Source organism: Eurosta solidaginis, chromosome 1, assembly GCF_040869045.1.
Source record: "Eurosta solidaginis isolate ZX-2024a chromosome 1, ASM4086904v1, whole genome shotgun sequence".
Classification (NCBI taxonomy): Eukaryota; Metazoa; Arthropoda; class Insecta; order Diptera; family Tephritidae; genus Eurosta; species Eurosta solidaginis.
Window position 1 is genome coordinate 33,492,638 of NC_090319.1, and position 72,089 is coordinate 33,564,726.

Here is a 72,089-nt window from a genome sequence, read left to right on the forward strand (position 1 = left end):
TACTGAATTTCAATGTTCTGGCATGTATACCTTCAAAGTTATGCAGTACCAAAGATTCCATTTCAATGGGAGGTTCCACGCCCCCTTTTTCCCAATTCCGCATTTTCTTGGTGGTGTTAGGGATTGACCTTATATAACTCCTTACTGAATTTCAATGTTCTGGCATGTATACCTTCAAAGTTATGCAGTACCAAAGATTCCATTTCAATGGGAGGTGCCACGCCCCCCTTTTCCCAATTCCGCCTTTTCCTGGTGGTGTTAGGGATTGACCTCATATAACTCCTTACTGAATTTCAATGTTCTGGCATGTATACCTTCAAAGTTATGCATTACTAAAGATTCCATTTGTATGGGAGGTGCCACGCCCCCTTTTTCCCAATTCCATATTTTCTTGGTGGTGTTAAGGATTGACCTCAAATAACTCCTTACTGAATTTCAATGCTCTGACATGTATACCTTCAAAGTTATGCAGTACCAAAGATTCCATTCAATGGGAGGTTCCACGCCCCCTTTTTCCCAATTCCGCATTTTCTTGGTGGTGTTAGGGATTGGCCTCATATAACTCCTTACTGAATTTCAATGTTCTGGCATGTATACCTTCAAAGGTATGCAGTACCAAAGATTCCATTTGTATGGGAGGTGCCACGCCCCTTTTATATATTGAAATTATTTTTAGCCTAAAACCTTCCCGTTGATCGAAGGAACCCATAACCAAAATTTGGTGATGATTGATGTGTGGGAAATACGTTTCCATAGCGAACACACACACACACAGAATTTGATTTATATATATATATATATGGCTAAACCGATTTGGGATTTCAAAATCAACTAACCATCATCTCTCCTTTCTGTATCTTTCCTAAAAATTTCATGGCAATCTGTCGAGCCGTTCTAGAGTTATGGAGTGACAATCAAAATGTACACTTCTTTTTATATATATAGATTTGAATATTTTTTACCCGAATACCACGATTCACTGATATACACATTTGCACAGACTTAATTTACTTTTCATATTTGTTTGTCGAAAGCAATATTTATTTTGCCCTGTGTCTCTCTTATTGATCGACCGATTTTGAAGATTGTGGCCATTTTAGAAAAGTAAGAAAATACAGATCTTATTACGGTATGGAAAAGCAGTAAATTTTCGTAGGGTTTAAAAATATGGAAGCCTGAAACACGAAATTGTAAAAATTCGTCATTTTTCAGGATTTCAAGCCCTTTGCGCCACCTCTAAATCTTTTTTGATTGGCCTAAAACTTTGTATATATTCGTTTTTCAATTATTCGCATATTTTTAGGGGGTAAGATCAAGAATTCAAACACTTTTTTTCCCCTCCATACAACGAAGGGCCACCGTAGTGTGCACATGTGTCTGTTCGAGCCGCCAAATAATAACAGCAGTTTTCCTAAGCGCTACTTAATCGACGGTCGTAATCGATATTTGAATCGATGATGAATCTATAACGTCCCAAATCTTTATAACTTATATCCACGGGAGGAGATTACATGTGACGCACTACCACTAAGTTTCTGTGGCACAGTGTGAAAATAAGTTAAGTATTTAAAACAACCGTAAGTTTGTTTGTTATATTTATTTGATATATAATTACTCAAATTATTCATGTGCTTGCAATTATATTGTGTTATATGTTTTATTTTGTTTGCAAAAAAGGATGCCTATATGTACGAATATTTATTATTTATATATATGTATGCATGTATTTTCTTATTTTTATCATTGTGATAAAAAAAATTAACTTAAACGATCTAGTACTTCCAAATTTGTTTCTAGCCATTCTATAAAAAAAATGTTTTTTTTTTAAATATGATATTTTATTATTAAACAGTGATAAAATGGTATGTGTATTAGACTGGGTCGATTTATTTTAACCAATATCTCGCCATCGATTTTTCGATAGGATTTGGGCTCAGGAAAAAAAGAAAAAAATTTCCACTACACATACCCAAAAAAAATAATTTTCGAGCCAGCGAAATTTCATTTTTTTTTTACTTTTTTTTTGGACTTTGATTTTAAAATTTTTTTTCACGACCTGCTAAAAAATTTGCATTTGAAAAATTTTCATGTATACCCTTCCGCACCGCTAAAGACATTTTTGGGTCGGACAGGGTATAATTCATATGAAATTTGTTTAGTAAGTCATGAAAAAAAAAACTTAAAAATCAAAGTCGAAAAAAGTTGAAAAATTAAATTATACAGGCTCGAAAATTATTTTTTGGGTATGAGTTTTTGGAACTATCCTATCGAAAAATTGAAGGCGCGATATTGGTTAACTTTGGTTCATACAAATCGACACAGGTTAATGTGTATGCATGCGTATTTGTTTGTATGGGCATACTTGTGACAGACAGTTTTTTACAGTACTGCTAAAGAGCAAATGACGAACCAATATTAAAAAAAAATATATATAAACAAAATAAAAAACACTTTGTATGCCATCCAATCCATCCATTCATCCATTTGTCTCTCTCCTTTGTCAACAGCATTATTTTATTTTTTGTTAGGACTTAACCTCCATTATCATTCTCATATGACAAAAGGAAGAAGAAATTTGTTGTTGTTAGTGTGTTCATTAAAGTCACAGTTTAATCAATTTCGTATACCTCATTTTCTTTAAAACCAGGTGCAGGTGTATTTAAAACTGGACCTGCATGGAAACCGACAAGTGCCGGATCTTGTATTGGCTGTCCATTAGCCTCAACCGGTGCTTGGAAATAACCTGCTGCATTTGGATTTTGATTTGCATACAATAATGGGCTCATATACATGCCGCTTGGATGAGCGATTGTAGCATGCAATGCTAGTAGTTCTTTATACATTGTTGGATTATTATTATTCATTTCATTATATAAATGTTGCAGGTATGTAGGTACAAGCTGCAAGGCTTGAGTCTGTGTAATTATAGGATGATCTTTGATAATTTTCATATTCAACAATTGTAATAGTACATCTGAACGGAAACCAAAAATTCGATTGGATGTTACACTACCGGCAGCATTGCCAAATTGTCCACCAAATGCACCACGATCATAAGACATATATTGAGCAGTTTGAACGCTACGCGTTTTTTCTGCTTCATATTCCGCCCAGGCAGCTTTACGCTCAGCATCGCTTAAATTTTCACTCTCTTCATTCTCCAAAAGTGAATCATGTTCATGATATTTAAATATTGTTCCTTCATGTTTACTAAGTAACTCGGCAAATAGACGATCCTTGGGTAAAATTGGTATTTCACGATCAGCTTCGGGTTTTAGTTCATACGTATAAAGTTCTTGAAGATCATTTTGATTGTAATGACGTGAAATTTGTTGTTCATCAATAACCCGTTTAGCCGTTGCCTGTTTAGCAACTTGACGTTCATAAACCTTCTGCTCCATCGTGCCCATGGCTATTAAACGATAAATGTAACAAGGTTTTTCCTGACCAAAACGATAAACACGAAATATGCTTTGAGTATCATGTGAGGGGTTCCAAGAAACATCAAATATTACTACACGATTTGCTGCAACCAAATTAATTCCGAGACCACCAGCACGTGTTGAGATAAGAAATAGGCGTCCGCGTAAGTTATTGACATCGTTAAATTTCTTACACATTGCCTCACGGCTTTCAACAGAACATGAACCGTCTAATCGAAAGTAGTCTACACCTGGCTGCCAAAAACCTTTAAAGTCCCCAACATCACCTAAAATTATTAAATAAAATAGTTAAAATTAATTTTGTTTATTTAATTGTACCTCTTTATTTGACCCAGTAGTGATACAGGGAAGCGCACTTTGAGACAAGGGCTTTTGAGTAAAAATCGTTGTGAATTGCTTATTATCGAAATTTTAAAAGATACCTCAAATTTGGGGCCATTTATACACACAGTTATTGAAATAATGTCGGTATAGGCCCAAAATCCCAAGTTTGCCGTCAAATAATACGGAAACAATTCGGTGGGATGAGGGGAATGACAGGAGTGGGCACAGCGTACTTTTCCAAATTTGTTTATTTTCAATTTATAAGACAAAATATTGTTATATATTCTTAAATTCATTAAAAAAAATTACAAAGTAACTATCAGCAGAGAGCCGAGGACCCCACACTCTTTTTAAAAAAATAAATGCAGTAGTTGTTGATGTAGTTCAATAGGTGCAATCACTTAAAAGTTTTCATCAAAGTTCTCTAACAGGAGTCCAAGGAAACTATCAGTTTAAACAGGTTTGGACCATAGGGATGTTGCTGTTCGAGGCGTAGGTTCCACATTACAATTGAAAAGATGGATGATGTCATGAGGGGACACATCGCATACAGGCCATACATTACGTCTATCGGGGTTGATTCTGGAAAACAAAGAGTTTAACCTGTTACAGTATAGAAAACGAAGTTGGGCCAGAGTGACTTGTCGCTCCGCGTAAACCGGGCACGATCTAGTAAATGTGTTTACAGGTTCTGTGTTGATTGGGCTTAGGGCCTCCTCATGATTTTCGTGATCAAACGGCTGCGTAGGCAGGTGCCAGATATCAACATCTTATTATCTCTTCATATAACTCTTGAAGGCTGGACTGTGTCAAGCAGATGTAACCGCATTTAAAGGCAAAAGATTATTTTATAATATGGTACTTCTGTATGCCAAATTTCATCCAAATCCGTCCAGCCGTTGTGACGTGATTGAACCCAAGGACAAACAACTGGACATCCTGACATCCACATATTAACACCTTCTAGCTCAACAATTCAAGGCGTTTTTATGTAGAAATTAGTTTTTCCATATTTACCATTTTTAAAATGTCTCAGGTCACGTAGGTATGTAGGTTGAACTGGCCGGTCCATGAGGACCTCACATAGACTGATTGAGTCCCGTAGTGTTACCAGAAGTTTGTTTTAACGACCAAACTGAAAAACCCTATCAAAAACCAGGGCCTATGTTATAAAATAACTCCGTCCTCTTGGCAAATACTAGACGCTTCCTAGGACTTAAGCAACTTGATGCTTCTAGATCTGTCAGCTGCATCACTCCTAATAGCTGAAGTCTTAGCCTGGCAAGTGCAGGGCACGAGCACAGAACGTGTTCGATCGTTTCCTCCTCCAACCCGCAATTCCTACATCTGCTATCACTGACCAAGCCTAATTTAAAGGCATGTGACTCCAGAAGGTAGTGTCCAGTCAGAATACCCGTCATGAGCCTACAGTCCGCTCTTTTTAATGATAGAAGCAACTGTGTTAGTCTAAGGTTGAAAGACCGACACATAATCTTCGACACTTTACAGCCCCGCGCTTGAACCCACGCTTTTCCCGCTTGGTCGATCATGAGCACCTCTCGCCTTCGCTTAATCTCACCCAATCTAATTGGGACGTCTACGGAGCAAGCTTCAAGGGATGCGCCCTTTTTAGCTAATTCGTCCGCTTTTCATTCCCATCTATTCCCATATGCCCTTGGACCCAATATAGATGTATGCTTCTCCCTGTCCCGATTCTCTCCAGAGACTGCTTACACTCTAAAACGCATTTAGATGCTGTGCTATGCGAGATTATTGCCTTAATTGCTCCTTGACGGTCAATATAAAAGTTAACACGGTTGCAGCTTAAGCTATTCTCTTCCAGGGTTTCTACTGCTTTGGTTGCGGCTAATATTTCCGCTTGGAAAACGCTACAGTAATCCGGCAGCCTGTAGGATCTGCTTATTTCCGGATCAGCGCAGTATACCACAGACCCTACTCCTTCCACTACTTTGGAACCGTCGGTGTACACATGTATCGCCTCGTCCGCCATTTGCGCACCCTTGCGCGAACCGTCCACCTCTATTGTGGCCTTAAGATCTCCCTCGAAGCGCAGATAGGGAATCATGTAGTCTGTTCGTCTTGTGATTGATGACGCTATACTACTATGGCCATATGGTCGGCGCTCAAGCTGCCCCGAAGCACCGAGCCTGGTTGCGGTCGTTAACGCTTTGTTCTTTGCTACCAGGTCTACAGGTGGGATGTGCAAAATGGCATGCAGTGCAGCCGTCGGGGTTGTTTTCAGGGCTCCCGTAATGCTAAGCATCGATAGTCTGCATACCCCCTCTAATTTCTTGAGGTATGTTGTTTTTTGTGTGGCTTTCCACCAAACAAGAACTCCATAGTATAGAATAGGGCTTACAATCGCTGTAAAAACCCAATGAGAAAGAGAGGGCGATAGGCCCCAAGTACACCCCAGCATTCTTTTACATGCATAGAGTGCCGTTGAGGCCTTCTTGACCCTCTCCTCCACGTTGAGCTTCCATAACAGCTTACTGTCTAGGATGATTCGTAAATATTTTGTGCAAGGTTTCTCCTGTAAGGTCACCCCTCCTATCTTAGGCCTGGTCCAATTTGGGACCTTGTACCTCTTTGTAAACAAGACCATATCCGTCTTCTCCGCATTGACTTTCAATCCGACATTAGATGCCCAGGTATGAATATCGCGAAGCGCCCGATCCATCAAAGAACTAATCGTTGGAAGGCACAAATCTTAATATTCTCCGTAACATCAATTTTAACTTCAAATGTACGTAAATCTCCAAAACTCCACTGAAAGAAACGGCACTTTTTTGGAGCGACCCTGTTATATACATAAGTTTATTTAACATTGGCCGCCGTGGTGTGATGATAGCGTCCCCGCCTGTCATTCCGACGATCCTGGGTTCACGCCCCGGGCAAAGCAACATCAAAATTTTTGGACCAAGTTTTTTCAATTAGAAGACAATCTTTCTAAGCGGTGTCACCCCTCGGCAGTGTTTGGCAAGCACTCCGAGCGTATTTCCGCCATGAAAATCTCTCAGTAAAAATTCATCTGCCTTGCAGATGCCGTTCGAAGTCGACATAAAACAAGTAGGTTCCGTCTAGCCAATCTGCAGGAAAAATTAAACGGAGCACGACGCAAATTAGAGAAGCTCGGCCTAAAATCCCTTCGGAGGTTATCGCGCCTTACATTTATTTATTTTATTTTTTAATATGCGTTACACTCCTCTTAAATGGTAGTTTTTCACACCACTGTTTATGTACTGTTTGGCTTCACCCGAACTTTGTATATCTCACTTGTTTTTGTATTCATTTACTTACCTTCATATTCGTATCCTCTTGTCTTACTGTCTACTAACGACAAAAAATGTTCAATAACATCAATAGATTGCAAAGATTGTGAGAAGACAAGTAACTTGTCGCCAATAATTTCACATTCTTGTAACAAATTCATCAGTATTACCAATTTTGGGGAATGGTTTATATTGTTCAGTTCTTTTTCATCTAAAAAACGTTTCCACCACTCGGATGGATCATCATCAGCGGCTTTCGGTGGTTCTGCTATCATTTCTTCTATGTCTTCTTTTTCTTTATCGGTTAACGGTTTACGGCCTCGTGTACGTGTTGTCGATTTTATGCCACCTCTACTACCGCGTACATTACCACCGCCGCTAACAAACGATTTAGATGAATCAATTGTTGAGTCCGATGCACTATCAGAATCTGCTTCATCGTCGTCATCATCAATAAAGTCTTCCATTGAATCCGATTCGTTAGCCTGCTGACGCTTGCGTATAACTATATCGCTGTTAAATCTTAAATTCATTGGATGTGTCCAAATACGACGTAAATCTTGAAAATCTTGAAATAAACGTGCCCCCTTTCCTCCAATATCGGAACCATTGACTTCACGGTGTGTGGTCATGTAATATTCATATAATTGTTGTTGTAATTCAGAAAGAGTTGTATATACTGTATATTCGTGCTTTGGCGGCAAATACGGTGCCAGCACCGAATAATCGCGCCGCTGAATGCAACCTTCCAACATATTATGTAAAATATGTGATCGATGCTTCATTAGGCGAATATCTCGGTCGGTTGAATCTGTGTATTGACCATTGTTAATAGGATTCACAAAACGATTTAAATACTCTTTGTATGTTCCAAGCAGATTTGGTTTGATAAATTGAATCATACAATAATCTGTAATAAAAAAGTATCAAAAAGGGTTATGGTTTTCAAACGTTATGAAAATTGAACATAGTATGATTTGAGGGGCAAAAGAGGAATGGAAAAGAGAGCTGTGCTTAGAGAAGATGAGGGAAGGGAAGAGGAGAGGAGAAGAGAGAGTAGTGGAGAGGAAAGAAGTGGAGTGGATAGGAAAGGAAAGGAGATATGAGAAGAGGACGACGGTGAAACAACTTTTAAAGAAGCATTAAGTTCTTTTGTGAGCAGCGCGTTTGAGTGCCCTGGATACCGTTAAATTTGGGTAAAATTCATAGTTTGACAAGTTTGTTGCTATATAAAATATGACAAAAAAAGATCAGATGAGATAGTCAAGCAACTTTTGGTGGTAAAGTGGATGTTATACCGGTTTTGAAGGGGCTCTTGGGTGTTCTGTAAACCGATCTATTTTTCTTTTTTGTTACCATGAAGGCATCGACCATTAACATTGATAGCACTCCCCAAGGCCTTCGGGGAGTGTCCTTACCTCTACAACAACATTGTTCATTTATAAAGGATGTATAATATGCTATTAGCTCGCCAGCGGGTTAGGGGGTTAGAATATACCCGCGGTAGGTATGCCTGTCGTAAGAGGCGACTGGTATTTTACCAGATTCAAGGGGTTGTGTGACGCAACCTTTTCAGGTTGCCAGCGCAATATATAGCATCTCCAAACCCAATTGTCAACCTCACCTATCCGTGGCGAATTCTGTTTCATTAACAGCCGAGGCTCTGGCTACCCCGAACTCCTCTAGGATCTAGGGGGTGGGAGGGCGCCTAGAAGGTAGCATGTTATCCCAACAAATCGTCCCCGAGATGGTCAACAACAACAACAACAAAAACAACAATATGCTATTAACAAATTTCCCTGCTATTATGGAGTGTGGAAGATGTGTCCCAACTGCCGGTCAAATAGCCTTTCAGACGATATTTGATGCTTTAATAGTTTTAGGTAGGACATTTGACCTGAATTTTTTATTTGTTTATAATATTTATAATAAATTCTTTTTAAAACCTTGCACTGACTTAATTTTTTTATGTTAAACTACTTATACGTATTTATTTTGTGGTAGAAACACACTCGATGGTGTTTTCCAAATCACTGCCGAGGGGCGACCCCGATTAGAAAAACTTATTTCTAATTAAAAAAAAATTGTTTTAAATTTTTTTTATGTTGTTTTGCCCGGGAATTGAACCCAGGATCTTCGGTTTGGTATGTGGGGCACGGTATCACACTGGCTTATCCGAAAAAAAAAACTTTTTTAGGGCCTCATTCTCTATTACGAAACGAATATTCGTGTCGCCTCAAAGACGAATCGATAGTGTATTTGCACTATGTTAAACGATGGTAACATATCATTTGACTATTGATTTCGCCTTCCTTTTTGACATAAAGTAATAAACGTAAAGGCCGAACGAAAAAGATAAAGAATACCATTGCTAGAGGAAATAATTTGGAGGCAAATCGTTCGTTAAAAAATAAAATTCCGGAGTTAATTTTTATTGCCTGACTTTTATTCTTTTCTCAAAACCAGCGTGTAATTACTGAATTATGCTGAAGAAATTGATATCATCCGCCTGAACACCCGAGCCTTATGTTCTGCTTACTCCGAACTAGAGAAAGAAGCGGAAAAGGTTCATTTCATGCTGAATGAGGACAAAACATAGTACCTGCTGTCATCGAGCGAAACCAACATCACCTCTCAAATCCAGCGAAGAATTACTCTTGCCAATAAATGCTACTTTGGACTAGTTAGGCAATTGAAAAGTCAAGTCCTCTATCGGCAAACAAAAATCATGCTCTACAAGTCACTTATCGTACCCGTCCTGTTATATGGTTCAGAAGGATAAGTTGGACTCACAATCTGCCCACAAAATTGATGTGTTATTCAATCAAATTACTCGGTATGTTTATGGTCTTAAGAGATATGATCACATCTCCAGCTGGAGAAATACACTTTAGGGATGTGATATTATCCAGTACGGTAAAGCCAGAAGCTGTATTTTTCTGTATCGTCTTATGTCAGCAGTCAGGCTTTAGAAAGAAACATTCATGTGAGACAGTTCTTAATTTGGTGATACATGACTGGAAAGAAGAGTTAAATAAAAAAAAAGTGGTTGTTTCAGTCTTCCTAGACCTCAAACGAGCTTTTGAAACAGTGGATAGGGAGATCTTAATCAAAAAAATGGAACGTATTGGTATAACTGGTATAGAACTTGACTGGTTTCGCAGCTATTTGAAGCAGAGGAGACAGAAAACGGTTATAAATACCGTGATGTCTGATGAATTGGAAGTACCCATAGGGTTACCACAAGGCTCAGTTTTGGCACCGATACTGTTCTTAATTTATATTAATGATATAGTTAACGCTATTGAAGGTTGTGAAATTAAACTATTCGCTGATGATGCATTAATAATGATTAGTGAGAATAATATTAATTCTGCACTTTCTAAAATACAACATGAACTGAATAACCTGTATAAATGGTTGTGCGGAAATAGACTGAAACTTAATATAAATAAAACGAAATTTATGATAATAACAAGGAGGAACGTTAATGAGGATATAATTGGTTTAAAAATAAATGATAACAATCTCAAGTTTGAAGAACATATAAACTACACAGTCCAGAAAGTTGCGAAAAAAATTGGGGTTATGCAGAGAACATCCAAATATATTCAAAAAAAGTACAAAATAATTATATATAAGTCCATTATAGAACCGCACTTTGTAAACTGCCCATCTATTCTATTCATTGTGTCAGACAAAGAAATAGATAAACTTCAAAAGATGCAAAACAGATGTATGAGATTTATTCTTAAAAAACCTAGAGATACTCGTACGGCTGATATGCTGAGAAGTTTGAACTGGTTAAGTGTAAAGCAAAAGATTTTTTTTCACGCTATGAAGTTTATATTTAATATTAAAAGTGAAAATGTACCTGAATATCTAAGTAAAAACGTAGTATTAGTTAAGCAAACACATAACATTAATACAAGGAATAAACACAATTTCAAACTGCCTTTATTCAGAACTGAAATAGATCAGCAAAATATTTTTTATAAAGGTCTAAAAAGTTTCAATGAACTGCCTATAGATATAAAAAGTTGTAATGAAATCGGGGCTTTTAAAGCAAAACTTTATGAATATTGTAAAACCTTAGCAATAAGATAGTAAATTGTAATATAATTTAATTTATGAATTAGGCTTTTTTGCCGTAATAAATAAATGAAATGAAATGAAATGTCTTGTAAGTCTCCCTATTTCACGAGGTCTGGGCGTACCAGTGATTTAATTGTCCCTAACTTTAATTTCATAGCATCTGCGAGGTTGCTCTTTGTCTTTATCAGCCTCCGTTAGGGGTAAGCTAAACAAAAGTAATTTCAAGCAAATCTTATTTGCTTATTTCTCAAATTTTAACTTAAATTCTGACCGACCATCTATAGGTTATTAGTGATGGATTATAAGTATTATTACTAATGTTATTATTATTATTACTAATGTTATTATTATTATTACTATTAGTGTTATTATTATTTATACATGTTTATTAATTTATTTACACCTCTGTCTATTGGTTACTTGATATAGTTCTTTAAAATTTTGTTTTTTGTTGTACTATAAAAGACGTTAAGTATCATTGTACTAACTTGTTATTTAAATAAATGAATGCATAAATGATCAGATGAAATGGCTCTGGAAGTCTTCGAGAGAAAAGTTCTTTTAAAGATTTACGGATCTCTGCCAGTTGGCGACGGCGAGACGCAGACGTCAACATAGTCCAGCTAGCTAGCTGGGCCATGTAATGACAATGAAAAATGTTGCTCCGGCTAAGGAGGTATTTTTATCTAAACCCGCCTATAGAAGCAGAGGAAGAGGGCGGCGCCACACCAAAGCACCAGGTGGAAAACGATTTGAATTCCCTTGGTGTGACCAATTGGCGATCATAACCCTTTAAACGGCTAAGCGCCAATTAAGTAAATAAAAAATTGTTTTTTGTCTTAAATCGCGGGGAGTGCTTTTGCGGATATGTTATTGTTAAAGACTTGTGGCAACAAGATATTTTTACTCTACGGAAGCTTTCCAGACAAAGCTGACTGATCTTAGGTTGCGAACCTTTTTTGGTTCAAGATGATGACTGTAAAAAAGTTTTTAATACTTACATTCTTTAAGGTTATTTTGTAGTGGGGTGCCCGTAAGAACGATACGTCTTTTAGTACGCATTCTTGTAACTGCTTTACTGATAGATGTTTTCTCATTTTTTAATAAGTGACCTTCATCACAAACTACCAAATCCGGACCTGGATCGACAAGTGATCGCTGCAATATTTCCCGTTGCTTTTTTCGTAAGCCCTTGGCTTTTTCATTAGCTAATATGCGATACATATCATAACCAATAACACATGCGCCACCTTCTTCAAACCATTCATTCAATTTAAAAATGCGTGTCGGTTTGTCTTTGTATCTTGACATATCGTATACTTCCACATTACGCTTATTAGCAAAATGTATCCACTGCTTGAATTCACGTGCCCAATTATTTAGTGTACTTAATGGAGTTATAATTAAAACTCGTTCAACGCCTGTTTTACTTGAGTTAACCAATAGGGTGTGTGAAAGTGTAACAATTTGTAGTGTTTTTCCCAAACCCATACAATGGGCCAATATACAACCCGAACCAGCTTTATCTTCAGCTTCTTTAATTGTTTCAAAGCAGGCATCCCACATAAATTTAACCCCGGCTACTTGATGTGGTTTCAATTTCTTTAATATGCCTTTATCAACTTGAAGGAGTGGTTTCTTGGTTTTCTCATCAAAATCCAACACTAGTTCAGTGACTTCAACACTTTCGGGTTTCTCATAAATTTGATTGTAAAGCTTTTGTCGTTCCTCAATTCGTTTGCGTCGTTCTTCCTCCTCTTTTGCAGCGCTCTTTGTGCTTACGTCAAGATCCTTGCTTTTTATTATTTTACGGATTTGTTTACGTTTGCTTTTATTTTTCTCATCATCGTCATCATCAGAACCAGCGTCAGACTCTGCGTTTTTTTTACCTTTTTTCTTTTGCTTTTCGTCACCGTAGTCATCGTCATCATCATCGTCATCATCATCGTCATCATCACTGCTCTGGGTACGCCGTACGCGTCCACGTTTCTTAGCGGATGGTTTGGGTGCAAAGTCAGAATCATCATCACTACTTTTTTTCCTTTTATTGAATACGCGTTTTTTGCGTGCTGGTATTATTTCACTATCACTGCTTTTAGCATCCGAATCGTCATCAGAAATCTCAATTTCCCTGCTCACGGACTCTGAATCATCTGAATCGGATTGCATATTTCTTTTTTTAGATGTTAACGATTTTTTTGTTGTATCTGGATTTTTGCTGTTGTTTCGATCGCGATTAGCTGAATTTCTTATTGAATCATCCCTACCATTCAATTTATTAGAACTTGTGATTAAAGGTTCAGAGATATTTGTGGTTTTGGATGTGGTCGGAAAGGGTGTGCGTTTTATGCGCACAGTGCACCGTCTGATGCGGAATTGATCTTTCAAATTAACTGAACGATTTGATTTTCCTGCGACCGTGTATTCCTCTCTTTTTGACGAAGTTGAGGATTTCTTAGTTTTTGGTGGTGCTCTGAAGGTTACTTCGTCCTTTTCACTTCCCTCGCCTTCACTGTCCGATAATTCAATGAGCGTACAATTATTACGGTTCTTACGTTCTGGTAAACGTCTTGTTTGGGTTTCCGATATTGGGTTTAAATTTTGTTTAATTTTATCGGCGAATGGTTTTTCCAACAATTTTTCTAATGGTACAACACGTAATTTAAATTCACTTACTTTTTTTTGCACACACAGGGAGTTTTCCTCTGGTTTAGGGTTTACTTCCGTAGAGCCAATGGATGGGAATTCACTATTTTCGTCAATGTTTGTTGCGCTATTGTTTTTGTCATTGCTACTAGAACAAGGATCAACTTTGTCTCTATTATTAAAAAGAGGTGGTGATTTTATAGTTTTAGGGTTAATATCCTTTTCTTTATTATTGCCAATATTGTCGGATTGTTGATTGTTGTCTTCACCTGAATTTGCATCAGAATCCGACTGCGCTTTTTCGTGGCCCATAGATGCAATTTCAAGAACCAATAATATATTATTTTGTTACTGGTGGTCCTTAAGTGGTGATATTATAATTTATATCTTTTCCTAAGAGCGCACATTAATTAAGTTTAATAAAATCGTTCAGTATAGCCTAAAATGAAAAAGAAAACTTAATTACATATATAGGAAAATTAGTTAAATTTAGATTTTAACAATTCCTGGTAACGTTTTACAAGACGGTGCACCATCTAATTTGTATCGAAAATTATCAACAGTGGTATCAAAAGACACGTCTCGACATCCGTTTTAAGAATCCGAAGCGGAAATAAAAATTTTTTTGTCGAAAGTTATTCACAAAAAACCGTAAAATGACCCCGAGAGGGTCCGAAATATGGGCCCGATCCAGTTTTTTTTTTTTTTTGTATAGAACACCTTTCTGCTTTGGCGGCATTCGGCCGCGCTTATAAGAGATTACCCTGGGTGGGACCGACACCGGTTTGGGGATCAAAACTAAATGCGCGCAGAACACCTTTCTGCATTAGTGTGTGTGTGTGTGTACAACACATCTGACAAAAACAACAATCACATGAAAATTAGAACCCATTTTTTGCTTATGACAGAAATAAAAATTTTAATTTTCCCTTCTGGATTATAAAAACGGAGGCCAAGACGCGTTTTTTGATACCGACTTTGATAATTTTTCATAAAAATTAGGTGGTGCACCGTCTTGTAAAACGTTACCCAACTCGTTAATACATATTATTGATATATGAAAACATTAATTGTATACAAGAAATATGTAGCAGATAATATACACAATTATCACTCACAAAACTACTCAGCACCAAAAACTATTTTGTTGTTTTTCTTTTTGACCTCTTTATGGTCGTTGTCGTCCTTCTATTTTTGCTTTTCAAGCTATCTATTTTTCATATTTGTTTTTTTTTTATTTTGCATTTTTCATATACAGCGCTATATTTCTCAATAAAAAAAAATTTGATGTCCTAACATATCCGTAACTTTTTCTATGTGCATCAACTTCTGCAAGAAGTTTTCCAATGTGAAACCGTATCTTCTTTTACTATGCCGTCGCGGAAAAAGGAGGCTTAAGCTATTTTTTACTTTTCATTTTTAATTACCTGAAAGTATGCGAAAATTATATATATTTTTCTTACCAGATACAATTATAGTTTGTAACGTTTAAGCCACAAAACTTTTCCGTGTTCACTGAATCGTTAAATTTCTTCTTACATTCCGTATACTTTGTTTCCATAAAATTATATTAAAGGGATCTTTCCCCGATAGAATATTTTTTATATATTACGGTTTTTTTTCTAATATCCCTCCTTAAAAGCACACAAATCGCTAAACGCCGCTAAAAATCGGAATTTGTAACTTTTTCAGGCAGGTATACACATAGATCAAATCACAGATGTGTTTAATGAGTAGAAATCAGATGAGCGTTCACACGTCCATTGAATCAATTACCTCGTATACATAATTAAAGCAGCGCATTGTCGCATATTAATTTATTACGGTCCAAAACACAAAAACCATCGATGTTATTTAAGGCACGAAAAACAAGGAACTAGCAACGTGTTCTCAGAAAACTTGTCTGCCCCAAACGAAATAAGAATGTGTGTAAAAGTCGGGCGGGTACCGTGGTGTGTTAGTGTGCTCCGCCTTCAAAAAAAACTCATACGGCTTTTATCCGTGGGTTTTCTTGTTTACAGTTGTATGAGAGCTACCGAAATTGAATTTGCTGCGTGAAAACCTAACTCGATTTCCAATATTTGTTCTGCGTGACATTTAGATTTGACGTTTGCATACATGTTTTACATTATCGCAACGCATACTTATTTCTGTTAGGGCAAAAAACGCCGGATGTTTGCGTGTGCTAAAAAAACGCAGTGCGGTTTTATCAGGTTGGCATCAATGAACTGCAAAAATCGAACACAACAACGTTCGATCACATTCGGCAACATGATCGTGTTCAATGACCCAACTTGCTTAAACGAATATAATCGACATTGATTTAAAATCAACCAAGTTATTGCATGCGTGAATATAATCAATTCAGGCCTTACGTCGCGGCGACAAGCTACATATAAATATACATATAAACATTGCTTACGATTCTGTTTGTTTGCCGAACTGAACGATACTAATTCTCGTGCTTTGATTTTATTCTCGGCTGGCCTTCGTTTGATCAATACAATCGTACGCAAAACCTGTTCGGTTATTCGATCGCAATCATTCTAACAGAGTCGTGTAAAGACAGATGCTGAGTTTATTCAATTATGAGTTTATTAAATATGAGTTTATTCGCATGATTAAATGTGAATGCAAGTTTTTGTGTTTGATTAAATCAAGAAAATTGTGATTTTTGCAGTTCTCTGGTTGGCATGTTATAAGGGCGAATTAATGGTGACTTATAACCATAAAGCCAAAACCAGATAAAACAGCTGATCGAACCTACCTTTTATACTGTTTTCACACAGACGGCTTATTGAATAATAAAGGCAGTTTTCTACATTAAGACGCTACTTAAGCTCAATCTTCCCTACAAAATTCGAATCTATAATTATTTCATTATTAGCTAATCGAATGCCTAATGAAGTCAAAAGAACAATGCAACTCTGTTGGCAGCGTACCGCTTCCGTTTCCGCTTCTTAGTTTTTGGTGTGTTCAGTGCTTAAAAATGACATTTGTCAAAGTAAATGTCATTGTCTACATGACGGAACGATACAAGGTGGCCGCATCGAACAGCTGATTATAACCTTTTTTATTTGATTTGATACATCAACTACCGGCGCAGTACGATTTTGACATTTGTCCATCGAATTTACAAGTACACGGAATTTTTTTATGTTTGTAGGTATGTCACCATGCTGCCACCTTGTATCGTTCCGCCATGATTGTCTGTCATATAGCATTGTCATTTTATTCGCTTGACATTTCATCATTCATACTAATCGAGCAGTTACTTCTGTGTGAAAGCAAAAAATTTACGATTTCTTTAGAAGGTGAAATGAGATCATTAAGTATCTGTGTGAAAACAGTATTAAGGGCCCATTACTGATACTTAGCATAGACTTGACTTGGCTTGAGAACTGTCACTTACAGTTCTGTTAAATGAACATTGCATGTTACTGATTACTCAAAACTTAGCAACACTTAACTTGATTTAGAAGTCTGTTGAATTTTGATTTTCTATGTAAGTTCTAAGTGACGTTTACATTTTGAGATGCCATTTGTTTGTTTCCATTTCATTTTGACATTTTGTCATACAAATTGACATTTATTTAAAAATAAATTTCAACGCTGATTATGATACCAGGTTGTATGCGCCAAGTGGAGTATAATCGTGGCTAAGTTGCCAAGTTTACGCCAAGTCAAGTCAAGTCTATGCTAAGTATCAGTAATGGGGGCTTTAAGCTGGAGATATTGGTGCGTTATCGGTAACCGTATCGGTAACCTGATAACAGCTGATTCGACCAACCTTATGAGAATCAATGCAATCGATTATTGGTGCCGCTAAGACGGCCCATACATGACACAAAAGCCATGCGCAAATATAAAACGACGGAATTTGTGCAAATGAAAATTTTGACATACACGGCTCAAAAACACTGCGCAATATTCATTTTTAATGTAGCGCAAGAAATGAAACATGTGTTTTAATTGTATAAAAAAGCCACTAATTGTATAAAAAAACACTATTTATTTTCCACAGTGGTGGTAATTCACAGTATAAGTCAAAAAACTCGCACCAGAAGCGTTTATTTTCCATTGTATTTATAATTTTTATATTTTAGTTGCAAGACTAGCTCAACTCATTGCAGCACTGCGCAATATTCATTTTTCAACTAGCGCACCAAATGAAACATGTGTTCTAATTGTATAAAAAATTATTATGTATTATTGAATTTGTGTGAATTCCTGTTACAAGCTAGAGATGGTCCTTACGCCTTCGATATTAACATTTTTAAGCAATAATTACTGATGTTATCTAATCTAATCTAATCTAATATCTAATATATATTATAAATGGCAAAGTTTGGATGTTAAGATGTTTGGATGTTTGGATGTTTAGATGTTTGGATGTTTGGATGTTTGGATGTTTGGATGTTTGTCCAGACGTTTGTCTTTGTGACTCAATAACGCAAGAACGGCTAGATCGATTTGGATGAAATTTTGCACACATATAGCCAATAGTCTAGAAGGATCTACTAGCTATATATTTTTTAAAAGGGGCGCGGTCCCCGCCACCTAGGAACAGTTATAATTTAATTATTATATTTTTTCGTCTTTGCGACTGAATCACGCCAGAATGGCTACACGGATTTTGATGAAATTTGGGACACAGAGAGTAGTCTACTAGCGAAATTTTTTTCGAACATGGAAAGAGGGGTGGGGGTCCCACGACCCGAGAAATTATTTTTCATAATTTTTACACATTATAACTTTACGTATACTGGCCTTCACCAATATCACAGACTCAAGGGGTCAAATAAGTCGAGGGCTTACAAAGTAAGCAGTGACACCCTCCGCCCGCCCCTTTATCTCCCCTCTGGTGTAAAATCCATAAATTGTTATAACTCAATCTAAATTTTCTCCTAAATCAATAGTTTTTGGTATCTGGTACATACAGAACGAGATCTAGACAATTTTGGAGGAACGATCAGTGGTCCTCTCCTCTACTCCCGCCATCCGCCCTCCATCAATTGTTTTTATTAGCACGCTTTTATTAGCTTTACCTGTATGTTTCTATCTAACTTTTTATTCGCTCCAATGCGCCTGCTGCCTTATTAACATGGTTTTATAATTAGCTTCACCTTATTCGTAATCCCGTAAGGGCCATATCGAGACCCTTCCGGGATCATTTCTGGATGGTTTTCGGGATCGGTCCGGGATTACGCCGGGGTAATTTCGGGACTTTTTCGGGACTATTTCGGGATCATTTTGGGACCCTTCCGGGATCATTTCTGTATAGTTTACGGGATCCGTCCGGGATCCCGTCGGGGTTATTTTGGAACATTTTCGGGACTATTCCGGAATCATTTCGGGACTATTTCGCGATCATTTGGGGACCCTTCCGGCATCATTTCTGGATGGTTTTCGGGATCCGTGCGGGATCTCGTCGGGGTCATATGGGGACTTTTTCGGGATCATTTGAGGGCTCTTCCGGCATCATTTCTGGATGGTTTTCGGGATCCGTCCGGGATATCGTCGGGGTCATTTGGGGACTTTTTCGGGATCATTTGGGGGCTCTTCCGGCATCATTTCTGGATGGTTTTCGGGATCTGTCCGGGATCTCGTCGGGGTCATTTGGGGACTTTTTCGGGATCATTTTGGGGCTCATCCGGCATCATTTCTGGATGGTTTTCGGGATCCGTCCGGGATCCCGTCGGGGTCATTTCGGGACTTTTTCGCGACTAATACGGGATCATTTGGGAACCCTTTCGGCATCATTTCTGGATGGTTTTCGGGATCCGTCCGGGATCCCGTCGGGGTCATTTCGGGACTTTTTCGCGACTAATACGGGATCATTTGGGAACCCTTTCGGCATCATTTCTGGATGGTTTTCGGGATCCGTCCGGGATCCCATTAGGGTAATTTCGGGCCTATTAGGGGATCATTTGGGAACCTTTCCGGCATCATTTCTGGATAATTTTCGGGATCCGTCCGGGATGCCGACGAGGTCATTTCGGGACTATTTCGGGATCATTTGGGATACCTACCGGCATCATTTCTGGATGGTTTTTGGGATTCGTCCGGGATCCCGTCGTGGTCCTTTCGGGACTTTTTTTCGACTAATACGGGATCATTTGCGGACCCTTTCGGCATCATTTCTGGATAGTTGTCGGGATCCCGTCACGGTCATTTCCGGGACTATTAGGGGATCATTTGAGGACCTTTCCGGCATCATTTCTGTATTGTTTTCGGAATCCTTTCGGGATCCCGTCAGGGTCATTTTGGGACTTTTTTGGGGCTAATACGGGATCATTTGGGGATCCTCTAGGGGTCGTTTCGTGACTTTTTCTGTTTTATTTCGGGATCATTTGGGGACCCTTCCGGCATAATTTCTTGATGGTTTGCCGGATCCATCAGGGTCATTTCGGGACCATTTTGGGATCATTTGGGGACCCTTCCGAGATCATTTCTGGATCCCTCCGGGATGCCGTAGGAGCCATTTCGGAATTTTTTGTTCCTTTTCCGGGATAGTTTTTGGACCCTTCCGGGATGATTTCTGATCTGTGCGGGATCCCATCTGGGTCATTTCCGGACTATTTCGGGATCATTTTGGGATCCTTCCGGAATCATTTCTGTATGGTTTTCGCAATCCGTCGTTGATTCCCTCGGAGCCATTTCGGAACCTTTTCTGGAGCATGTCGGGGTCATTTGGGGACTTTTTCGGGATCATTTGGGGCTCTTCCCGCATCATTTCTGGATGGTTTTCGGGATCCGTGCGGGATCTCGTCGGGGTCATTTGGGGACTTTTTCGGGATCATTTGGGGGCTCTTCCGGCATCATTTCTGGATGGTTTTCGGGATCCGTCCGGGATATCGTCGGGGTCATTTGGGGACTTTTTCGGGATCATTTGCGGGCTCTTCCGGCATCATTTCTGGATGGTTTTCGGGATCCGTCCGGGATCCCATCAGGGTAATTTCGGGACTATTAGGGGATCATTTGTGGACCTTTCCGGCATCATTTCTGGATAATTTTCGGTATCCGTCCGGGATGCCGACGAGGTCATTTCGGGATTATTTCGGGATCATTTGGGATACCTACCGGCATCATTTCTGGATGGTTTTTGGGATTCGTCCGGGATCCCGTCGGGGTCATTTCGGGACTTTTTCTCGACTAATATGGGATCATTTGCGGACCCTTTCGGCATAATTTCTGGATAGTTGTCGGGATCCGTTCGGGATCCCGTCACGGTCATTTCGGAACTATTAGGGGATCATTTGAGGACCTTTCCGGCATCATTTCTGGATAGTTTTTGGAATCCTTTCGGGATCCCGTCAGGGTCATTTTGGGGCTTTTTTGGGATCATTTAAGGATGGCTTTCAGGATTCGTCCGGGAACCCGTCAGGGTAATTTCTGGACTTTTCCGAGACTATTTCGGGATCATTTTGGGACCTTCCCAAGATCATTTCTGGATGGATTTCGGGATTTGTCCGGGATGCCCTCAGGGTCATTTTGGGACTATTAGGTGAGCATTTGAGGACCGTTCCGGTATCACTTCTGGATGGTTTTCGGTATCCGTTCAGATTCCCGTCGGAATAATTGCGGGACTTTTTCGGGATCATTGGGGTCCCTTCCGATATCATTTCTGGATGGTTTTTGGGATTCGTCCGGCATCCCGTCGGGGTCATTTCGGAACTTTTTCTCGACTAATACGGGATCATTTGCGGGCCCTTTCGGTATCATTTCTGGATAGTTGTCGGGATTCGTTCAGGATCCCGTCAGGGTCTTTTCGGAACTATTGGGAGATCATTTGAGGACCTTTCCGGCATCATTTCTGGTTAGTTTTCGTGATCCTTTCCGGGTCCCATCAGGGTCATTACGGGACTTTTTCGGCATCATTTAAGATTGGTTTTCAGGATTCGTCCGGGATCCGTCAGGGTAATTTCTGGACTTTTCCCAGACTATTTCGGGATAATTTTGGGACCCTCCCAAGATCATTTCTGGATGGATTTCGGGATCTGTCCGGGATGCCGTCAGGGTCATTTTGGGTCTATTAGGTGATCATTTGAGGACCTTTTCGGCATCACTTCTGGATGGTTTTCGGTATCCGCTCAGGATCCCGTCGGAATTATTGCGGGACTTTTTCGGGATCATTTGGTGTCCCTTCCGGCATCATTTCTGGATGGTTTTTGGGATTCGTCCGGCATCCCGTCGGGTTCATTTCGGGACTTTTTCTCGACTAATACGGGATCATTTGCGGGCCCTTTCGGCATCATTTCTAGATAGTTGTCGGGATCCGTTCGGGATCCCGTCAGGGTCTTTTCGGAACTATTAGGTGATCATTTGAGGACATTTCCGGCATCATTTCTGGATAGTTTTCGGGATCCTTTCGGGGTCCAGTCAGGGTAATTTCGGGACTTTTTCGGGATCATTTAGAGATGGCTTTCAGGATTCGTCCGGGAACCCGTCAGGGTAATTTCTGAACTTTTCCGAGACTATTTCGGGATAATTTTGGGACCTTCCCAAGATCATTTCTGGATGGATTTTGGGATCAGTCCGGGATGCCGTAAGGGTCATTTTGCTATTAGGTGATCATTTGAGGACCTTTCCGGCATCACTTCTGGATGGTTGTCGGTATCCGATCAGGATCCCCTCGGAATCATTGCGGGAATTTTTCGGGATCATTTGGGGTCCCTCCCAAGATCATTTCTGGATGGATTTCGGGATCTGTCCGGGATCCCGTCAGGGTCATTTAGGGGTGCGTTCGAGATCCCGTCAGGGTCATTTCGGGACTTCTTCGGGACTATATCGGGATCATTTCTGGATGGTTTATGGGATCCGTCCATGACCCCTTAAGGGTAATTTCGGGACTATTAGGTGATCATTTGAGGACCTTTCCGGCATCACTTCTGGATGATTTTCGGTATCCGTTCGGGATCCCGTCGGAATCAATGCGGGACTTTTACGGAATCATTTGGGATTCCTTCCGGCATCATTTCTGGATGGTTTTCGGGATTTGTCCGGGATCCCGTCGGGGTTATTTCGGGACCTTTTCGGGGCTAATACGGGATCATTTGGGGATCCTCTAGGGGTCGTTTCGTGACTTTTTCTGTATTATTTCGGGATCATTTTGGGACCCTTTCGGCATAATTTCTTGATGGTTTGCCGGATCCATCAGGGTCATTTCGGGACCATTTTGGGATCATTTGGGGACCCTTCCGAGATCATTTCTGGATCCGTCCGGGATGCCGTAGGAGCCATTTCGGGATTTTTTGTTACTTTTCCGGGATAGTTTTTGCACCCTTCCGGGATAATTTCTGGATCTGTGCGGGATCCCATCTGGGTCAATTCCGGACTATTTCGGGATCATTTTGGAATCCTTCCGGAATCATTTCTGTATGGTTTTCGCGATCCATCGTGGATCCCCTCGGAGCCATTTCGGAACTTTTTCTGTAGTTAGTCGGGATAATTTAGGGACCCTTCCTGAATATTTTCTGGATGGTTTTTGAGATCCGCCCGGGAGCCCGTCAGGGTCATTTCGCAACCTTTTCGGGATCATTTTGGAACACCTTCAGGGATCATTTCTGTGTGGTTCTCTGGATACGTCTAGAATAGTGTCGCTCTCATTTCGGGTTTTTTTGGGACTATTCGGGGAACTTTTGGAGACCCTTTCGGGGCATTTCTGGATGGTTTTCGGGATCCGTCCGCGATAGCGTTGGCGTCATTTCGTAGCTTTTTCTGGATAATTTCGGGATCATTTGGGATCCTATCAGGTTATCAGCTCATTTAGTTCTTTTTTTTACTCAATTACAAAAATAAAATGCATTAGACAGAAAACAAAATTTTAAACAGATAATAAGCAGGCTAACGCGAATAGCCCATATATTTAAAATTTTCCTTGCGGACGGGGCCGCGGGTAAAGGCTAGTATTATCATAAACCACAGGTAAACTGTGTAAGATTCACCACACACGAAGAAAAAAGCATGTGCAATATTTGCAGACATGCGTAAATAGCAAAATCGTTTTGGTTTAGCGCAGTTCTCTGCGCAACCAGTGCAAATACCAGGCAAATCCTTGTGCAAATTGGTAATTGGCACAAGGATAATTGAGCCGTGTAATTGGCGTATAAGGTCGTAACCGTATCGTAGCCAACCAATTGGGTTTTGGTTTCCGTCGTAACGATAAACAGCTGATTACGTTAGGGATACGGATACAGCAATACCACATACGGCACCAATGACTCCGGCTTTATGGAAATCAATGTAATCGATTAATGGTGACATACCATAACGCTAACGCCATAATTATATCATAGCCAAACAATTGGTTTTGGGTTTCTCGCCATATCCAAAACCTAAAAATATTTGAGTTGGTGAATTTAATAACTTTTTGTAGATTTTATTAATTGTTTTGGTTACGACTAAGAGACTATTTTTTTGTGGAATATATTTGTAATTTTTTGCGCTTTCTTCATTTTTATGAAATTTTCACGATTTTTAGGTTAAGGCACCATTAATCGATCACATTGGAGATGGTTATGGATGGGTATGGCTACGACCACTAATCACACACAGGGTGGTTACGACTATGGCGTTAGGGTTAAGTAAGTTTAATTTGCCCGTTTAAGCGTCTCGTTTTCCAAAAGCATATATGACACTACTTTATTTTTGCTTGGATTCCAAACTAAAAAACTGAGGAAACTTTATCGGAACTTCAAAACACAAAAACAATTTCTATAATGAAAAAGAGAGACCACTATTCCCCCATAATTAGTGAGTTTGGCATGTTTTTGTTTATGTTTTACATTCTATTTTTACATTAACATTTTTAACAATAAAAACAATGCAAATAACACGCTAAAATTATTTCGGTCTCTAATGCTTCACTTTTTTCACAAGAAAGTTAATTTTAATTGTGTTTTTATGCACCAAATTTTAAAACAAAAAACAAAATTTTCATATGGCAGAAAAAATAAAGAAAAAACGGCCGAATGTCAAAAAAACCTATCGAAAAACAAACTGGATCGTTTGTTTTTAATGAACTAGGTTGTATTTTTCTTGTATTTCGTAAGTTTTTTGGAATATAGTTTACACACTTACACCAGTACTGAAGCCGTATTAGGATGGAGTGCGACAAAAAATTTAAAATAAAATAAAAGAAAAAATACACGAAAATATAGTGTCATATAGGCAAAACAGAATGAGACTGCAAATTACTAGATTTCCTTATCCTCGTATTCCAATGAAACGTGAACCAGATACGGATAGAGATTTAACATGCAAATGCAACAACAATGTGACCATATGGTTCTATGTTAAATCTCTATCCGTATCTGGTCATGTTTCGTTGGAACACGAGGTATATACATTTTTCCCATTGATAGACGGTGATTTTAGAGATGCAGATTTTTTCCATTGACGAAGAACAACCTCAATTATATAGTTGGCTCATCTCGTAGTCTTTGAAAAACTACTGGACAAATTTATTAAATACCATTTATGGAAATGCAGACCTAAAGCTTAAGCACATTCTTATTACTGATTTGCCAAAAGTTTAGTTCAGGCTCGCTGAAAGTTCTTTCATTTCTGTAATTTTTAACGTTGTCATAGCTTTATTACCGTAAACCTAGCAGTTTCTTGTCCGTTCGAAAAGGCAATTATATGGAAATCTATATATATATATTTCGATTAGGTTATTCCGTTATGGATTACCGTTAAGTGAAAAAAATACTTCTGAGCTCTGCTCAGCTGAAGCTACAAACATTTTCCAAAGATTTTAATGTTGCTTTTCTTGTTCCTACGTTGAAACCTTTGATGTCACAGGCAAGCACGCTCCCACCACATTACGTCGGCCTGCTCACCAATCAACTTACATTTTAAATTTAGCCAACGATCTCTTAAGCCAAGGTTTATTCAAATTCACCTGTTCCAGCTCTGGGCCCGATTCACTATCTATGAGTTCTAAAGTGTACACAAGAAATTGTGTAAACTTTGAAATTCTGATTCTGTAAAGTAAAACTGTGAACAAGAAAAATCACTGATAAAAACTTCGTGAGTTTTATTGGCAACCAGTGTACATTATTGTACTGCGATATTTAAAACTCAAACGCACTGTTGCAGAATAACCATTTTCATTTCATGGCGTCTGATAAACATTTTCTCACTGACATATCGCACACTAACTAGAAAAGAGTCACAACTTGAAAAATGTAAAAAAATGTAAAAAAGGCACTAATTGTATAAAAAAAAACACTATTTATTTTCCACAGTGCTGGTAATTCACAGTATAAGTCAAAAAACTCGCACCAGAAGCGTTTATTTTCCATTGTATTTATAATTTTTATATTTTAGTTGCAAGACTAGCTCAACTAATTGCAGCACTGCGCAATATTCATTTTTCAACTAGCGCACCAAATGAAACATGTGTTCTAATTGTATAAAAAATTATTATGTATTATTGAATTTGTGTGAATTCCTGTTACAAGCTAGAGATGGTCCTTACGCCTTCGATATTAACATTTTTAAGCAATAATTACTGATGTTATATTATCAGAAACCACAGGTAATTGTGTAAGATTCACCACACACGAAGAAAAAAGCATGTGCAATATTTGCAGACATGCGTAAATATCAAAATCGTTTTCATTTTAGCGCAGTTCTCTGCGCAACCAGTGCACATACCAGGCAAATCCTTGTGCAAATTGGTAATTGGCACAAGGATACTTGAGCCGTGTAATTGGTGTATATGGTCGTAACCGTATCGTAGCCAACCAATTGGGTTTTGGTTTACCGTCGTAACGATAAACAGCTGATTACGTTAGGGATACGGATACAGCGATACCACATACGGCACCAATGACTCCGGCTTTATGGAAATCAATGTAATCGATTAATGGTGACATACCATAACGCTAACGCCATAATTATATCATAGCCAAACAATTGGTATTGGGTTTCTCGCCATATCCAAAACCTAAAAATATTTGAGTTGTTGAATTTAATAACTTTTTGTAGATTTTATTAATTGTTTTGGTTACGACTAAGAGACTATTTTTTTGTGGAATATATTTGTAATTTTTTGCGCTTTCTTTATTTTTATGAAATTTTCACGATTTTTAGGTTAAGGCACCATTAATCGATCACATTGGAGATGGTTATGGGTGGGTATGGCTACGACCACAAATCACACACAGGGTGGTTACGACTATGGCGTTAGGGTTAAGAAAGTTTAATTGGCCCGTTTAAGCGTCTCGTTTTCCAAAAGCATATATGACACTACTTTATTTTTGCTTGGATTCCAAACTAAAAAAACTGAGGAAACTTTATCGGAACTTCAAAACACAAAAACAATTTCTATCATGAAAAAGAGAGACCACTATTCCCCCATAATTAGTGAGTTTGGCAGTTTTTGTTTATGTTTTACATTCTATTTTTACATTAACATTTTTAACAATAAAAACAATGCAAATAACACGCGAAAATTATTTCGGTCTCTAATGCTTCACTTTTTTCACAAGAAAGTTAATTTTAATTGTGTTTTTATGCACCAAATTTTAAAACTAAAAACAAAATTTTCATATGGCAGAAAAAATAAAGAAAAAACGGCCGAATGTCAAAAAAACCTATCGAAAAGCAAACTGGATCGTTTGTTTTTAATGAACTAGGTTGTATTTTTCTTGTATTTCGTTAGTTTTTTGGAATATAGTTTACACACTTACACCAGTACTGAAGCCGTATTAGGAGGGAGCGCGACAAAAAATTAAAGATAAAATAAAAGAAAAAATACACGAAAATAAAGTAGTGTCATATACGCAAAACAGAATGAGACTGCAAATTACTAGATTTCCTTATCCTTGTATTCCAATGAAACGTGAACCAGATACGGATAGAGATTTAACATGCAAATTCAACAACAATGTGCATGTTAAATCTACATCCGTATCTGGTCATGTTTCGTTGGAACACGAGATATATACATTTTTCCAATTGATAGACGGTGATTTGATGCAGATTTTTTCCATTGACGAAGAACAACCTCAATTATATAGTTGGCTCATCTCGTAGTCTTTGAAAAACTACTGGACAAATTTATTAAATACCATTTATGGAAATGCAGACCTAAAGCTTAAGCACATTCTTATTACTGATTTGCCAAAATTTTAGTTCAGGCTCGCTGAAAGTTCTTTCATTTCTGTAATTTTTAACGTTGTCATAGCTTTATTACCGTAAACCTAGCAGTTTCTTGTCCGTTCGAAAAGGTAATTATATGGAAATCTATATATATATATTTCGATTAGGTTATTCCGTTATGGATTACCCTTAAGTGAAAAAAATACTTCTGAGCTCTGCTCAGCTGAAGCTACAAACATTTTCCAAAGATTTTAATGTTGCTTTTCTTGGTCCTACGTTGAAACCTTGATGTCACAGGCAAGCACGCTCCCACCACATCACGTCGGCCTGCTCACCAATCAACTTACATTTTAAATTTAGCCAACGATCTCTTAAGCCAAGGTTTATTCAAATTCACCTGTTCCAGCTATGGACCCGATTCACTATCTGTGAGTTCTAAAGTGTACACAAGAAATTGTGTAAACTTTGAAATTCTGATTCTGTAAAGCAAAACTGTGAACAAGAGAAATCACTGATAAAAACTTCGTGAGTTTTATTGGCAACCAGTGTACATTATTGTACTGCGACATTTAAAACTCAAACGCACTGTTGCAGAATAACCTTTTTCATTTCATGGCGTCTGATAAACATTTTCTCACTGACATATCGCACACTAACTAGAAAAGAGTCACAACTTGAAAAATGTAAATGTTCAGAAGAGAAGAAAAACTGTTTATGTGAAAACGTCTGTAATGTTATACTGAAATCCAGTTTTACAAAGAAGGAGACCTTTATTATGAAATGAATTGACGAAATTTTGTTGTAATTTTAAATTATGACTATTTAACTACTCCTACATTCACAATTATTTCATCAAAAAAGGCACATTTCACAATAACACAAGAAAATTTATTTACTGTTTACATATAAAAAGACACAATTTTAATTAATACACAACAAAGTTAAAACTTTAACTCAAAGTTAAAACGATATCTCCTCATACCGCGTTTTAAAACGTGATCCCACTAATAAATTGCAAGATAGGAATAACGAGATCGTAGAAAAACTGTTGAAAAACCAAATGATAGATGTAAAAGAAAAATATAACCTAATGAGCAGAACGGCCAATGCGCCCAGATTATATGTACTACCAAAGATCCACAAAGAAGGAACTCCACTTAGACCTATATGTTCGTCCATTAGTTCTCCGTCGTATAATTTGTGTAAATATGTTGTTAATGTCCTGAAAAATATCACTAAAGAGTCCAAGTACAATGTTATAGACACGATTGAGTTCAAGAATAAGATTAAAAATACATATAATTATGATGATGAGAGTCTGGTATCGTTTGATGTTGTGTCCTTGTTTCCTAGTATCCCAATAGACCATGCCATAGAAATCATATCGTCCAAATGGGACCAAATAAAACCCCACAAAACCCTTACCAAAGAGCTATTTTTAAGTGTTGTACGCTTCTGTATAAAAGATAACAGATACTTTAAGTACAACAACAAAGTTTATGAACAACGATCGGGTATGCCCATGGGCTCACCAGCATCACCGGTAATAGCAAATATAGTAATGGAGGAATTACTATTGAAATTTGAGGAAGAATCACGGCACAAACCTCGTCTGCTCACAAAGTACGTTGACGATTTATTCGCTATTGTGAAAACCGATTCCGTTGAAGAAATGCTGGGCCTCTTGAACTCATTTCATAACTCTATAAAATTCACATCTGAGATGGAAAATAATAGAATGTTGCCGTTTCTGGACACGGTAGTAATAAGAAATAACAACCACCTAACCTTTGACTGGAATAAAAAGCCTACGGCTTCCGGGAGGTTAATAATTTTTAACTCGAAACATGATAGAAATATAATAATAAACACTGCCAAAAACTTTATCAGGCGAGTTCTCTCTATCAGCGATAGAATATATCACCCGAAAAATATAAGAAAAATATATAAGACTGTAGTATTTGTGCCTGGTTTGTCTAACCGAATAAAACATTCAAACATGTATGACAAGGAAAAATTTCAAATCACGTTCCAGTATAAGAATACCCTACAACAAATATACAGCAATACAAAAAGCAAAAATGAAAAATACGAGAAATCCGACGTAATATACAAAATTAAATGTAATGGCGACGGGTCCCCACTTATGCAACAAAGTATATGTGGGTACTACTAAATCAAAACTAAAGACAAGGATTTCCGCACACAAATCGAACATCAAAAAACGCGACCACTCTAACGACAACAGAACGCCTTTATCGCATCATTGCAGGACCACGGGACACTCTCCGGACTTAGAGAATGTTACAATATTGCAAGAAGAAAAACAATATTCCAAGCGGTACACTCTCGAAATGCTACATATTATCAATGCACCTAATGACATACGCATGAATTTTAAACGCGAAACCGACAAAATTGCTCACACATACAGGCATAATGAAGAGAAGCTAGCAACAATAATGCTGAGGGTGTCCAATAAGTTAATATATATGTTGTTGTTAGCAGATATTTTGTTTATTATTACTGTTTATTATTTGTGTACATCTTTGGTTTCTGTTTATGATATTCTATGTTCTGTACTAAAATTTTAAATTAGTCGACAAGGTGCATTCACAAGTGTAAGTGTTAGATTATGTTTGTGAATTTACGGTTTTTATAGAAAAATGTATCTTTTACAGCCCTGAAGATGATTTCTAATTGAAATCGAAATATCGACAAAACAAATAAATACCACATATATGGTATTGTAATTCATTGCATTTTTATTACTCATATATATGTGTGGCCTAGAGCTCGGAAATTCTTCTTCATTTCCAAATTCCGCTTTTGTGATAAGTCTACATTTTTCAGTTTTCCACAATTAAGGAATTGACACCCTGAGCTGGCTGGAAACAATGAAAATAAAAAAAGCTGCAACTTTGGGCGACCGTGGTATATCGAGGGCTCCAAAAAGAACATACTGTACATGTGCGGACTGAATAACGTTTGAATGCACCCCATATGACAGCCAACTGTCAACCAATGGTATGTTCAATGCATGATGAAAATGGTAAAGCTAAAAAATGAGAGTCTGCGTTCGAAAAATAATAAATTGTAAAGCTGAAAAAATGTACAGATGAGGAAAAAATTTTAAATGAGGGAATCGTATTGCTCACAGCGGACTATCGACGTAGACATAATTAAGTCGAAAGATAAAATTGATTTGTTCGTTTGGCGTAGAAAACGCATATAACTGCAAAATTTTTTGCCGAAGGTGAGCCTTTGCTGTCTAAGCAAATGAAAATAAATAAGTTTAAAGTAAAAGTCCTGTATTATTTATAAAAATTATGTCGTAGCATTGGCTCGCACAGAAACGTGATAGCGATGATGCAAGAGCATTTTCATTCTATTGCAATTTTGCTTTTCCAGTTTTTTGGTATAGAGAAATAATTTTTACAATTTTGCTTATATTTATATTATTCTAGTGTGCATTAAAGAAACTGGTTAATAGAAGAATAGCTAGAAATTAGTGCGTAAAATTAGGTCGCAATTGTTTCAGCAACAGGACATGAATAATACACGGTCAGATTCAGAGCAGAGTGCCACAGGTGCTCCAATAGACTATAGTGAGTCGCAATCCAGTAGCAGTTCAAGCGCAGCAAGCTCAACTACATCATGTACGTCCGACGACAGCGAAGATAATCAATTGGATACTATAGAACTTGCAACCATTTTAAAAGAAACACTACGGTTGCCGCGTGGACTATGTGAAAATGCAAAAATTTTTTGTGAATTCTTTTCGGCAGAAACATGGAACTTGCTGCCTATACCGATACGTGAGCGACTTCAACAATTGCTACCGCATTTCACAAACTTAGTTACACCACAAGAGGAAGCTTTTGAAAGGCAACGCACTTTAATTATGCTATTCAATGGAGATCTTAAACGTTTTGGTCACACACCACTTACTGATCTTCAACGTGAGTTAGAGGATGGTAACTATAGACCGGATGTTCTAAAATTACGGCAAAGCATTGCTAAATCACGACGACGTGAACAAAGATTTCAGAAATGTGAACGTATAAGTCAGTTTGCAAAAGACTTATTTCTTTCTAGAGAACGTCTTTTGAGGAAAGCGTATAAATCAGCTCCAGATACAATTTTGCGTACTGAACGCAATACGAAGCGACAACAGAATACGCTCCATGTTGATACAAAATTGTGTACGGTACGTTCAAGAAAACGGTATCACAAAGAGCTGAAGAACATAACAGAACAACTGGGTGTTAAAGCTGGTGATTTAAGTGAAGATGAAGAAGAGTGTACAGCCGATGATGTGATAATAGATGATTTCAATCGTAATTCAAAATCAGACATCTCTCCATTTTCGAAAACACCTACAATTGCTACTGATCGCTTCATATATAGTACGTTTTTTAAAAGACGACATGAGCTTACCGATGAAGATGCAGTCCGCGCTGATCAACAGAGCCAACAAACTCGTCTGTCGAATCGAAATTTCCGTAGTTTCATGCTAGAACACAAGCGTCGGAAACTAAAAGAACCGGTAATAGTTTACTTGTTGCTAAAATTTTGTTGCAAATACTAATTATATATTAAAATGTTTATATTTAATTTTTAATGTTTACAGACTTTGCCGGACTTTGAAACCTCGGATATACGATTGCGAGACGTATGTGCAAGAGCACAAATGGGTAGCAACTTTAAACAACTATTCGGTACTGGTAGAAATTTAGGTAAAAAACCCAAAAGCAAAATTCTGTCTGTAGCTACAAATGCGACAGAGCCACCTGCATTAGTGCCCATTCATATAGATGGACACAATACTGGTACGCATAGAAATATGGCAAACGAACCCCTTGAAGCTACACCTGCTACTGAACACAGTCCGATTAATGTTAAAGTAAAACAAAATGCGCAACATTATCAACAACCGCAACAACTAATGCCACCCGAACATGCAGCAAGCACTTCAATACAACACCCATTTCTGCCCGAAGATGGTGCTCCATTCAATATTTTGGACGGTGAAGTGGAATTACAACAGGAAGAGGTTGAAACATATGGCTCATGTGAGGAAACCTTGCAACGTTTCGTAATTAACAATGAAGTTGATTTACCTACCATCGAACAAAGTGATTTACCTCCACAAAAACTTCTACAGACGCCACACAAGCAAGATAACTGTGGAAATATAAACTTAAAGAGTAAACTCAAAGCGATTGATAATGTAGTTGCTGAACACAAAGACATACCTAAGCTGGAACCGCTTTCACATAAACCAAATAGATCAGCTATCAAGGAAAAAATACGAGCGATTCCACAAACAACAAACTCCACCAACTTATCGAATCATTCTCCAGCCACTGCAGCCGCTATAGTAACACCAATAAAACGCCAACCAACAACTCAGTCATTTACTAATTCAACGATCTCATATAGCCCGGGAAATCATGCTATTTCTTCGGACTTAATACAAGAAACACACGCATGTTTCTTTTCACTCATTCGGGATTTGTTTTGCGCTACAACACATCATAGAATGCAGTATAATGAATTAAGTTCACGCATCGATATTTGGCTACGCAATCCCATCACAGCGTTAAATGATTGGTATGCACAGGCTGAAAGTTGGCCGGCGCTCCTAATGTCCGCTATAAATTTTTTGGCCGGAGATTTTTCTAATCAGCCTGATGAATATGTTCCATATATTGAGTTTAAACAACAGCAAAATATTTTTCAATGGATCGGTGCTGGTAGAGATTCTGATACACGTCTATCTACACTATGCAATTATTGGTTGCAACGTCGTCACGATATGACCTCCGTGAAAAAACACACACAAGCTTTAGTTGGTAAAAGTACGACAGAAGTAACTAATTCTAAATCAACACCGAATGGTTCTGAAAAAGGCATATCTGCAGCAACAACAACCACTCCCATAACACGTCGTAATTCGATGGCTGATATGGAAGAGGTTGCAATATCGTATGATGGTGGTGTCTCACCACCACCGCCACCGCCTCCACGCTGTCCCACTACATGGACAGTGTGTGCAGCTACAAACGAGGAGGTGAACGAGTTTCAACGGCAAGAGCGTGAACGTTTCGAGCAGCCCCATCGTGCTTACACATACCGAATGCATGGATATGAAAGTGTTGTTGGTCCAGTCAAAGGTATATACACACAAATGTATGCTTTGACTAAAGCACGTGGTCATAGTATGATGGTGGTTAATCGCCCAAATTTTGTCACAATTTTGACTTTGGTACGTGACGCAACTGCACGTTTACCAAATGGTGAAGGAACACGGGCTGATATAGCTGAATTGCTAAAAAGTTCACAATACATAAACTTAAAGGAAGGCGAAAATGTGTTGCAGACAACAGTGAGTGGAGCTTTAGATCGCATGCATACAGAACATGATCCATGTGTACGTTACGATCCAAAACGTAAAATATGGATTTATTTACATCGTAACCGAAGTGAATGTGACTTTGAGCGTATACATCAGCAACAACAAGGTTTAGGTAAAACGAAAAAGGCTGGGCATCGCAAGTCTAAAGTTAAAATTGGGGTGCCCCCACCGCCGCTTAAAGGTACAAAAGGAACAACTGAAGTTGTTGATAACAACAATATTAGTATTATTACAGCTGGCAACGGTACAAATGTCGAAGGAGTTGTAAATGTAGCTGCCCCAGGTCAGCAAACCCCAAAAGTAAGCACTGCCTTCTCTTTGCCTGCGTTAGTGCCAGCAAATCCAATTATAGTTAGTAGTAGTCAGGGTGCCATAACACAGCAGCAACAACAAAATAAATTGAGCATAACATCGATTACAACCAAACCCGCTTTGAACCGATCACTTCCTGTACCACCACTCAAATATAATATACCGCCACCACATCAACAGCAGAAGTCGCTGCTTAAGTCAACTATACAATCGCTCGCTCAACGGCAGCAGCAGCAGCAGCAGCAACAACTACAACAGATGAATAATAACATTGGCATATGTGATACCCAGTCGCAACATAACCAAAGAATTCAACAACAGCGTATAATGACCCTCACGAAGAATGTAGCTACAGCAAATGAATTGGTTGTTGAAGAGAATAAAGCAAACAAACAAATAAATTTAATCGTGTCACCAAGTAAAACATTAAACACAGGAGGTGGTAGTAACTCTACACCCATTATTGTAGCCACGCCAAGTGGTCTGCAAACCGTACATGTATCAAATGCAACAGTTGTAACACCATCAAAATTTTCATCGCCAGGAACAGGTACGATTGCTGCATCACAACAATCTTCTCCTCCTCAATTGAGCGCTACACTAGGTGGCAAAAAAGTATCTATTAATAAACCAATTGTAATCAATCAAGTAAGAGGACAATCTAACATAACTACAGCTAATAAAAATAAAGCACCGTCCTCCCCACAAATTCTCAAACAATCTAACGCCGCATTAAATGCGCAACAAACGCATAAGCAACAGCAATCGCATAGTTTTATGATACCAATAAGTATGGCAAACTCTTTAACAAAATCAGGAACTGGTATTGAGAGTCAAGATATTTTAGTCAGAGACACAAATTTGCGTTCAGTGTCTGTTTCGTCTTCGGTTTCCAACAACAATATTGATGCCACAACAGCTATTTATATGGATAGTACACAATTTATTACGAATGTAGATAATGCAACACAACAAGAACAATCGCCACAACAACAACCAAAACAAACACTTGCTAAAAATATAATACGACTTGTACCAAGCATTGGTAGCGGCGGTGTAAAGTCAATTTTACAATCCACATCAACAAGTGGTGGTGGCATTGCTAGCTCTAATAAGCAGCCCGTTCATGTAATTGGGCATCGTGTCGTGGCAAGTAGCGGTAGCGGTGGTAGTGGCGGTGTGGTGACAGCAGTACGCTCACAAACACAACAAAACAAATCCGTAGAAAACATATCAAAAATAAATGCAAGCAATGCGCAAACATCTGTAGGCGCTGTTTCGTCAATAATAACTGCGGCAAGTGGATCGACGCTTATAAAAATGTCACCTCACACATTCGCAACATTGCAACAAAAACAAGGACAACATATTATTGTAAAGCAATCGTCAACGTCTCCCGCCACGTTATCGTCACCCACAAACGAACAACTACGTGCGATTGAAAGAACTACATTTTTGAGTAAGTTATTAGTTTTAAAGGGAAACTTCAAAAATAGCCTCTCGAGAGTGTCAGACGTTTTAGACTTTCACCTCACTTTGGGTGCTGAAAGAGGTTAAACTCTTTTTTTATCCAGAATCAACCGCCACATCTGTACGTAATGTATGACATTTACCATCTTTTAAATTGTACTTTGGGACCAACGTCTCGTACAGCCGCATTCCTATGGTCCGACAAGGAAGGACTACATAACAACACGTTTCTAGCTATTTGATTTACACACCGGTCAATCGGGGTGTAGTTCATGTATGCGGCAGATTCTGGAAATACGCTCGTGGGGTTATAGTATACCATTATTAAGAAATTTCTGCTACGGATGGAGAACTTAGAGAAATTATACAGAGAGGCTAAAACTACAATTGTGAGTGTATGATTTCAAAGCGCTGGTTAATAATTCACCACTGTACCTACCTGCATAATATAATAAATGTGTTATGTCAAAGAAGTTCGGGTTATAATTACATAATTGTTAAATTACACAGTGCTACAAAAAAAAAAAAAAAATATCTCAAGCACTTTTGTAGCGACCTAGTGTTCGTCGTAGGTCTTGATGAGTAGATCAAGATACCGTGTTTAAAAATTTTCTAACACCCCGAAATTTTCAAGTTATTGTTGAAAAACTGTTTTTCTTGTACGTCGCGCATTAAAAAATTCGTTACTCCGTCATTTTTCCATCAATTTTTGATTGCTTAAAAGTTTTGGAAAGCAGAAAGGGGGGGATTCAAAAATATATATATTTGTCTACACTTTTTGTAGCAAATTTTTGAGATTTTTTAAAAGTTTATCTAAATTTTTCTCGTATTTTTTTTTTAATTTTCAAAGTTTGACGGCTTTTTAATGTATCATTTCTTTAAGGAATTATTTTTTTTCTTAAAAAGATTGAGAGAATATTCTATCTCGAGTAAAAAAAAGTACTGGTTGATCAAATTCGGTTGAGAATTGTCAAAATGACAACACTTTTTGTGAACAAGAAATTTCTGCTCTCATCGTAGAATCGATATCGCGCCATGTCAGGATTGAATGTATGATATCAGTATATCGTCGCCGTTGTTTTGAGCATTCTCTATGCTACGTTTAACCGTTTATGATTTAATTATGAAACAAAGATAAACAAAATTATTTACTTTTATCATCAAATCATGTGTTAGGAAAAATTTGTATGACCACGGTTTTGACAAGGGTTTTTCTTGTTTGTAGAAATGAGATACACAGTGCTTTAATTGCTCTCCGAGACATTTGCCTCTTTGCGTCTGTAAGATAAATGACAAGACGAAACTTAGGATACTGTCATTTTGGTAGAATAAATTAATCAGTCAGTGCTTGTACGTGTTGCTACAAGGTACTTGTTTAACAATGTGTGATAAGCGTATTAAGTTTTGTTACGTCTGCGGGTTATTCGTTAATACGCAACATCGTGTACAATTAAAAACCAATGCAGCTCTGACAGAAGATTTCACATCTTTCTTTAATCGCGTGTATAGTGAAAATGTTTGGTATGAACCAGAGTATGCTTGTGTGAAGTGATCCAGCGCACTCAAAAAATGGAAAACTGGGAAATGCAACAAACAACCTTTATCATTCTCAACCCCAATGATATGGCAGCGTCAACTTTTCCATAAGCCAGAAGATTGCTACTTCTGCAAAATAAATACTGTTGGTCATCACTACAAAACCCGTGACCGTATAAAATATGCTAATGTGTTAACTGTATCTCATCCAATCAAGGGAGAATTCAGTGACGAACAGGGAGAACGGTTCTATCAGGAACTATTAGAGATCGAAAAACGCCTTGTCGGAAAAAGTCAGATCAGAATGCTGGCAAATTTTTGCTGGTCTCTAAAACGCGATACTGACGATGTGGTTTATAAACGTAGAAGATATAGCAAACATTTTTAACAGCTATCGAAATTCGAAGTTTGTTTTTGTATTAAGTACATAAAATAAAACAAAATTTTATGTAAATATATTTGCAACTATTTATTTATTTTTATTTTTTCTCTCCAACGTAGGAGTGAAATAAAATTACTCGAGAGATGATATAGATAAATAAAAAATATCGAAATTGTTTAAATAATTAAAGTCAATAATTGGAATTTTGTTATAATAAAACATAATTGGTGGAATAAAAGAAACGATAAGAATACTCAATACGATGGCAGCGAAATACCGAAATCATACAATTAATCCTCACCCGACGTGATATCGATTGGACAATGAGAGCAGAATTTTCTTGTTCACAAAAAGTCTTGTTATTTAAACAATTCTCAACCGAATTTGATCAACGCACTTTTTTTACTCGAGATATAATATTCTCTCAATCTCTTTAAGAAAAAAAAAATTTTTTATTAAAGAAATGATACATTAAAAAGCCGCCAAACTTTGAAAAATTAAAAAAAAAACGAGAAAATTTTAGATAACTTTTAAAAAATCTCAAAAATTTGCTATAAAAAGTGTAGACAAATATATATATTTTTGAAGCCCTATCCTTCAGCTTTCCAAAACTGTTAAGCAATCAAAAATTGATGGAAAAATGACGGAGTAACGATTTTTTGAATGCTCGAGGTACAAGAAAAACAGTTTTTTTAACAATAACTTGAAAATTTCGGGCTGTTAGAAAATTTTGAAACACGGCATCTTGATCTACTCATCAAGACCTACAACGGACACTAGGTCGCTATTAAAGTGCAAAATCAGTGTAGCGCAGTGTTATAAATGGCGATTTGAAAAGGCATAGTACTGCAGTGGGGAATTAACTACCGGCAATGCAGGTTTACGTTTCTCACCGTTTGTAGCTGTTCTCTGGTACGGGGTATTTATTTTCTTTTTTTTTTTCAAAGAAATTACGAAATTGGACATGTCAGTAGCGGTTAAATTGTAATTCAATTCAACACTCTTATAAAATGTATACATTTTCAATATAAGACTCACCTTGCGATGATTTCTCGGTAAGTTACAGATTTGCAACTTAAAACATAACATAGGACCTGTAACAATATAATATAACGGAAAAAAATCAACTCGCTAGGTGCGCACTGATCAAAATATTAAAGAAACCCGTTAGGTTCTCTTGTTCGGACAGATTTCAAACCAGGGACATACGTTCAGTCATCGATAGTCGTTTTTTAACTTTTTCCCATTTTCTTCTCCCTCCGTTTCCCCAGCCATTCTTCTCCCTTTTTTTATTCCTTCCATTAATACTATTTCGCCTCCTCCCTAATGCTCTTTGATTAAACTTGATATATGTGTTGATTTTGTGAAGAAACACTGAAATTTCGCAAAAAAAAAAAAAAATTGGCCGGGCACTGTCCACATTTGTAAAAAAAATTAAAAGTTTTGCAAGCTGTAAATTAAAAGCCGATGACGATACTGGCCCGTAATCATAGTCGCTGACTAAAATACTCTTTAGTTAAAATCTTGCTTAAATTAAAAATGGGATTTAAAATTTTGGTCTGTAATAGACATATTAAACACAGCTTTCAGCTAAAACAAGCATGGACAGGGTATCCACATGAAAAAAGTTCACCCTGTTCCTTACAACCGTTGCTTCCGAAATTAAAACGCGTAATTTGACACCTCTCCCGAAATTTTTTGACACATATTAAAAATCGTCGTGGTTAATAATTCCTTCCATTGAATATTTATTTCTAAATTTAATGCCAAAATCAGTATAGGATGCTACTTTTTCCTCAAACGATACTAAAATAACAAAACTCACAAATATCTATGAATGCGGCATAGTCTTAATTAAAGATTTCACATATGGGGAGCCAAGTAACCATCCCACATGTTAAGATTGTGTAATTTTTGTCACAAACATATTAATACGCATTCAAGGTATAATAAATTAGTTCCTGACGTATATTTGCTTGTCGGGGAACCCTTTTTTCACTTCCATTTAAGTTCATCGCGTTTAAATAGCAAATTGTTTAATGTCTCGCAACTTTTGACAGCAGACCACAAACTTAAAACCTATTTAAAAAAATTAAAATCGCCCTCATGTGATTTTAAATTTAAAATACTTTTTTAGAGATCAAATAGTGTTAGGTGAACTATAACAGACTTAAAAGATATTTAATTTAGAACCATGTTTAAACCTATAAAACTCTATTTTATTTCGATTATGATTACGGGCCACTATGTTTGCAGACGGGTTTCCCTTATTATTATATATGGGGTAAAGGGCTTGAAAATTCAACATTTCCCCCATGCGTACATAATGATCGGGTTTTTTATTATAATAAACGAGAACCCGTGCGCATCTTCCGCAACCAATATAAAAGTCTCTTATGAAATATCAACAGAAATCAGCTGGTCTGTCAATCAGTTAAAAATGGTAGCAACAACCGGCAATGCAGTGCAAATAATCACAATTGTGCCATAGTACAAATAGATTTGTTTGTGTGCTCTCAATCGTTTATTTTTAACAAATTATTTTAATAAAACATAGCTAAACAAAAGCACTACGACCAAAATTGCCCAAAGTTGGCTAATAGACCGAATATCCATCTTTACAACCAAAACTTTATTTATAGATTTGGGTTCCAAATAATAGGGGAAAAGGGACCCGTACATAAAAACAGAAATTAGAAATAATATATATGATTGTACGTAGCATTTTTCCCAGTAGTTTTCAATGAATCGAAAATGATGATCGAAAACAATTTTTTTTTCATCGCAAAACTTCAAATATTTTTTTCTTTCGAAAAACGAAATTTAGTTAGTACCAAGGCGAATCCATACCAGGTGGTGGCAAAGCGAATTCAACCAATTCGCCGTGCAGATGAATGTCAAGCCAAAAGAAAATTTTCATTGATTCCGATTAACTGACATGTTGTAGTACAAGGCGTTGGATGGACAATAATCAAGAAGAAGCAATCAGCTGTTGGGATAACAACACCTGGTACTGAATTCGCCTTGGTTAGTACTCACAGTCACTTTTTAACGCCGATTTCACACAGAGGCTTAATGAAATAATTAGTCAAGTTTTCTACATTAGAGGCCTAATTGAACTCAATCTTCCATACAAAATACAAATTCTTAATTATCTCATTATTGCTTTATTGGATGCCTTATCAAGTGAAAAATCCAGTCGGTTTTGCTTGGTGCTTCGAATTTTATTGTCAATGAACAAATTACATTCAAAATAAGTTATTTTGAATAATTTACGAAAAATAGAAAACCACGAAAAAATTTCATTTCAGCATTTGCTGCAAGAGATAATATGGCTTTTTCGAAAATAGGCACATATTTGGTTAGGTGCAAAATCTATGGGCAGTTCCGCATGCATTATATTTTGATTGTATTTATAGTTAAGAAAGAAACGGCTGCCATCCATTTTAACTATGTACATACTTTTTGTAAACACGAAATATTTTTTTGGGGCTGCTGACAGATGTTCGCTTAGTGAAGCAAAAGGCCCTGTATGAAAAGGGAAACTTAATTATTTCATTAAATAGAATTGTGATTCGATTAAACGTGAAAACGGTAGAGTATTAAAAATTGTGAAATTAACCGAATTACCAAATCAAGACTGTGAGCATCCCTATTTCCATATTTTATTATTTTGTTATTGACAATCTTTATATTTTTTCCGTTTTTTTTTTGTTTGTTTTCATGATAATTTAAATTTTCAGTTCTTTGAATTGCTCAAAAATTCATTTTGCGTTGTTATGTTTTGTCAACTTTTCCAAATTTACCAGTGAAATAAACATAAACAAACGCTAGGTAATTTGGTTTAAATTGGTTTTTTTAATTTCCATGCAAAGGAAAAAACAAAAAATTTACAATGTGCTAAAATGTCTAAACTTGACCGCTTGGTAAATTACCCAGGCCAAATTGTAGGGACTGTGAGCAGCCTAAGTATTGTTTTAGCTGAAAATTAGCAATTTTTTTTAGCTATCCAATGATATTTCATTGATTGTGGAACGAGGCATAGTTTACTGTTTATACTTTTTTATTATATTGCATTGGTTTAAAAATATATTAAAAGTTTTCTGTAACATTTTTTCTATACTTTTCAATGAGCATTAATGGTGGTCGAAAAAAAATCTTTTTCATCGTTACTTTTTCTTACTTATTATTTTATTGTCAGAAACCTAATTTGAATATTTTTTCATTATCTAAAAAGTAATAACACTCTTTTATCTTTCCAATGATATATGTATGTCGCACACCTAAATCAGTAGGGAGCTAACTCAAATATCTGAAATTTTGAAGTTATGCGTACCTCCGAAATTACCAATTCAATACCTACCGATGTGTATACTCGATTTACTAATACCTCAACCAATCAGTGAGAAAAAAAGCAATGACGCATATGGTAGAGGCAGTCAGTTTTTTGTGTTTTCTGAACGTTGCGAAATGTGAAAGAAAAAAAACTACCTTCACTCTTGACATTTATCCCCATTTATCCTGCTGTAGTAACTCTCTCACATGTCTTTTATCTTGATGTCCTAACGCTCATGTTACAACTGTAGCCAATGGCGGATTTACCATAAAGGCAACATGGGCTAGAGCATAGGGCGGGAAAATTGAGGGCCGGCAAAATTCGAGTCGATTAATTTTTGAAAAAAAAAATTGCATTCGAATTTTGCTGCACTTATAATAGTATTTTTGTCTGTATATTATAATAAATAATTCATTTTTTATGCATTTCGAAATTAGAATGAAGCTGTAAATTATTTTTCAGCATAGCAGTCTTAAAAATTTGCATAAAACTTCTAATCACATGCCTTAGAAACCTAACAGCGCGCCTGTGCGTGGCGTAAAGAAACAGCCGACCCGCAACCCTGAGAATCAGAATCATCTAAGACATCAATGCCAAAAAACGACCGTGCATTCGATGCAAATTTTGAGCTCAAGCCCTTTTATTCCTTACAAGTACAATATAATGTATAAAATCTGAAGGTCAAGTCTGGTCGTACGTCAAATAATAGGCAGTATATGTGACCCGGCCTATGAAAAGGTGGCTTATGACTAAAAAAAAAAGGAGAAAACTAATAAGAAACTCAAGGAAAGGCATTGTTTATCTTTAACAGCTGTTTCTCGCAATTTCTTTTTTGAGTCATAAGCCACCTTTTCATAGGCCGGGTCACATATAGTTTTCTGTTTGTCTCGCCCGATAAAAATTTCTCTTGTCACTGATATGAAACATCTAAGCAACGAAGAATTACGTAAGAAATGCACCATATTGAGCAACTACTACACGCAAGATCCTGAGGAAAATTTGGGAAGTGAAATGCTTTTTTTCGAGGCATACTACATCGAAAAGAACATTTCAAATTATTCTCCGTTGGAACTGTTGTAAATGTTGAAACAGGATAATTTGCATATCTCTTAACCTAATCTTCAAATTGCGTTGCGAATGTTTGTTTCAATTCCTATTGCTAATTGTAGCGCAGAGAGATCGGTTTGTTTTAAGACGCATGAAAAACTACCTCAGATCTTATTTGGGCGAAGACAAACTGAATGCTCTTGCGTTGTTGACGATAGAATCAGAATTGTTTTTATCTATCGATTGTGATAATATCGTTTGCGACTTCGCAGCTGAAAAAACTAGACGCAAAGAAATGTAAATGAGTAATGTTTGGAAAAAAGTTAAGGTTTAATTAATAACAAACTACACTGTAATATAGTACTGAAAATCGCAATCATTGTGTTAAGTATTGTTATTGTGAAAATAAGGGCGGCAAGTTATGTATTGCCGAGGGGCGGCGAATACTCAAATCCGCCACTGAATGTAGCAATGACTCATCACTTTCTACTACATTAGCATGCATCACGTCCTGCATAATTGGTTTCATATTGGCTTGATGGCCAGTCATTACAATATTGTAACGAATTTATGGAAATTCCGCTTATTCCAAACCTTCTGCTAACGTTCGAATCGCTAAGCTGTTGAATAAATAACTTCAATATTCAATAATGCAAAATGGTCTTTATTAGACTACTTTCAAAGTACTTCACAAACAATAGCGTGCTTAAATCAAACTGATTACTGACTACTCAGCTTTCGCTGCTTTTCTACTCTCTGTTGTCTCGTCATGCTTGGTTACCATTCATATGTGTACATGTATAATTGTAGTTTATAGTCTCTCACATCGCCAGATGCGTGTGTATATGTGAGTACTACTTCGACTGATGACTAACTACATCTGTGTGTGAGTTATCTCTTCGTTGCCTTGTATGTATGTGGGTAAATGATGATTTAATGTGTTTATGTAGCTTGCTTTAATGTTTTTGTTGTTGTGTATTTGTTTAGTAACAGCTTATAGATGGTAATATTCGTCACAATATCACCTTTTACTTTCATCCAGTCGAGTAAAATTCACTATCAGGATGTCTATCCTGTGCAGCTAATACAGAGAATAGATTTCAATTTATTTCCGGAACATACCAGACATTTGTAAGCATTACTTTTAGCTTTCTACCCTTGGCTCTCGACAACGTCTCAACTGACCCTTTTCCCAATGCCTTAAAGCATTCCTTTCCAGCTGCTTTAATGTTGTATTCCCCACGAAATGGTGTATAATACAGAAGAAAATCTTTATTGTTTGTCACATGTTTAGTTGCTCCGTTGTCAACGCACCATCTTGTTCTGATTGTATCTATTGGATATACCTCAGACGCAACGCTAACTAGTGAAAAATTTAATTTCTTTTCATTATGCATTTCTCGATTCTGCTTATTTTTCGATGGTCGACCGTCTGCCACCCCTTTTTTACATTCACGTACCCAATGACCTTTCTTTTTGCAATAATGGCCGGTGCCATTTTTCTTCTGCTTAGACTTCTCCGAAACTGTTTTGCTGCATTTTGAAAATAGGGCCTCTTGCTCCTCATGGTATTCCTGCTTCTTGAAATTACGCTCAAAAACACTCAGTTGAACACTCAACTCGTCGAAACTTTTGTTTTCATTTTTTGACAAAAGCATCCAGCTCGGCCGAAATTGTTCAAATTTGGACGGTAAAATGTTTAGCGTTTTGCACGAAAGAATCAAATCTTGCAGTGAGTTCTCATATTTAGCAGTTAAGCCATTGTTAAGCTCATTCCACAGCCCTCGCAGCATGGCAACATCAGTAGATACTAGGGTGTTCGATTATTCGACTTTTTTCAAAAACCGGTTTTCAGCTTATTCGAAAAATGTTAATTAGAAAAAACCGATTTTAAGTTCTCAAACCCGGGGAAAACCGGATAAACCGGTTTTTAGTACTTGCCCCAAAATAATAAAATTTCCGTTCAGCTAAAAATAAAAGGTTAACCTACCAATAGGAAATCGTTTATTAAAAACAAAACAAATTCAATGTGTATTTAATACAGTTATAAACAAAAGAATATAAAGTCTTATTTCACATCACAGTATAATATTCATTTATGGAAACAAAAAATCATCATATGTGAAGACTTTACTTATTTCGATTATAGTAATCTTTTAAATTGATCATATGTGATATCACATGTTCCTGAAGATGGCTTCAGATTGAAGCCGAAATATCGACAAATTAAAACCAATGCAATTTTGAACATTGTGTTTAATTTTACCTACGGCCTTTAAGCTCATAAAATTAACACAATGGCCTTATCCAACTCACTCTTTAAATAATATTCTGAATCCGAAACACTTAGCTCTGTACTGGAATGAGATGTATCAACTTGATTCTTCCCAAACAATTTATATTTTTTGTTTAACTTTGGGAAGCGTAATCTAAAAAAGAGTCATGAACGGGAAATTGGCCAGTGTTTAAATACAAAATCAATGATTGGAGAACTTCAACTCGGCGTTCCATTAATCGCTTTTGTAAGCATTTTACCAAATCTACAGGCAACGGACTTGCGATTTTTAAATGTTGGTATACAAAAATTTAAATATCCCTTCTGCTTCTACTACTGTTACGGACGTTTTTGACAATTCTAAAATGGCAACTCCCAAAGGCTTTAGAAGATTATTGGGATCTGTTAGCATTTCAATATTATGTTCACTGAAGGGTTTAAGGTTTAAATACAAAAGTGTGATTGACATATTTATAAAGCTTCAAAAACTGTGCGATCATTTTTGACATTAAGTTCCATCTATGTTTAACATCATGAACTCGCTTTCCTAATACGATCTACAAGATCTTTCGTGTTTCCCTTCAAATTCACATTCTGATTTCTCGTCTGGGGAACATGTTACCGTATTTCGATAAACTTTCAAAGGTCTTCATAGTCCTTCTGAAAAACCGCTTAACCGAAGAAAAAAAATCGGGTTATTCGATATTCGAAATTTTAGGATAAAAATAAAACCGGCCAAAAAATTAAGAAAAAACCGGCTTAAAACCGGTTCGAATTAACCGGTTTGATCACCCTAGTAGATAAATCTTGATTTTGATCCCAATTTAATAAAAAAGAAGTCAGAGCAAATCTTTAATAGCTAGTCTCTTGCATTTGCTTCAAATTGATCCATAAATGCCTTCCAAGTTTCAATAGCAACACAGCATCCGTTATTGAATTTGTCAGAATCGTTTTAAAAACTCTTATCTCGGCATCCGTTGGTGTATGAGACAATGGCTCCGGCTTGGTCAGCTTCCCATCAATCACATCCAAACATCCTTCAAAAATTTCTGAAATATTGATAAAGTGGTGAACCTTGTCGAGTGGATTAGTTTTATGACGCAAAATGGAAATAAGTATAATTTTGGAAAATGGGCGAGGCACCGTCCATTAAGTAGACGAAAATTAAAAGTTTTGTTTTCGTTTGGTTGGCAACATCTTGCAACCTGACAGAATTATAATTCTTGATATTGTAACGAATTTAGGGTAATTCCGGTTATTCCAAACCTTCTGCTAACGTTCGAATCGTTAAACTGTTGAATAAATAACTCCAATATTCAATTCACAATAACACTTATACTTCACAACCAATAGCGTGCTTAAATCATAACTGATTACTCAGCCTGCGACGTTTTTATACTCTCCGTTTCCCCATTCGCACATCTCTACCAAGGTCTAGTAATTTCTCGAACTTCATGATTGGTTACCAGCCATATACAGGTATACTTGTAGTTTGTAACCATATGCATGTGTATATGTGAGCACTACTTCGGCCGATGACTACACGTGCTTGTGCGTATCTCTCCGTTGCCTTGTATGTATGTGAGTAAATGATGATTGATTTGTTTACGTACACAGGAGTGGCAGCTTGCTTTATTGTTGTTGTACCTTTATTTACTTAGTATCAGATTAGTGATGTGGGTATCACTTAGTGATGCTAATATTCGTCACAATATTATATATCGATCTAAGCGAACGCAGTTGAGAACTCGTCCACATAAAACAAAACTTGTTTCAAAGTTCAATCTTAACCAAATTTGCCATATATTTATGGGTCGATACTACATTACCAGTAGCGATACGGTAGAGCAATGTACGGAAATAAAAAAAAATGTGTGTAATCCTGATTTTTTTAGTTAATCTCTCCACAAAACTTTTAATGCCAAAAGTCGAACAAAAATTTACAATTTACTAAAATGCCGAAATTTTTTAGTAACAGCGTTTTTAGGACAGTAACTATTACATAGTCTCTTACGGGCATACAAATGTATAAGTAGTATGTAGATGGCTTATTGTGGGGATATGCACTGCGACCTTCGGGTGGCCTTATTCTCTTCACAGCACCTCGTCCAATTCGGGTTCCATGCGGAAATTTTGAATGGTGCTCGGCTTTAGAGAGTGAATGAACCTACATTCTAATTTTAGCAATTTCTTTAACATAATGCTGGAGAAGATAATTCCAGCTGCAGAACTAAACCGTGAAGGTACAATCTATTATAAGAGCGTACAATTACTTGCGTATGCTGATGATATTAATATTATTGGCCTTAACAAACGAGCTATGCGTTCTGCCTTAACGGGATTAAATAAAAAAAAATAAAAAATTAGGTCTTGCGGTAAATGAGGACAACGCTAAATGCTTGCTGTTATCCAAGAAAGATTCGGCCCATTCGCGCATTGGCAGCCACGTCACTGTTGACCGATATAATTCGAGGCTGTGAAGAATTTCCTCTATTGCGGAGCCAGTATTAACAAGAAAAACAATGTCAGCTAAGAAATCAAACGGAAAATAACCCTGGCCAACATGTGTTACTTTGGACTTAGTGGGCAATGGAAAAGTAAAGTCCTCTCTCGACGAACAAAAATCACGCTCTACAACTCGCTCATCATACCTCTCCTGGTGTATGGCTCGGAATCATGGCCGGTGTCGGAAGAAGATGAGATGGCTCTTGGCGTGTTCCAGAGAAAAGTTCTCCGAAAGATTTATTGTCCTGTCCGTAATGCCGACGCCGATAATCGAAGGAGGTATAATGAGCTGTATGAGCTTTACGCAGATAAGACGATAGTGCAACGAATAAAAACCCAAAAGCTTCGCTGGCTAGGTCATGCTATGCGAATGGACGAAGACGATCGGGCAAAGAAAATATTTCGGTCAACACCGCAGTTTGGAAGCAGATGAAGGGGGAGACCCCCACTGAGTTGGGAGAGGCTGGTGGAGAAAGATTTGATGTCCTTTGGTGCTCCCAATTGGTTCCAGTTATCGCGAAACAGGGATAGCTGGCGTGACTTCTTACGAAACACCCAAAATCGCTTAGACGGTTAAGCGCCAATTAATGATAATGCATGTGGCGTTTTAGTCCGCTGTGACCTGTGAGTTTAAGAGTTAATCATGGCTTTTTTAACGCTTTCTTTATCCTATAAGTGCATTTGCTTGCCGCAGTCCTAAACTTTTGCGCCAGTATTGTTCTTTGAAGCGGGCCTCCTCTTGCCCGAGTTCTTCCCTTATAGTGTGTGTCTCTGTGGCTTGATACCCCAGCCATGGTGTTATCAGCCCTCTTTTAATGTATCCTTAATATTATCGCAGGTTTCTCCCGAACTTAGACTTCCCAACTAGTTTTCCTAAAATGTAGACGAATATACACGAAAAAGTGTAGAGTCCTTTTATTCTTATTATCACCGTATTCGTGTTTTTGGATGATAAAAGAAAAAAATTTACATAATTAAAATAAGAAGAGGTCATTCATTTTTATACTCAGCTGAGCAGAGCTCACAGGGTATATTAATTTTGTTCGCATAACGGTAATCCGTAACTGCATAAACTAATCGCGATAGATATAGACTTCTATATATCAAAATGATTTGGACGAAAAAAGAAATTCATTTAGCCATGTCCGTCCGTCTGTCTGTCCGTGAACACGATAACTTGAGTAAATTTTGAGGTATCTTAATGAAATTTGGTATGTAAGGGCACTCATCTCAGATCGCTATTTAAAATGAACTTAATCGGACTATAACCACGCCCACTTTTTCGATATCGAAAATTTCGAAAAACCGGAAAAGTGCGATAATTCATAACCAAAGACGGATAAAGCGATGAAACTCGGCAGGTGGGTTGACCTTAGAATAGAAAATTAGTAAAATTTTGGACAATGGGGGTGGCACCGCCCACTTTTAATAGGACGTAATTTACAAGTTTTTCAAGCTGTAATTTGGCAGTCGTTGAAGATATCATGATTACTATATTTGTTCTAAATAAAAATTAGCTAAATCGGATGACGAACACGCCCAATTTAAAAAAAAAAAAATTTAAGTCAAATTTTAACAAAAAATTTAATATCTTTACAGTATATGTATAAGTAAATTATGTCAAGATTAAACTCCAGTAATGATATGTTGCAACAAAATACAAAAATAAAAGAAAATTTTAAAATGGGCGTGGCTCCGCCCTTTTTCATTTAATTTGTCTAGAATACTTTTAATGCCATAAGTCGAACAAAAATTCACCAATCCTTGTGAAATTTGGTAAGGCATAGCTTCTATGACGATTACTGTTTTCTGTGAAAATGGATGAAATCGGTTGAAACCACGCCCAGTTTTTATACACAGTCGACCGTCTGTCCTTCCGCTCGGCCGTTAACACGATAACTTGAGCAAAAATCGATATATCTTTACTAAACTTAGTTCTCGTATTTATCTGAACTCACTTTATCTTGGTATTAAAAATGGGCGAAATCCGAATATGACCACGCCCACATTTTCGATATCAAAAATTTCGAAAAATGAAAAAAATTCCATAATTCTATACCAGATACGAAAAAAGGGATGAAACATTGTGATTGAATTGGTTTTTTGACGCAAAATATAACTTTAGAAATAACTTTGTAAAATGGGTGTGACACCTACCATATTAAGTAGAAGAAAATGAAAAAGTTCTGCAGGGCGAAATCAAGAGCCCTTGGAATCAACGCAGGAATACTGTTCGTGGTATTACATATATAAATAAATTAGCGATACCCGGCAGATGATGTTCTGGGTCACCCTGGTCCATATTTTGGTCGATATATCGAAAACGCCTTCACATATACAACTAAGGGCCACTCCCTTTTAAAACCCTCATTAATACCTTTAATTTGATACACATATCATACAAACACATTCCAAAGTCACCCCTGCTCCACCTTTATGGCGATATCCCGAAATGGCGTCCACCTATAGAACTATGGCCAACTCCCTTCAAAAATACTCTTTAATACCTTCCATTTGATACCCATGTCATAAAAACACATTTCAGGTTTACCCTAGGTTTATTTTCCTACATGGTGATTTTCCCTTATTTTGCCTCCAAAGCTCTCAGCTGAGTATGTAATGTTCGGTTACACCCGAACTTGGCTTTCCTTACTTGTTTTGGTTACTATTGTGTTGAAAAAATAAAAAATTCATGGCCATGTTTTCTGTTTTTAGAAAATACTTCAATTGTTGCTCAACCTGGAAGCGGTCAAACTACACAAACCATAGGCAAAAAGGTTGTTATGCAGCAACCACCAACCACTGCGGTTATGCAAAAAACTTCTGTAGCGTCGCAAACCTTTGGAACGGCACCTGCACAGTCGGGTGGAAAGGTGAATACAATAAATACTACAAGTCTTACAACACAACAACAACGAATACTGCTGCAAAATATAAAACAACAGCAGCAACAACAAAATGTACAATTTAAAACTGTGCAAGTTTTATCGAGCGCTGGCAACAATTCACAAATTCAAAATCAGCAAATTGAACAATCACAGATACAACATCAAGTTGTATCACGCGCACAAACGCTAACGATGCTGCCCACGCATATATCTGCTGGTGGCGCAACAGTCGGTCAGCAAGGGAATAATAAAGCTATGACAGTGATAGTATCACAACCGCAGGGCACTTCCCGCATTTTCAAAACCGTTACAACACAATCCCAACAGCAGCAACAGCAAAGTATTACAATAACAGCAAATGATTCTACTACGGCGGCAACATCCACTGGCGGTACACGCATACTCACCACATCTACGGGACAAATCATTTCATTGGAAAGTTTACTACAAAAACAAAATATTAGTGGAAGTGGTTCATTGAAAATCTCACCCAGTAATAGTAATATTGGTACTATCGTTAAAAATTTACAAAACGCAAGCGTCATAAACCAACAACAACAAAAACAACCTCAAATTGTAGCATCTGGTGGGGGAAATACAACAACGTATACCGTAGTATCGCAGGCAAGAAATACGACCAATACGAATACAACAACCAAAAATACATTTGTTAGTGGAACTGCTGGTGGTGCTGCTTCTGGCGGTCGTATATTTGTATCAACCGGAGGTGGTCAGCTGACAGCTACACAGCTTGCAAAGGTTGTGGGGAAGACTGCAGGCGGCTCAACATCAGCAGGCTCTGCAAATATTGGCGGCGGGAATATACGAGTAATTAAAAATGCCACCAGTGTTGGTAGTAGTAGCTTTAATATTGGTAATCTGCAAAGCAAACAAGTAGTATTTGCAACAAAGCCGGCAGCAACGGTTACTAAATCTGTTGGAAATGTCGTGCAATCGCAGCAAATACAAACCACTGGAATGGTAATTGGAGGAAAAACGGTGAAGTTGCAGAAGAATGTAAGTAAAATACATGATTAAAACAATGCCTCAATTTCTGTACGAAAAAACAACTAGCCTCTTAATAAAAAAAAAAAAAGAAATAAATACAAGGCGCGAAACCCTCCGAAGAGTTTTAGGTCGAGCTTTAGATCCATTTTGTGTCCTGTTTCCTTTTAATTTTTCCTACGAATAGGCAGTATTTGCATGGCAGATGAATTTGCGCTGAGAAGCTTTTCATGGCAAAAAAAAAAAAACACTTGCGAGTGTTTTCCAACCCATTACCAAGGGGCGACCTCTTTTAGAAAAACCTTTATAAATAATTTTTATATGGCCTTTTCTCGGGCCTTGAACTCGGAACTGTCAGTGTGGTAAGGGAACACGCCACCACTAATATTTTGCATTTCAAAACTAGATTAATTTTAAAAGAGAGATGGATTATTCACATCAACATATTGCAACGAATTCTGGGGATTTCTGTTATTTATGCACCTTCTTCTAACGTTCGTATCGCTAAACTGTTGAATAAATCACTCCAATATTTAGTATTGCAAACTGGTCTTTATTTGGACTACTTTGGGAGTAGTACTTCACAATTAAACTTCACAACCAATAGCGTGCTTAAATCAAAACTGATACGTCATTCCTCAGCTTGCGCTGCTTTTATACTCCCTGTTGCCTTGTCAGCATATTTCTCCAAAGGTCTAGACGTTTCACCTTCTAGAATCTCCCGCTTGGTTACCAGAGATATACATGTATATTTGTAGTTTATGCGTTTCTCATAGTCATATGCGTGTGTATGTGTGAGCAACTACTTCGGCTGATGACCACAAGTGTGTGCGTGAAATATCTCTTCATTGCCTTTTATATATGCGTGTAAATGATGATTGATGTCTTCATGTATATACGAATGGCTGCTTCTTGTTTTTTTTTATTGTTGCGTGATTATTTGTTTAGTATCAGCTTAGTGATGCTAATATTCGTCACAATGAAAATCATGTTTTATTTTTAAACGGTTTTATCTCGTTTGACTATGTGTAGCGGCAGGCCAACTGGCCGATAAGCTACAAGTTTGAAACTTGGAATATAGTTCAGAACCCGATGACAATGTAATAATAAGAGAAAAAAAACTCCGATAGGTGGCGCATGGATCGAAATATTACAAAAAATCTTAATTGTGGTCCGATTTGGCTCGTATTTGGAACAAATAATACATGCATGAATAGAAAGCGACCTATGAAAAAATTGCCGCTAGGTGGCGCAGGTATCGAGATATTCAAAGAAATCGTATTTGTGCTCCGATTATCCGATTAGACTAATTTTTTGAGCACATATTAAATACATGAATAGAAAGCGGCATATGAAAAAAAATCGACGCCAGGTGGCGCAAGGATCGAGATATTAAAAAAATATCGTATTTGAGTTCCGATTTGGCTCATATTTGGAAAAAATATTACATACAGTCCGGTAGAAGTGACATCAAAATACTTTGGAGTTCGGGGAGGGACAATCATACGTGGCGCCGAGTCGAGTAAAGTCTTTGGAAGGCTTATGTATTGAGGACTTAGATTGTAATAAATTGTCAGGAAACAGTCCTTGTAATAATGAGTCACTAAATGAACTAAATAGAACGAGAAATAATTGGCAATTAAATAAAGACTAAACACTTGAAACAAAATTTAAGTTAAACGGTTTTATTGAAAATAATACTTACATGAAAGAATAATAAAAAAGCTAGAAAGTAATTAGGTAGGTCCTAGGTACTAGTCATCACACTCCTCATCAATCTAGAGCGTTGATCAGACAATTAAATAAAAGCGTTGGGCGCGTGAATTTCTAAAAATGTGAGGCGTAGCATAACCTGATTCAGGTTCAGTTGGTCTTACTTATGACTACCAATAGAAATTTGACGCGTACAACGTTTTTATTTAATTGGCTGATGAACGCCCTATATTGATGAGGAGTGTGATGACTAGTACCTAGGACCTACCTAATTACTTTCTAGGTTTTAGTATTACGAGCCGGACCCGTGCGCATCTTGCGCAACCAATATAAAAGTATTTTATCAAATATCAACAGAAATCAGCTGTTCTATCAATCAATTAAAACTTACAGCTTGCGCTGCCATCTAGCGTATGGTAGCAACTGCCGGCAATACAGTGCAAATATTCATAATAGTGCCATAGTACACATAGATTTATTTGTGTGCTCACAATCGTTTATTTTTAACAAATTATTTTAATAAAATTTAGCTAAACACAAGCACTACGACCAAAATTGCCCAAAGTTCGCTAATAGCCCGAATCTCCATCTTTACAAGCAAAACTTTATTTATAGATTTGGATTCCAAATAAGAGCGAAAAAGGGACTCGTACATAAAAACAGCAATTAGAAATAATATATATGATTATTACTTTATGTAAGTATTGTTTTCAATAAAACCGTTTAACTTAAAATTTTTTTTAAAATTATTTTAATGTATATTGTATTTAATTTGTGGATTATTTTAAAATGTAGGGGAGAAGGCAGAAGAAAGATATGAGACGAAGGATTAACCATGCAGGACAACGTCTGCAGGATACGCTAGTAAAAAATAAAAAAATATTTGTCATGTATTAATTTGTGTATGACCGGCTATTTCGAAGACAAAGCAACAAACTCCTGACAAATCAAAATCTCGACAAGATAATGCAGTCAAATTTGCTATAGGTAATAACACTTACTCGGCCCCCGTGGTGTGATGGTAGCGTGCTCCGCTTACCACACCGATGATTCTGGGTTCACGCCCCGGGCAAACCAACATCAAACATTTTAAAAACAAAATTTTTCAATTAGAAGAAAATGTTTCTAAGCGTGGTCGGCCCTCGGCAGTGTTTGGTAAGCACTCCGAGTGTATTTCTGCCATGAAAAGCTCTGAGTGAAAACTCATCTGCCTTGCAGATGCTGTTCGGAGTCGGAATAAAACAAGTAGGTCCCGTCCGGCCAATTTGTAGGGAAAATCAAGAGGAGCACGACGCAAATTGGAAGAGAAGCTCGTAGAAATCTTTTCTGTGTGCGGCAGTTTTGTGAACTTTTTGTAATATCAATAATAAGTAATACCCAATATACTTTTTGTACGTTCTCTGAGTGTTGTATTTTTGGTCTAGAAAACGTTGAAAAGTGTCTACGTTTACTACACTTCCTAGACTAAGAGTTTACCGTAATATTTCAACTTTTGTAATGCAAGCAATGATATTAACAAGGCGAATTCAGTACCAGATGTTATCCGAACAGCTGATTGCTTCTTCTTGATTATTTTCCATACAACGCCTTGTACTACAATATGTCAGTTAATCGAAATCAATGCACATTTTCTTTTGACTTGACATTCTTTTGCACGACGAATTGGTTGAATTTGCTTTGCCACCACCTGGTACCGATTCGCCTTGGATATTATAAAATAAAAAGTCCTTACCCAGCAAACATTTGGAGTCAAGAAGGTGTCATAAAAGACACCTGAATCGGAGCGCTTACACTCATTATGAGCTCATTTAGGAGCCCGAAATGAGTGTATTTACCTTCTCGCAATGGTCGCCTAATATGAGCCTTACTTCAAACATTATTTAAGCCTAAATAGGAAATCCGATCAGTCTTAGAAATAGGAGTCTAATCAGACTCCTGTTACGCCATTAACAGCTCATAATTTACTTCTTAACTGACTTTTCGGAGTCATTTGTATGCATTATATAAGGATTAGGATTGCCCCGTTCAGGCCGAATTTTTGACGCTAGACATTAAAAATAGGGTACGATTTTGGAAATCGTTGTTGGAAAGTATGATTTAAAATGTATCCCCTTAAAGATGAGACATACTGACGTCAGCTTCAATCGAAGACATACGAAAGCTCGACAAGTGGTTGTGTTGTCAGCGCAAAATATAACCTCCAACCCAATTATTGTCAACCTCACCTACTCGTGGCGAATCCTGTTACTTTAAGAGCCGAGACTCTGGATACCCCAAGTCCCTCATGGCTCTAGGGGGTGGGGGGCGGTATGGCCTTGAAGGTTTCATATGGTCATACTAAATCGTTCCCGAGATGGCTGGTGCTTTAATGGTGCTTGTTACCGGAACGTACCGGAAAAGGACCATCAACATCGATAACAACAACAACAACAACACACCAACCTCGGTATGCCGCAGAGGCGTGTTATATCGGGTTCCAAAATTATATTTTCGTTAACAATTCGAAATAATTTCGGGACTGTTTTCAGGATATTTACAAAATTAATTCGATACTTGTTTCGGGATCACTTCGTTACCAATATGGATTTGCTTTCGGTACAATTTCGGGTTTCCGGGATCACTTCAAGAAAATTTTGAGTTTTATTCCTGACACACTTCTGTCAATTCGGGAATAACAGGTTTAAACTAGGTTATTAGGGCCACTGGCAAATAAATCAGAAGGCAAATTGAAGTAAAACCGGGGTTTTCTTGCATTTATTAATACGCAATAGTATTGTTTTTGGAATCACTTCGTGATAATTGGGAAATCCTGTTTTATTTTTTCTGATTTAAACTTTTGCTTTGAAGGCATTTCTGAGCCAACATAGCAGGATAAGCGCACTGCGTTAGAAGTTGTAATGAGCCCTGCTGACTGCTCTGTTTATATTTTGACGTGAAAAGACAACAGCTTCAAATTTGTTTCAAAAATGCTCTATCTCAGGACTTTTTTAATTGCCCTAACAGAGCTTAAAATGCTTAGAGTTTTAGTTTGAGAGATGGGACATTTTTGAAACGAGCTTTGAGATAGGGAGTTTTTCAAAAGTTTCTTGATATAGGGCATTTTCAAAGTGGCATCTGTTGGCAAGGTGATATTTCACTCAACAGTCGTTTTTTTTTTAAACGGTTTTATTTAGCTTGACTTGACAGGCCGGCCGGCCTTTGTGAACGAATTTTGTAATTAAAATGTAAGTAACTTCCCGATAAGCTACAAACTTGAAACTTGGAATATAGTTCAGATCCCGATGACAATGCAATAATAAGAAAAAACTCCGATAGATGGCGCATGGATCGAAATATTTAAAAAAATCGTATTTGAGGCCCGATTTGACTCATATTTGAAACACATAATACATACATGAATAGAAAGCGACCTACGAAAAAATCGCCGCTAGGTGGCGCAGGGATCGAGATATTCGAAAAAATCGTATTTGTGGTCCGATTTGGCTCATATTTTTAACACAATACATACATGAATAGAAAGCGACCTATGAAAAAAATCGCCACTAGGTGGTGCAAGGATCGAGATATTCAAGAAAATCGTATTTGTGGTCCGATTTGGCTCATGTTTGGAACACATAATACATACATGAATGGAAAACGGCTGTGAAAAAAAATTGCCGCTAGGTGGCGCAAGGATCGTGATGTTTAAAAAAATTCTATTTGTGGTCCGATTTGGCTCATATTTGGAACACATAATACATACATGGAAAGAAAACGGCAAGTGAAAAAATCGCCGCTAGGTGGCGCAAGGATCGAGATATTTAAAAAAAATTTGCATTTGTGGTCCGATTTGGCTCATATTTGGAACACATAATATGTAGATGCATGAAAAGAAAAAGGCCTGTGAAAAAATCGCCGATAGGTGTCGCAAGGATTGAGATATTAAAAAAAAAATCGTATTTGTGGTCCCATTTGGTCCATATAATACATACATGAATAGAAAGCGACCTATAATGTCCGATTTGGCTCATATTTGGAACAAATATTAAATACAGTGCGGTAGAAGTGACATCAAAATATTTTAGAGTTGGAGAAGCGACAAGCATACGTGGCGCAGAGTGGAGTAAAGTCTTTGGATGTGTTATGTATTGAGGACTTAGATTGTAACAAATTGACCGGAGAGAGTCCTTGTAATAATGAGTAACTAAATGAACTAAATAGAATAAGTAATAGGCAATTAAATAAAGAATAAAAACTCAAAAAAAAAATTTAGTTAAACGGTTTTATTGAAAATAGAGTACATACAAGAATGGAAAGCGACCTATGAAAAAAATCGCCGCTAGGTGGCGCAAAGATCGAGATATTGAAAAAAATCGTATTTGTGGTCCGATTTGGTCCATATTTGGAACACATAATACATACATGAATAGAAAGCGACCTATGATGTCCGATTTGGCTCATATTTGGAACAAATATTACATACAGTCCGGTAGAAGTGACATCAAAATATTTTGGAGTTGGAGGAGCGACAAGCATACGTGGCGCAAAGTCGAGTAAAGTCTTTGGAAGGATTATGTATAGAGAACTTATATTGTAACAAATTGTCAGGAAAGAGTCCTTGTAATAATGAGTCACTAAATGAACTAAATAGAATAATAAGTAATAGGCAATTAAATAAAGAATAAAAACTTAAAAAAAAAAAAATTTGTGGTGAAACGGTTTTTTGAAAATAATACTTACATTAAGTAATAATAATACTAAAAGCTAGAAAATAATTAGGTAGGTCCTAGGTACTTGTCATCAATCTAGGGCGCTGATCAGACAATTATATAAAAGCGTTGGACGCGTCAAATTTCTATTGATAGTCATAAGTAAGACCAACTGAACCTTAATCTGTTTATGCTACGCCTTACATTTTTAGAAATTATTTTCTAACTTTTAGGATTATTATTACTTAATGTAAGTATTATTTTCAATAAAACCGTTTAATTTAAATTGTTTTTAATTATTTTATGAATGGAATTAAATGCCGTCCCTGATTTCAATACAATAACGATTTTCTCTATTTATGTAATATAGACTCAGCAACAGCAGCAGCAACAACAACAAAAAACAATTAATTCTTCATTAAACAACAACAGTGGCAACCAAACTTTTGGTGTACTGGCAGCACAATCTGGCACTCAAATGCAAACCGTTTTAATGGGTAATCAAATACTGCGTGTACAGCAAATGCCCACAACTGTCAAAAATACAACCTCTTCGAGCGGGAGCACGCTGCCCTTTGGAAGTTTTGTAACCACTACCCCTGCGTCTAGTAATAGTTTGATTGTGAATACAAATAACAGCGAAAGTGGCAACACTACTACAATAAATTTACCAAAGACTGTGGTACTCGGCAGTGGTGGGCAAGCTGTACGTTTACAACAAACACAACCACAGATATCAACACAGAAACCGCAATTGCAAGCACAAACTCAAATGGTCACTGTTAAGAATGCAGTACAACAGGTGAGAGCGAATTTTGAATTATATTGGATTTTTTATTGCCATTTCTGACTCACGTCATAAAATTTTATAGGCTACAAAAACATCAAATGTCGGTCGTGTCGTCTTAGCTGTTCAGGGTGGTGGACAAATATTCCTTTCACCAAATTTCCAAGGCAATACATTAAATATGAAATCCTTGCAAAATATGAAAGTCGTGTCCTTAACACCGCGTAGTGGCACACCGGCTGCCAACAATACAGTTCAACAGCAAGCACATGACAAGTCTCTGCCTGCGTCGCAACAACAAAAACAATATAGTAGCGGTAGCAGCAGTAACTCTTGAAGAGTGAATCCTAATATTAAGTAATTTCTTTTATGAATGAATGTGTGAAAAAAGAGAAAACGTTTATACAATTAAGTAACTATTTAATAATTATTTAATTATTATTTGACGTAGTAGCTAAAACACACACACACAACACAAATAATATATGAGCAAGTAATCTTAATAAGAATTTTTGCATATATGTAATTTAGTGTACATACATACATACATATATTAATAATAAATTAATTGGAATATAAAATAAAAAATGAGTGCTTAGGTTCTTATTATTTTTCTTTTTTATACATACCCTTACTGTGCGTTAGCCTGGGTTGGTCCCCATACAAAATAAAAAAAAATTGCTAATATCCGCCCCTAAATTTAAAAATTATGTTGAGAGGGTTTCGGAAAATTTATTTTTTATTTTTTTATCATTCGAAATACAGCCGAAAAGGTTTTTTCGTTGTAACTTGGTTATTTGACGTCCGATTTTTAAAATGTATATGTCATTATTTTGGCTTTGAGAAGCGTCACAAAGTCCTTTTAAGCTCTGAAGTCGTTTTCACATGATTAGGTCGCTAATCTATTCTACATTCCGAAACCTTATTATTTTTGTTAACGCGTTCAGCAAATTGAAAAGGTAAAAATGAGGTTGTTGTTGTTATTGTTGTAGCGATTAGGTTACTCCCCGAAGGCTTTGGGGTGTGTTATCGATGTGATGGTCCTTTGTCGGATACATATCCGATACGCTCCGGTAACACAGCACCATTAAGGTGCTGGCCCGACCATCTCGGGAACGTAAAAATGAGGTCGTGGTCCGCTCTTTCCCCTTATTTGAAGGGCTGAATTCTTTTTTTGAGAAAAGTCGTATAACATCAAATTTTGAAATGTATACATTCTATAGAATTTCGAACTTCGAAAGCCGATATCTATTTTTGGAGGATAACTTCGAAAAACGTTCTCCGCAAAAAATACTATGGATACCACCCCCGGTTTCGGAGGGACCCGCGGGTAATTTTTCGGTTTTTCGTTGATATATTTTGAACGAGTTAAAATTTTATTTTCCGCCTTCGGATTATTAATACTGATGTCAAGAGGCGTCGTTTGACATCTCTCTCGATATTTTTGGGAGCGTATTAGCAGTCGACACCTCAACTAGACTTCCACCAAAAATTGTAGTTAAAATAATAATTCCGCAGTAGCTTTTAAAACTTTATTTTTAGTAAAGAAAATTATAAAATTCATATACCCACACAGCATTTGGATGATCAATTTCCGAATTTTCCTCCATATCAATACAATTTGATTACTCTTTGCGACTAAATATTGATCTTTCATACAATTGAATAAAATAAATAATAAAATATGATTACTTTTTATGATCAGAAACTGAAAACCATTATTCGATCTCTTTTCTAATAACTTTGATGATTAAATTATAAGATTTTATAAAAAGAAGCAAAATAATAAATTTTTTTTATTTTCGATCAAGGCGAATCCATACCAGCTGGTGGTAAAGCGAATTCAACCAATTCGCCGTGCAGAAGAATGTCAAGTCAAAAGCAAGGCGAATCCATACCAGGTGGTGGCAAAGCGAATTTAACAAATTCGCAGAAGAATGTCAAGTCAAAAGAAAATTTCACTTTGTATGCTCCTGTAATATACATATATGTAATTCGTAACTATATTTAGTCTTATTAATTGTTAAATTTGTAGACAAATAAATAAAGATACTTTTAATTGATTTCGATTAACTGACATATTAAAGTACAAGGCGCTGTATAGAAAATAATAAAAAGAAGCAATAAGGTGTTGGGAAACGACACCCGATACCAAGGCGAATTCAGTACCAGGTGTTGTTATCCCAACAGCTGATTGCTTCTTCTTGATTATTTTCCATACAACGCGTTGTACTTTAATATGTTAGTTAATCGAAATCATTTAAAAGTTTCTTTTTAGTTGACATTCTTCTGCACGGCGAATTGGTTGAATTCGCTTTGCCACCACCTGGTATGGATTCGCCTTTCCTGATATTGAATTCGCCTTGCTTTCGTTGATCAAAAGCTAAAAACAATTTTGCAATCAGATTTTGGAATAATTTGTAATTGAATCTGTTTACATTAGGAGATCAGAAGTTTCTAATTATATTTCAATCAGCATTCTAAATCTTTTTTGACCAAATAAAGAATTTTATACTTGCTTGGCGGCTACCCAGACCCAGACCACATGCTGGATGGAACCGGAGTACGGAAGTTGTGAGCTGAAGAAAGTTAAACTTGATCGACATTTCAAAATTTTCAGAAAATGCTGGCTGGGTACAGGTCTGTTAAATAATTTTTATATAGAAGTGCAAATCACAGTAAATATACAAATTTAGACACTGAAACTTTTTAATTGAAAAAGAAAAAAAATAGATATATATATATATATTTTAAATGTTTGAAGAATTTATAAGGTCCCCTTAACCCATTACTGACCAACTTTACATATGTATATGTAACAGTAACATAAGTATGGATAATCGTACACCAATATCACTTTGAACGACTGTAATTGGGTTTGTTCGTGTGGTAATACGAAAATGTATGTTTAATCTTTACGATGAAGCATGATGCGATCAGTTTACTGAAAACCACCGAAGTGAGTAGAAGTTTTTTAAGTTTGTGTAATATTCCTGTGTGCCTTTTTTTGCAGTTATGAGAAAGCGCAAAATGTAAGTAATTGTTTTCAAATTCTAGGAACAATTTTTGTACATAATTATTTCGTGCAGTGACAGGGAAATATTAAAAAATGAAAACAAAAAAGTTGATTTTCTTTGAGATAAGACCTTGAAAAGTCAACGTTACATATATGTAACGTTGGTCACTACTATAGCTAGTGTACTTTTTTCTTTCCTTGCTTCGTCTTTATTTAAGTGACGTTTTACGCACAGAAGAGATCCTTGAGCTGCTAGAGAGTCAAGGCGATGATGAACGTGACATCCAGAAAGTATTTTTAGAACCACCGGATGAAGAAAATATTTCAGAAGAGTAATCCTCAAATGAAGATGAAGGAGGTACATTGAGAAATTTATCTAGGAGGCAGAAAATGACTTATTGTGAAGTGGTATATGCAGAAGCGATTGACGATGTCGAGGAAGATAACCCTATAAATGAAGAGGAGGTGGCAAAATACATCAGGGATGTGCTGGAACATTCATTGTCAAATGTAGAAACAGACCTTCTTGAAACACCTCATCGTTTGCAGAAAGGATTGCCTACAATATCTTTTTATAAGAACAAAACATAGACGACTGAATCTTCTCAACACACTGCATCACATCCTATTCCAAGGGCAACAAACACTCATAAGGCTACACTTTCTGTTGTAGAAATGGCGACAAGTTCACAAAAAGTGACATCTCCTGTTGATCCAGTGACAAACTCACGTGAATCAACTGCACCAACACTACCTGAGTCATATGTGCGAAGCTGTCACTTCGTTCGCCGCCGATAGTCACAAAACCTCCAACAAAACGGCAAAAGAGAATTCACCCAGTTCCAGTCACTTCAAAGAAGCAAACAACGTCACGAGCGATTATAAACAACGAGTTTAATTGGGTTGCACAAGAAGATTATGCTAGGCCACTGAACACATTCTCCGATTTGGTCCATCCAGCGGCATATGATATTGCACCTTACACATTTTTTGAAAAATTCTTCGATGATGAAGTAATAAATATGCTGTGTTCAAAGATCCAAACAAGACCAGCCCAGCAATTACATCCCAAGAGATGCGGGTATTCCTGGGAATTCTCATTGTAACTGGATATCGTCCTGTCCCTGCCAAAAGGGATTACTGGTATGCGGAAGATGACATGGGTAGTGTTATGGTTCAAAATGCCATGAGCCGCAATCGTTTCGAAACTATATACACCAACATTCATTTTGCGGACATATCTGAGTATGATGAGAAAGACAAAATATGGAAGCTTCGTCCACTCACCGACAAGCTGAAAACACAAATTCCGAGAGAACTTTGTACCAGAGCAACATCTTTCCTATGACGAAAGCATGGCGGAATATTTCGGCCGCCATAGTTGCAAGCAGTTCATAAGAGGAAAGCCTGTGAGATTCGGTTATAAAATGTGGTCGCTCAACACACCTCAAGGCTACTCGATAAATTTCGAGATGTACCAAGGTTCCAATCCAAGGATCAACCCAGAATGCATCGAAAAATATCCGAAACCAACGGCACCGCTCTTTTGTATGCTGGACGAGTTTGATGAAGGGGTCAAACAGTATCCTTTCTCGATCCATTTCGACAATTTGTTCTCAAATGCATACGTTCTCTAAGGATTGAAACAAAGAGGCTACGAAGGTACAGGAACCTTTCGTGGGAACTATATTCCGAAATCTTGTATTCTTTCATCTAAAAAGGAACTTATCACGATGAAAGTTGAACGTGGGTGGACAGACGGTGTGAAATTGGAGAAGGCGAATATTTACTTCACTAAATGGAATGACAATTCTATTGTAACAGTTGCGTCTACAATATATGTCATTTATCGTATATCGACAGTCCCAAGATACTGCCGTGAAGTCCATAAAAAAAAATAGATGTTCCACGGCCTTTGGCAATTAGTTGTTACAACAGCTTTATGGGTGGAACAGACCGAATGGACCAAAACGTATCTACTTATCGCATATCAGCCAGGGTAAGAAAGTGGTAGTCATCAATTTCTACTTGGCTTGTTGACGTCTCTGTGCAGAATGCTTGGATTCTTTATCGAAAAGATGGTGGAAATATGTCTAAACTTCGATTTCGCCAATCCTCTGCCAGATATTATTGCAGAACTCAAGGTGTTGCAAAACCACCTGGCGGTTACTGTCGACCCAAAATTGATGCCGAATATACAAATTCACGATATGACTGCCAGGCGCATTTCATAGCAAAAATTCCACTAGGAAAGAGACGAAGATGTCACGGCTCTAATTGCAAATCTAGCGTTACAACTGAATGTGTAAAATGTAATGTTGGATTGTGCGTTGATTGCTTTCAAAAGTATCACTTTATACCCACAAACTAAACATTTATAGATAATTTTTTGTTTACTTGTAAGCCAAGTACTTGTTATTTAACCGTTTATCTTTTTATGCAACTTTACTCCATTAAAAATCAACAGTCATGTGTTTTATATATAAAACTAGAAGAACCCGCAGACGTTGTCCTGCCCTAAATTTGACCTATCTGCATAAAGTTTAATAAGCTTTTTCCGTCTGACTCTGCCCTCCCGCCCTCTTCACTTTTTTCTAATCCTTTTATTCACTTCTCCCTCCGTCTTTTTCGCTTCATCTATCTCCATCTTTGTCTCATTCTATATCTTTCTCAATCTCCTTCTCTCTTTTCTCTTCTCTCAATTTCTTCTCATTCTTCTGCATCCCTTATTGCCTGTCCTAGAGGGTGGTATGTGTTTTATTCCAGTCCCACTCCGAGTCTCAGTCCCAGTCCTAATCCCAGTCCCAGTCCGTCTCTGGATAATATATTACTCTGTACTAAAGCACTCACCAACAGCTTTCATTTGATATCCATATTGTATAAACACTGTCTAGGCTTTCACTGGCCCACGTTTTGGCCTATATCTCGAGACCCTAGTTGTTGTTGTAGCAATGCTCGCCCCACCTAATAGCCGCGACCGATCACAAATTGTCATCACTATCCTCTAACGGGAGTCCAAGGAAACTTGCCGTTTCAACAAGGGTGGACCATAAGGAAAGGGGTGTTAGAGGCGTTGGTTCCACATTACAATAAAAGAGATGGTTGGTGTCATGTGGGGACACATTGCAAGCGGAGCATACATTTTGTATGTCGGGGTTGATTCTGGATAGGTAAGAGTTTAACCTGTTACAGTATCCAGAACGAAGTTGAGCAATAGTGACACGCGTTTCCCTGGGGAGTATGCGTTCCTCTTCCGCGAGTTTTGGATTCACCGGGCAATTCCCGGCATAGAGGTCCGACGCCTGTTTATGGAGTTCACCAAGGACCTGTTTGTGTTTTTTCACTTCATACGGCTGGGTTCTCAGGTGGCGTATTTCTTCAAAATGCTTACGGAGATGACTCCTTAAGCCCCTAGGCGGTGCTGGTTCATCAATCTGATGTCTGTTGGGATGCCCAGGTTTCTGGGTATTCAACAGCAACTGTTTGGTCAGCATCTCATTTCTCTCCCTGATGGGGAGTATTCTCGCCTCATTATGCAGATGGTGTTCTGGGGACATAAGAAGACAGCCCGTGGCGATTCTGAGAGCAGTATTTTGGCAGGCCTGTAGTTTCTTCCAGTGGGTGATTTTTAGGTTTGGCGACCATATGGGTGACGCGTAGCACGTAATCGGCTGGCTAATTGCTTTGTATGTAGTCATGGGCGTCTCTTTATTTTTTCCCCAAGTACTGCCAGCGAGGGATTTGAGGATTTTGTTACGGCTCTGAATTCTCGGAACAATTGCGGCTGCGTGCTCACCAAAATGTAGATCCTGATCAAACGTCACACCCAAGATTTTGGGGTGTAGGACAGTCGGTAGCGTAGTGCCATCGACGTGGATGTTCAAAATGGTCGACATTTGGGACGTCCATGTTGTAAATAAGGTCGCGGAAGATTTAGTCGGTGATAATGCCAGGTTTCGCGAGGCGAAAAAACTGGAGAGATCAGGGAGGTAGCCGGTTATTTTATTGCATAGCGCATCGATCTTTGGGCCTGGGCCTGTGGCCATTATTGTGCAGTCATCGGCGTAGGAAACGATTGTGACTCCTTCCGGTGGTGAAGGTAGCTTAGATATGTAGAAATTAAACAAAAGTGGGGATAGGACACCACCCTGAGGCACCCCTTGTTTAATTCTCCTTGGTTTTGATGTTTCGTTTCTAAATTGCACCGATGCCTGCCGACCACCCAGATAATTTGCGGTCCACCTTTTAAGACATGGGGGGAGGGTAGACCCTTCCAGGTCTTGCAGTAACGAGCCATGGTTGACCGTATCAAAAGCTTTTGATAGATCTAGCGCTACGAGTACTGTTCTATGGTGGGGGTATTGATTTAAACCGCAATTTATCTGGGTGCTAATGGCATTTAGCGCGGTAGTGGTACTATGGAGTTTTCTAAAGCCATGCTGATGACAGGCTAGCTGCAAATTTGCTTTGAAGTGGGGGAGCAAAATAGCTTCAAGGGTCTTTGCCACTGGCGATAGGAGAGATATCGGACGATACGACTCACCTATGTTAGCTTGCTTCCCAGGCTTTAGTAGCGGGACCACCTTGGCCATTTTCCATTTCTCAGGTATGACAAAGGTGGAAAGAGACAGGTTGAAGACATGCGCTAAATATTTGAAACCCTCTTTCCCTAGGCTTTTAAGCATCGGCATGGCTATGCCGTCTGGGCCCACTGCTTTTGATGGTTTAGCACGACCAATGGCGTCCTCAACCTCTTTAGCGGTGATGGTGATTGGTGACGCGCTGAATTTGTGTTTATGTGCGTGTCTATTGGCTCTTATATATTGTCGGCAGAAAGCGCTCGCGCATTTTTTCGCGTTCGACAGCACTTTGTCGCCAAAGGCGATGGAAACTTTGTCTTTGTGCTTAGTCGGATTCGATAGGGACTTTACGGTGGACCAAAGTTTACCCACACCGGTAGAGAGGTTACAACCTCTTAGGTGCTCCTCCCATTTCGCCCGCTTGTGTTCATCCACAAGCAATCTGATGCGTTGGTTTATATCCCTTATTTGGGGGTCGCCTGGATCAAGCTGTCTTATAAGGTCACATTCTCTCGCTAAGTTTGCGGCCTCCGCCGGGAAGTGGGGCCGGATTTCGGGAATTCTCCCGGCGGGAATGAAATGTGCCGAGGCGGATTTAATGACCTTACGGAAGGCACGCTTCCCTTGGCGGGCATCAGTCGGGATAGGGAGGGCAGCAAAGCGGCTGTCTGTAAGGATTTATATTCTTCCCACTTTCCTTTTTTGAAGTTTATGAAAGTGCGTTTTTGAGTGACGATGAAGTCGGCGGTACGCTCAAGCGAAATAAGTATGGCCAGGTGGTCGGATGCCAATCTACCATCGGCTGCCAGTTTACGCAGTTTACGAGTTCTGCGCTCACGATTGAGATATCTGGCGAGCTGTGACAGCTTCCTACCATACGTGTGGGGGCGTCTCCGTTTATTGTGCAGAACGTCCTTTCTTCTATTTGATCCGCCAACATCTCACCCCTACTGTCCGCCCGCAAGTTTGAATGCCATAGATCATGATGGGCATTGAAATCGCCTAAGATAATGCGATTGTTGCCAGTAAGGCCCTGATATTAGGGCGGTATCCACTGGGGCAACAGGTGGCAGGAGGGATGTAGATGTTGATGATTTCTAGGTTAGCATCGCCTGACCGGACAGATAGGCCTTGACGTTCTAAGACATTGTCCCTGCGGTCGATGCCAGGATCAAATATATAATATTGCACAGAGTGGTGTATGATAAACGCGAGACCGCCACCATTTCCGCTCTCGCGGTCTTTCCTGTGGACATTATACCCAGAGCAGGTCTGCAATGCAGATCTTGCTGTGAGTTTAGTCTCTTGAATCGCAGCAATGCGGATGTTGTGCCGCTTCATGAAATCGACTATCTCCGTAATCTTCCCAGTTAGTCCATTACAGTTTAACTGCAGAATTCTGAAATGCATAAGGGGAGACGTCGCCACTCTGGGGGTAAGTGACGGGTGACTACGCCTGGGTTGTGGAAGGCCAGGACGCAATTGCTGTTGTGGCCCTGGGACTGGGCGTCCTTGGGCAAGCATTGGGGTACCCGGATGATTTGGGTTTGCGACCTGGCAACATGGCGCGATGAAACCCGTCGGGGGGTTGCCGTCGCGGAGACCAGAACATCTAGGAAAGTGGCACCACCCAAGACAGGAGCTGCATTGGGCGGATGTCGCAAACCTATATATTCTGTGCTGGCAGACGGTGCAAACGGAGGTAGGGACTAAGAGTCTGTTTCCCTGACCTGCACGATTGCTGCCGGAAAAGAGGGGGGGGGGGGGGGGGGGGGGAGAAGACGGGGGCAGGGGCTGATGCTCAGCATTGCTACCAACTCTACTACGAAGGTAGTAGTTATGAGTGGTATCAGCTGTTTGAGTTGTTGGCGCCGTGGGGCGCGAGCAGCAGCGGGTACTTGTTGTGGCTTGCTGAGCAGCGGGGCTGCTGGAAGGTAGTGGGGGGGGGGGGGGGGGGGGGCGCTTAGGCGTAGACTACGGGACGCCCTTGGGCGTGAACAGCAAGGAGCCACAAAAGAATTATAAAAGTTACGTGGACGTCGGGTTTTGGGATCAAGCCCAGAACAACCTGTCCGATGCAACCATCCCTTGCACGAGACACACTGAACAGAGTATGACCGTCCTAAAAAGATTCTTTTCCGGCTGATGCAGCAAAACCATTTCGCAGGACCGGGGTCAGGAGACGGACCCAGATTGGATTCGATGCCTTCCCGGAGTAAGAGAATATGGAGCAGTCCTGCTGCAAGGAGCTGCTGGGAGGATGACAATTTGTGGGAAGGACGAAACAAATTAGATGGGGTCACACTGAAATGACAGTCCTTGGTCGGGAAAAATCCCGAGTCGCTCCAGTACATAGAACCGACTGCCTTGGGAAGCGTCGAGACCCTAGTCACCCACGGGTATGAAAATTACCCTCTACACAACTAAATACTCTCCTGAATTAAAAAAAATGTCATAGTATCTCTAAATCGCGAGTCCCCTCAGAAACCTCCCCTCACCCCACCCTCTCAGCGGGCCTGGTGATGTGCTATACTTGATATCATTCGCTATAATATTTTTTATTGATAAGCAGGTTGTTTAATTAAACACCAAGCAATTACACGGAAGTATATCCACACCACCTGAAAATATGAGTGCCACTGCATATACGTAACATTTTATTATTACGTATAAACAAATAAAAAAATTTGCAATAAATTAATATTGCGACAATAAATTGAGATATAACCTATCCTATCTCTCAAGTTAGATCAAACTACACACGGGGTGCAAAACAAATTCAAAATCATGTCAGTAGTTTAGGAGTCCATCGCGGCCAAAAATGTTGTGACACGTGTTTTTTATATATTAAGATGAATTATTTTGTGCTCCTTAAAATGTTATAAGAATAAAAGCGATATTTATTTTCAAAGTAAATAAAAGTATATATAATTCATGTTAATTTTTGCAATTCGTATGGAAGTGACCAACGTTATAATGTGTAACAGCCCACTCTGTCCCAACCCCACCCGAAAAAAAATTTATTTTCTATCACTTTAAGAGGCTAAATATAAGCAATACACGAAATTTCAACAAAATTCATCTATGTTAATGTTTCTGTCAGTAAATTAAAATATTTCTTAGTGCTAAAATAGTTTTGATATTTTTTTTTTTTTGAATCAAGAGAAAAAATGTTCAGGTTCAAGGAAAAATCTGCCAACTGTTTATTATTCTTAAATTTATTTTAACTAAAATTATCAAAATCGCCTCTGCATTCCGTAACCCTGCATGCTACCCATCATGCCACCTGGACCTGATCTATTCGGACCTTGTGGTATATTCAAGCCCACTGACCCGCTCATTCCAGTTGCTCCCATTCCCCCCGATTCGCTCATCCCAGCGATGGCACCCCCAACCCCTGCTGCGATGGGCCTGTTGTGTACACCTTGGTTTGCTTGTATATCTGATAAGCATGCTTTCCACTCCTCTAAGCGACTATAGTGTTTATTAAGTAATTGTTCTTTGCGAGCGATTTCGTTGCGCAAATCTTGATTTTCATCTTTAATTAACATATCGGGTTTGAGTGTAGATACCAGAAACCGCTTTTGTAGAAAAAATGCTTCCATTTGCCGCGCAACATCTATGAAGCGATTCGTGGTTTTTTGGACTTCCAGCTCAATTTCGTCTTTGTTGGTGCCGGTATTCGGCTCGGGTTTTGTTAATGATAAAAGACATGCTTGAAATGCCTCCTCGAATTCATCCATAAGATTTCCATTTTCATTGTTTGAGGCAGCCATGATTATATATGTATGTGGATAAAACAAATTACTTAAACTTGTCTCAAATCCCAGAAAAACAAAGTTATTGTTTATCGAGTGTCAAATGCTAAGAACCAGGCTTGTAAAGGTTGCCAACGCCTGAAGAGCGAATGCGTTCGCTTTAATTGTAATAAATCAGCTGATACAATATTACCGAGACTCACCGGCAGCAGCAGCGTGTTGTCGGAAATTCTGTTTGCTAGCAAATTTTTGGTTAGGAATCGGTAACGTTTTACAAGACGGTGCTCCACCTAATTTTTATCGAAAATTATCAAAGGTGGTATCGAAAGACGCGGCTCGACCTCCGTTTTAAGAATCCGGAAGCAGAAATCAAACATTGTATTTCTGTCGAAAGTTATTTACAAAAACCCGTGAATTAACCCCGAGAGGGTCCGAAATATGGGGCCCAATCCATAGTTTTTTTGGACAGAACAACTTTTTGGTTATAAAAAATTACCCTGGGTGGGCCCCACACCGGTTTGGGGATCGAAACTAAATGCGCGCAGAACACATTTCTGCATTAGTGTGTGTGTGTGTGTGTACAACAAATTTGGCAAAAAACAACAATCACATGAAAATTTGAACCAATTTTTTTGCTTATATCTTTTGACAGAAATAAAAATTTATATTTTCGCTTTCGGATTCTAAAAACGGAGGTCGGGACGCGTCTTTTGATATCACATTTGATAATTTTTGATAAAAATTAGGTGGTGTAGCAATAGTAGATAAAGTTGTTATCGCAGTAACACGGCATTTGCCCCCCAACGGTAAAACAAATTATACAGGCTGCACTTTGCCGCTTACATACCTGTTCCGAATCGAACAGCCTTAATTTTAACCCTAACAAAACGTTACTGATTGTCTTCTTATCTGAGGCTTTGTTGAGTTTTTCATTGGAGTGTGGTTTGTGTGTGGGTCCAAAGCTCAGCGCCCAACACGCTCAGCAGGGATGAAAGTATTATTTGCACGTTTATATAGCGAGCCGCTTGATCTAAGACAGACGTCCGCTTGCAGCCACACCTTCATGCAATCCCCAGCAGTTGTCGCCTTCGTCGAAATAGCAGAAGACTGCGTTTATTTGTGAACCAGAATTAACACAAACAACAACATCAACTCTGAAATCCAGCGAAGAATCACTCTTGCCAATAAATGCTATTTTGTACTAGGTAGGCAATTGAAAAGTCCTCTGTCGAAAAATGAAAACCATGATCTACAAGAAGCGGCTCTGGGAGAGTGCGAGAGAAAAGTTCCTCGAAAGATTTACGGACCTCTACTCGTATGCGACGGCGAGTTCCGAAGAAAATTTAATGATGAGCTGTAAAAGATATACGCAGACATCAGCATAATCCAGCGAACTAAAACGCAGCGGCTACGCTGGTTAGGCCATGTTATGCGAATGAAAGATGACGCTTCAGCTA

At 37.9% G+C, this 72,089-nt stretch overlaps 3 protein-coding genes across 4 annotated transcripts; 1 reads left to right on the forward strand and 2 right to left on the reverse strand.

Annotated features, from left to right (window-relative positions):
• Positions 1-1,999: 1,999 nt before the first annotated feature.
• XNP (ATRX chromatin remodeler XNP) lies at positions 2,000-15,502 on the reverse strand. 2 transcript variants are annotated; one of them, XM_067785293.1, is made up of 4 exons: positions 15,265-15,502; positions 12,157-14,240; positions 7,089-7,970; positions 2,000-3,709 (listed from the first exon to the last, which is right to left on the reverse strand). In XM_067785293.1, exons 2-4 carry the CDS (start codon positions 14,111-14,113, stop codon positions 2,610-2,612), a joined length of 3,939 nt encoding a protein of 1,312 aa, XP_067641394.1. In that variant the 5' UTR covers positions 14,114-14,240; positions 15,265-15,502; the 3' UTR covers positions 2,000-2,609. The 2 variants fall into 2 exon arrangements, with proteins under 2 accessions (XP_067641394.1, XP_067641401.1); XM_067785300.1 differs by lacking the exon at positions 15,265-15,502 and adding an exon at positions 14,920-15,144.
• A 15,463-nt stretch (positions 15,503-30,965) lies between these two features.
• Positions 30,966-59,877, forward strand: LOC137251172 (nuclear factor related to kappa-B-binding protein). The gene is made up of 6 exons (XM_067785315.1): positions 30,966-31,169; positions 31,381-32,462; positions 32,547-36,105; positions 50,913-52,102; positions 58,862-59,293; positions 59,364-59,877. The coding sequence occupies exons 2-6, from the start codon at positions 31,464-31,466 to the stop codon at positions 59,613-59,615; spliced, it is 6,432 nt and encodes a 2,143-aa protein (XP_067641416.1). The 5' UTR covers positions 30,966-31,169; positions 31,381-31,463; the 3' UTR covers positions 59,616-59,877.
• A 10,170-nt stretch (positions 59,878-70,047) lies between these two features.
• Positions 70,048-70,751, reverse strand: MED28 (mediator complex subunit 28). The gene has a single exon (XM_067770371.1). It carries the CDS (start codon positions 70,648-70,650, stop codon positions 70,111-70,113), a length of 540 nt encoding a protein of 179 aa, XP_067626472.1. The 5' UTR covers positions 70,651-70,751; the 3' UTR covers positions 70,048-70,110.
• Between the last annotated feature and the right edge of the window lie 1,338 nt (positions 70,752-72,089).

What these genes read in the sequence shown, in the direction of transcription:
- XNP (XM_067785293.1), bottom strand. Translation starts at nt 14,113, where the DNA reads ATGGGCCACGAAAAAGCGCAGTCGGATTCTGATGCAAATTCAGGTGAA. An exon ending in ACAAAATAACCTTAAAGAAT is followed by an intron (nt 7,971 to 12,156) that starts GTAAGTATTAAA and finishes TTTTTATTACAG; the next exon opens with ATTATTGTATGATTCAATTT. An exon ending in AAGAGGATACGAATATGAAG is followed by an intron (nt 3,710 to 7,088) that starts GTAAGTAAATGA and finishes TAATAATTTTAG; the next exon opens with GTGATGTTGGGGACTTTAAA.
- LOC137251172 (XM_067785315.1), top strand. Translation starts at nt 31,464, where the DNA reads ATGAATAATACACGGTCAGATTCAGAGCAGAGTGCCACAGGTGCTCCA. An exon ending in GTCGGAAACTAAAAGAACCG is followed by an intron (nt 32,463 to 32,546) that starts GTAATAGTTTAC and finishes TAATGTTTACAG; the next exon opens with ACTTTGCCGGACTTTGAAAC. An exon ending in CGGTGAAGTTGCAGAAGAAT is followed by an intron (nt 52,103 to 58,861) that starts GTAAGTAAAATA and finishes TATGTAATATAG; the next exon opens with ACTCAGCAACAGCAGCAGCA.
- MED28 (XM_067770371.1), bottom strand. Translation starts at nt 70,650, where the DNA reads ATGGCTGCCTCAAACAATGAAAATGGAAATCTTATGGATGAATTCGAG.